The sequence below is a fragment of the Lissotriton vulgaris genome, chromosome 4_1 (genome assembly GCF_964263255.1).
Source record: "Lissotriton vulgaris chromosome 4_1, aLisVul1.2, whole genome shotgun sequence".
In the NCBI taxonomy this organism is placed as follows: Eukaryota; Metazoa; Chordata; class Amphibia; order Caudata; family Salamandridae; genus Lissotriton; species Lissotriton vulgaris.
In genome coordinates, this window is record NC_141691.1 from 775231519 (window position 1) to 775303607 (window position 72089).

Genomic DNA, 72089 nt, shown 5'->3' on the forward strand with positions numbered 1-72089 from the left:
AAAATAGCTTGGTTTAGTTTCAGCAGAGCAGATGCCAAGCATGTGAGTTTCAAAGCAACCATTTTAATAGCATTTGCGCAAGCGCAAGAAATTCCCTCCAAGCAACAGGTCGTCATACTACGTAGATGCAGTTGACGCATGCGCACTAAAGGCGTCCAGTTAGCGGCCATTTTAAAATCTCGCTCGAGTTACTTATTAGTAAAACACATAGGCAAGCTTCTCTGTCTTTTGTGTTCACAGTTGTGCATATTAATTTATACACTATGAGGTTAACACAGTGTTAGAGGTTATATGAGTAGATTGCGTCCGAGCAAGTCTCTTTCCTACGAGTCCTTGCTTCATCAGGCTGACATACGTTAGAACATACGACTCAATACTACTACTGGGGACGGGAACACAAGTTTCTAAAACTTTTTTGTGTATACATAACACAACAGTCCTCCGAAAATTCAGTTCCTAGAAAACTATGGTCAAAAGTCCAGAGAATACTAACACTGTCATACACATTAGTGCAAATAGTCTTCTTAGCACTGGGATGGAGCCGGATTGTCTTTTATATAACACTTTCAATGGTTGGACAGACCAGTTTGAGAAGATGGTCCGATGGCTGACCAAATCAGAGCTGTTTTCCTATGTGCCAGTTCCATCTCTTAATCCCACAGGGACAGGCTACATGAAGCATGTTGAGAAATTACATCACTCACCTCTTGCTTTACGCACAATGGGTGGTGGGTTCTGCCTGTAATAGCGTGATGGTCCTGTTGATATTCTCTTAGAAATGCAGAAATTACCGTCTCAATTTTCTTCTCTGAGGCATCAGCCATTCAGATTGATTGGGTAATAGTCCTCACAAACCGCTCAGCAATCTTGGGGTGAGCCAGATATGTTTGATGTGGAATTACTTAAAATATTCTGAAAGCTCTTGACACTGGAATGGATTAGCCAGTAACTTTTCTAGATGTGGGATCAGGGCATCAGCTGTCTTTGAGCTGGCTTTGAGCTGATAATAGATTACCACTAGCACATAATGCTCATCAGGCAGACTCCAAAATCCAGCATGTACTCTCATCCAGGGGTGTAGATGAATGTCTACCATAATCATAAGTGCAGAAAGTGAGGGGTCTGGCAGCCAGGGACTTGACACAAAGAGTATTTGTTAGACTTGGCATCTTTTGGCGTGTTTCCCCTGTCTTTTTGCTTTTTTGACCTCCCGGTTTTGTCTCTGTTTTTGCTGGTTTAGTGTCTCTGTGCACTTTCTTACTGCTGTTCAGTGTTAAAGTGCAAGTGCTCCTGTTGTAAATTATGTTATGAATTTGTATTTCCATGATTGGCATATTTGATTTACTGGTGAGGCCCTAGTAAAGTGCACTGACAGTGCCAGGGCTGGTAAATCAAATGCTACTAGTGGGTTTGCAGGACTGGTGGTTGTGCCACCCACAGAAGTAGCCCTGAAAATGTATCTCAGACCTGCCACCGCAGGGTCTATAAGCAGTTTGTAACTGCCATGTCAACCTGGCAAGTGCACCCACTTGTCAGGCCCCAACCTTCCCTTTTTCTACATGTCAGTCACCCCTAAGATAGGCCCAAGGTACCTCTGTAGGCAGGGTGCTGTGTATGTTAGAGGTAGACACACACCAAAGGGGGTGGGGAACTACAAACACTGATATTCTTTGCAGAAGTCTTAGGTATTTATTTCCTCTTTCATCAAAATTATATCATCATATTCATCAATCCAGCCTTGTGAATTCTTAAATTATAATGTCCATATCCAATGCATTTCGGCTAGGGACTAGCCTTCATCAGGGACTGGGATCTATAAACAAGCAGATATGGGGACATATCAGGGACCTAGATCATACTGAACAGTACTTCCTAACTTCACATCGTATAAACCAGGTGTAGCCAAAGTCAAACAGGTGACGTTATGTTGGAAAAGAAATGATAAAAAGCTTCCACCAAAAAATAATAATTATGTGAAAACGAAAACCCGAGAGTATCATGCACTTATAAAATGAACATTCCAAAAAGTTTCCATCCAGAAAGGTTGTGGAGCATAGTAAAGAGTAATCGGTTTGCCTCCACCAAACATGCTCGACATTATCACAAAAGACCGCTGTGTAAAAACCGTCCCGTAAGAGTATTGAAGGTGCTCTTAGATTACGAAGCAAAGAAAAAGTGAAGCGTGAAAAAAGAATAGTATGCGCCGCTTACCAGAAAAAGTTGAATCGCGTGCCCGAGAGCCGCTTCACGGTGAGGTTAAGCTCGACCGCCAAACTTTTGTTTTATCGAGTGTTTACAATTACGACATAGAAAAAGGACCAAGGACCAGGTTCCAGTGAGGGTCATGGAAAGGAAAAACGGAAAGCCGGAAAAGTGGACAGAAAAGCGGTGCCATGTTGGAAAAGTATGCACAATACAATAACATTGGGAAAAAACCAGAAATTGCATTAAACGGCAGAAAAATAAAATTGAAGGTGATGCAAAACACGAATGGCTAAAATAGTACTAAAGGAACTAATAATGATGATACATAAACAAAATTTCCATACTGTATGGTTAAACTTTTTTAAAAAAAGCAAAAAACTTTTTTTTAAACAAAGCAAATCAGGCAATTATAAGACCGCATGCAGAGACTATGTTAGAGATAAAACGTTCCATTCCCATTACAAGTAACATCTAAATTCAGTTCTTTCATTCATTCCGGTCGGCTTCAGTGTCTCAAGCTTGAAAATCCAGAAGTTTTCCCTACGAAGCATGTTGTTGCGGTTGTCAACACCTTCACATTTTCGGACAGTCTCAAGGATGGTGAATCTGAGTTGGCTTACATTATGTGAAGCTTCACAAAAATGTGTTGCAACTGTGGATTTTGTCTGTTTGTTCCGAATGTTTGATTTGTGCTCATTTAGCCTTACTTTCATTTTCCTCTCAGTTTTACCCACGTAACCTTGTCCGCAAGGACACTTCAATAGGTATATGACATTCGCCGAATCACATGTTGCTGAAACACGCAGTTTGATGTTGTAGCCTTTGCTAGGATGTGTGATTATATTTCCTCTGATAATGCTGTTGCAGTGACTGCAGTTGTGGCAAGGCAGGGTGCCATTTGCGAGTAAGGCAAATGTCTTTTCAAAGGATCATTGTGAAAACTGTTGTAGTGCAACAAATTGTTGCGATCAGTTTGTTTTCTGTAAATGTCTGTTTCAAATAATGGCCCATTTCACAATGATCCTTTGAAAAGACATTTGCCTTACTCGCAAATGTTGCGGGTGAAACGGATTGTCTCTTCCCCCGTAACATCAGACATCAGAATCCATGAAATGGAAGAGAGATTTAAAAAAAGAGGATACCCTCAAAAAATATTGGATCAAGCAAAAGAGAGATGTGCACATAAAGATAGGAATAGCTTGTTGATTCATGCTCCAAAGAAAGAAAACACAAGAACCGTGGTGGTCTCGAAATACTCGACCAAAAGTAAAGTTTTCAAAAAGATCATCATAAAACATTGGGCGATATTGGCACAAGAAGTTGATTTCAACAATATATTCAAGGAACTACCTCTTTTTGCATATCAGAGGGGCACGAACTTGGGGAACATGATAAAATCTGGCACCAAGAACACAGAGGAAGTCTTTAATGGCACCCTGCCTTGCCACAACTGCAGTCACTGCAACAGCATTATCAGAGGAAATATAATCACACATCCTAGCAAAGGCTACAACATCAAACTGCGTGTTTCAGCAACATGTGATTCGGCGAATGTCATATACCTATTGAAGTGTCCTTGCGGACAAGGTTACGTGGGTAAAACTGAGAGGAAAATGAAAGTAAGGCTAAATGAGCACAAATCAAACATTCGGAACAAACAGACAAAATCCACAGTTGCAACACATTTTTGTGAAGCTTCACATAATGTAAGCCAACTCAGATTCACCATCCTTGAGACTGTCCGAAAATGTGAAGGTGTTGACAACCGCAACAACATGCTTCGTAGGGAAAACTTCTGGATTTTCAAGCTTGAGACACTGAAGCCGACCGGAATGAATGAAAGAACTGAATTTAGATGTTACTTGTAATGGGAATGGAACGTTTTATCTCTAACATAGTCTCTGCATGCGGTCTTATAATTGCCTGATTTGCTTTGTTTAAAAAAAAGTTTTTTGCTTTTTTTAAAAAAGTTTAACCATACAGTATGGAAATTTTGTTTATGTATCATCATTATTAGTTCCTTTAGTACTATTTTAGCCATTCGTGTTTTGCATCACCTTCAATTTTATTTTTCTGCCGTTTAATGCAATTTCTGGTTTTTTCCCAATGTTATTGTATTGTGCATACTTTTCCAACATGGCACCGCTTTTCTGTCCACTTTTCCGGCTTTCCGTTTTTCCTTTCCATGACCCTCACTGGAACCTGGTCCTTGGTCCTTTTTCTATGTCGTAATTGTAAACACTCGATAAAACAAAAGTTTGGCGGTCGAGCTTAACCTCACCGTGAAGCGGCTCTCGGGCACGCGATTCAACTTTTTCTGGTAAGCGGCGCATACTATTCTTTTTTCACGCTTCACTTTTTCTTTGCTTCGTAATCTAAGAGCACCTTCAATACTCTTACGGGACGGTTTTTACACAGCGGTCTTTTGTGATAATGTCGAGCATGTTTGGTGGAGGCAAACCGATTACTCTTTACTATGCTCCACAACCTTTCTGGATGGAAACTTTTTGGAATGTTCATTTTATAAGTGCATGATACTCTCGGGTTTTCGTTTTCACATAATTATTATTTTTTGGTGGAAGCTTTTTATCATTTCTTTTCCAACATAACGTCACCTGTTTGACTTTGGCTACACCTGGTTTATACGATGTGAAGTTAGGAAGTACTGTTCAGTATGATCTAGGTCCCTGATATGTCCCCATATCTGCTTGTTTATAGATCCCAGTCCCTGATGAAGGCTAGTCCCTAGCCGAAATGCATTGGATATGGACATTATAATTTAAGAATTCACAAGGCTGGATTGATGAATATGATGATATAATTTTGATGAAAGAGGAAATAAATACCTAAGACTTCTGCAAAGAATATGAACGTTTATTTCTATTAATGACCTAACCTGTATAGCCCTGAATGGGTTTCATGCTGTGACCAGGGGACGTTGCTCATGCTAAGGGCCACGCTATCAGTTTGTTTCAAAAAAGGTATCCTGAGGGAGGATACACCCTGGGGCACGCTACAACATTTAAAACCAGAATAAGATATGGTGTGCGAACGAGAATAAATTTTTCTTGAACTACAAACACTGACACAGGGACAGGATTAAGGAAAAATAAATGTTATTAAAAATACTGCCCTCACTCACACGCAATGTGTGTGACATGCTTCATCATCGGGTCTGCTTACAATACGCCCCCGCGTAGCCACGCAGGGGGTGGAGCATAGGGAGGGGGAACACAAAGACACACTACTCAAGACAAAAAATTAATTCTACGAACAACATATAAGTGCCATACAGTGATCACGACAGTTAGTGTTGTCCTTCTGGAATGGGTAAGTGATAGACTTAAAGTGCAGTTAGAAAGTGCTCGTTAAAACTGGCTCATGGGTCCCCACTGGTACTTCGTTCATGGGTCCCAAGGACAGGATTAAAATTCAAGTGAAGGATGTATACGTATTTAGGCAGAAAGTCAAGATCCATAAACACTACTCCTTATACTGCGGTGGTCAACATGTTTCGACCGTAACTCCGTGCCCTCGATTCTATGGGTCACACCGGTCTTCGTCAGGACAGTCTAACTATCCCAGTCCTTCTACATCTCTTAACTCAATGCAGTGATTGGAAGAGTAAACCACGTGGAGGGTACTTCCACACCCGTGGATCATTATTACTACAAAAGAAAATAATTATTTTCAAAACAGTATCCATTGTGGTATACTGAAAATAGAGTACTGTTAGGCTTTAATTCCCCCAATCCCTACATACTTCATAACTCGAATAAAAAGATTTTTTTATATATATATAGTTGCCAGACACGCTCCAGAGACAACATAATAATCCACATGGGGAAGATGAGCAGTCAGGCCCATATTTGGTGGTTAGAACAACCAATGGTACATCTCCCATCATTCACTGTAAAGCAAATAGCCCCCAGGATAAAGATAGAGTAACGGGCATAAAACGTCTTACCGAGTCTATTGATTCTTAAGGTTCGAAATGGCGTCAGCAGGTGGAGCTCCAAAGACCACAACCTGTGTTCGTGGGTGAGATATATGCAAAAAGGTAAAGCCATTCCCAATATAAACATATTATGCATATCAAACATCCACACTTGCCTCCTATTGTAAGCAAGAAGGTAAAGCCATTCCAAATGTGACCATGTTTACATGTAAAGCAACCTCGCTCACCTCCCGTTACACACCCATGGTATGAGATTCAGTTGAAAACATTTAAGTGCAAAATCTCCCTGCCCAGCTTCCACGGGACACAAATAGAGAACCAAAGTTCTATGGAAAGCAGGGAGGGGTCACCCGTCTCCTGATCACCCCACTCACTGTTCTGCAGGACTGCTCCAGCACAAATCGTGCCTGCATACCGGAGGACGCCGCGAAGATTCGGGCATGTTGGTCCTGCAATGGTAATAAGCGCTGCCTCACGTCTCCCCCGGTCCCTGCACTCTCGCGTAACCACATCAAAGAGCGTCATTACGTGCCTAGTGCTCACGGGACTTGTAGTTTGCACATCCTAATTAGGGCATCCATCATTGTGCCTACAACTACCGTGTGTCATTACGTGCCCAGTGCCCACGGGACTGGTAGTTTTTACATCCCCGTTAGGACACCCATCCTTGTACCTACAAAGGCTGCATGTCACCCTTGATTGTCCCGTGGTATAAAAAACTGTAATACTAATAAGCTGTCCAAATTTAGAACGACATCAGCGGCTGATATTAGAGTTACGGATTCGAAAAATGTGGTGATAAAGTTGTTTCTTCAGGAACTGCTATTACACGGAGTAAGTCCATAGATATTACCATTTATTTAAGTCTGGCCCATGGAATTTAGGACCTTTCCTCCAAATCTCTGGATGTTCAAGTAAAGACTCCTGGTTTACTGCTGCGAGGAGTCCGTCACTAAACATCATAATTACAGCCTCATAACAGCTAGCTGGAACATGCTGAAGAGCCTACAAACCTGGGGTCTAGTTAGAGGAGTATTGACTACCAGATATAGATAGAGCTCTCCCATACCTGATTTCTTCATCTCCCCAAGGTACATCACGGTAATCCATCATTCACAATGTTACTTATAGAATCGATTACACAGTGATGTGCAAGAAGCGGAAAAAGGTTGTCTAAACAAAAAGCGTGTCTGACACAACAATAAAGTTTGTTGTGTACAATATTAAAACCCCTACGGCTAAGCTGCCGTTCACAATAACATCCATCACAAAGAAGGGGAGAGGGTTCAAAAGTGAGTTCCACCACCCCAAACCCCCAAATTCAGTATACACACACCAAAGGGGGTGGGGAACTACAAACACTGTGACACAGGGACAGGATTAAGGAAAAATAAATTTTATTAAAAATACTGCCCTCACTCACACACAATGTGTGTGACATGCTTCATCATCGGGTCTGCTTACAATACGCCCCCGCGTAGCCACGCAGGGGGTGGAGCATAGGGAGGGGGAACACAAATACGCACTACTCAAGACAAAAAATTAATTCTACGAACAACATATAAGTGACATACAGTGATCACAACAGTTAGAGGTAGGACATGTACTGTTGTGTGTGGCATGTCCTGGTGGTGAATTATAGTGTAGTTTGTTTTTCACCATTGCAAGGCTGCCTGTTCCCATGGGGCAGAATGGGGAGTTTGTTTATAACATCTTATAAACATAACTGGCCCTGGGATCAAGGTTGGAAAATAAAGCTTAGTATGGCTGAACTCAGAATGTTAAAATGCATCTTTTAGTGAGGGTGATTTTTACATTCTGTGTTTGCAAATACCACTTTTAGAAAGTAGGTATTTTCTTGCCTAACTATTTAGTGTGCCTCTGCTAGGTTTGTGTATTGCATGCCTGGCTTTTAGATGACAGGGGCTGGAGAGGGCAGCAGCTCCAGACGTCTGATGGGTCAGGGCTGGGCTGAATAGACCTGGGTTGCATTTAGAGTAGTGGGCGGAGATTGCCTTGCACCTAAATGGGCCTGGTCTGCCTTGCGCAATGCCGTCTCCAGCCCCTGCCAGGAAGCTGGGCCAGAGAGGACAGAACTGGTTTGGACTCAGTACAGACACTCTCTACCTGAGAGGACAAAGGATTTTGGGGTATAAATATTGGGGCCAAGACCCCTGAACTTTAGATCTCTTTTGGACCAAGAAGACCGTCAAGAAGAAGAGCTGGAGAAACTATATGTAGGCACTACCACTTTACTGTGTACTTTGCTGTGTTGGCCTGCAGTGGCTGCTTCTGTTTTGGGCAGTGAAAGGACTGGACTTGAACTTTCTGCAATCTCTTTTTGAAAGTTTCTCCAAGGGCTTGAGGTAGAGCCTGCCCCCTGCTCAAGAAGTCTCAGGTACAGCAAAGACTTCAAGATCTTCTGCCCTCAGCACTGGGGACTGTGTGTTTTGTGCTAAAACAGAAGAAAAAGCAACCAGACGCTGTCTACAACACTGCTGCTGACTCTCGGTCCTGAAGGTACCACAGAGGGCACCGCGCGACGCGGCACCGCAACCCTGGTCTCACTGATGATGCCTGCTGACGCTGCCACTGAGTCGCTGCTTGCGCCACGACCTGTGGGCACCACACTCTGCACAGCCTCACTTCACATCGTCGCCTTCATATCCCCAATGACGACGCTCCACGCCAACATCGCCACCGCCCCTTGCACTGTGGTTCGAGGGCACCGCTTGTAAGTTACACAACACACCATCCTCATCCTGCACTGCAGCCTTGGCCTACCAACGCCGGCGCCATCAACTCCAGTTCATCAGCCGACGACAGTGCTTCAGCAACGACTACGCTGCTGCTTGCACCATGACTTGCCAGCACCGCGACTAGCACCGCATCACTTTGCACTGCAGCCCTGGTCTCAGCGATGCCGCTGGACGACTGTTACCGAGCGGTTTCCAGCACCAGGACCTGAGAGCACCACACGCCGCACCGCTGCACTTCGCTCCGCAGCACCCGATGCCTGCTGACGCTGGTGCTCCTGACTTCAACCGTGAGGAGTTCGATCTGCAACGTGTGTGACTTCAAGGGCCCAATGACTCCTGCACCGACCTCCAGAACCGATGCCTGCGAACGCCGTGCTTTCAGACGTCACCGAGAGGTTGCCGACTTCCTGCATTTCTAAAGGTACTGTTTTGCGTGTCTTCCCGACACCGTAGCTGGCCCGCAACGCAGCGGTCAGCCAGAACCGTTTTTTGTTGTTCACGATGCTGTGATAGACCCAGACAGAGCTATCGACTTCAAGGAACTGTTTTTCAAGTTTATTTTGATAACTGAAGATTTCTAAGTACTGTATTGTGGATTTTTAGCGATTGGTCTTGTCTTAAGTATATAAAAATATTGGATATTTTTCTAAACTGGTGTGGTGTCGTTTTGATGTGCTTACACTGTGTCACTGTTGGTTATGTGCAAATGCTTTACACACTGCCTCTAAGATAAGCCTGACTGCTCGTGCCAAGCTACCAAAGGTGAGCAGGGGTTATTTTAGGAGTGTAATTCCCATATCCTGACTAGAAAGAAGAGTCCCTACTTGGACAAAGGTGCAAACCCTTTCCAACTAGAGACCCCATTTCTAACATTGGTTGTCAGCGGTGAGGATGGGACTTGTGTTTGCACTTGACTTACAGTGGTTGGTGTGCACCACCACCATATCGCAGACCATTACGTGCCACATACTGGTTCTTTTTCTTTTTGCCCTATTTTTGATCTTGCCACTTTGCACTTGCTACTTCATCATGCAAGATGGCGACGGGGTAGAACACTGAGGTGCATCTTTCAGCCTCGACCTCCTGAAACACCCCGTAACACACTGTTGGGCGGCTTACTGTAGCGAAGCGAGAATACGGAGGCCAGCAAATGTTTTCAGTCCGTAGAATTTATTTGTATTACACATATGTATACAAAGTAGCGGAACCCACAACAGGAGGAACAGCTCCGCTTGGAGGTCAAGCATAGAATACGCATTCAAAGGGAAACAGATTCTAGAAGCTAGAGTGGCAGGAAAGGAATGAAGAGAATTAAAGGGGAAGAGTCAGGAAGAGAGAAAAGAGATAGAGAGGAAACAGAAAAGGAGAAACAGGATATTACATCTCCCTTCCCACAAAAAATGAATCAAGTCATAACAAAGTCAGTATAATATACTGGTAATCTAGAACTCCTTCAAGGATGTAATTCAGAAGGTGCAGACGAGGAGGAATCAACAACAGGAAGGGAAACATTAGAAACATTAGAATCATCAACATGAATATTATCATTAGAATGAATCACAGAACCATGGGAACCTTTTTGAGGCCCATGAGAAGTTTTTTGAGGCTCAAAAGGGATAGAATCATCTAAAAGACATGGGACAGCAGTTTCCTTATAAATGTCAGCTTGCAAGTCAGAAATGAACACAAGTCTGCCCTTGTTCCACCATCCCCTATCTTGCAACAAACAAGCACTTTGACCAACGTTTTCAACTTTACAAGGAGGAGTAAAAGAAGATTCACCTTTCCTAACTCCAGAGGGTTTCCTGATAACAACCCAAGATCCCACAGAAAAATCCTTATCATGAATATGTTTCAGATTGTCATAGCATTGTATTTGTTAACATTGAGCCAAAGATACAGTGTTGCCTAAAGAAGAATCAGGGTTGATGACATTATCAAAAAATGTCATTCAAGGCAAGACAGCAGGAGTTAAAAACTACATTTCCTACCTGTCAACAACTCAAAAGGAGTAAGACCAGTGGTAGAATGAGGTGAATTGTGGTAGGCATTCATTTTATCTTTGAGATATAGATTGAAATCCAAACCAGAAGAAAAAGCATTTTGAATGTCCTCTTATAAGAAGTGATTAGCTCTTTCAACTAAACCACTGGCAACTTGTATGTGTTTGATGTCAAAATCCATAAGAAATTTCTTCATAGCAATGGAGACAAAATGAGTGCCATTATCAGTGACTAACTCTTTAGGAGGGCCTTCCAGCGAAAAAAACATTTCTAAGAAAGTGCAAAACAGACTGAGTGGAAAAAGATTCAACAAAAGTAAGGTAAATCCCTTTGGAATAATAATCAATGAGTACTAATAAAGAAATTGAAGAAGTACGTAGAAGATCGATAGGACCAGCAAAATCTAAAGCAACTTTCGACCAGGGGTTATCAGTTAAGGGAACTGGATGAATAGGATTTTGCGGGATTCTCCAATGCTTGTCAGAAACAATACAGTGCGGGCACAAGTCAATAAAAAAAAGGAAACCTGGGTATTCATGGAAGACCACCAATAATTCTCTCTAACTTTCTTGCACATGGCAGTGACACCTACATGTCCTTCATGGGCAATATGAATGAGTTTGTCCCTTAAGGTGGAGGGAGGAACAAAACAATTATTTCTAAGCAGAGGTCATTTTCTAAGGGATAACTCAGAGGCAATTTGACCAGAGGGTTTCAAATTGTGAGGTAAATTGCGAAGAAGAGGCCAACCCTTAACAATGAAGTCACAAACTTTTTTAAGGGTTGGATCTTGAGAGGAAGCATCAATCCATTCTTTTTCAGAAATGACACCATTAGAAGAAAAAGAAGCATCAATGGTTGCCACAACAAAATCTGTTGAAGGTAAAGGTAAATGGAAGAGGCAATCTGCTCTGACATTTTTACTCCCTGGTATGTATTTAATGACAACATTGTACTCTGGTAGCTTGGATGGCAAGCGTACAAGACGAGCAAAAGCTTTGCCTAAACCATCACCTTGTAATAAGTAGACAAGAGGTTTCTGATCTGTGTAAATGACAAAATGACTGCCCCAGAGATAAGTCTTGAATTATGAACGGCTCAGACACAAGCTAAAGCTTCCCTCTCTATGGTACTATATTTAGTTTCAGCGATGGACAATCTCTTGGAAGCAAAAGCAACAGTAAGCTCTTTGTTGTTAATCAGGTGACCAAAAACAGCGCTAAGGCCTTTTAGACTATCATCCACAGTAATCATACATTCATGACCAGGAACAAAAGGGCTCACAGCGGGGGCATTAACTACAAGTGTTTTTGATCAGAGTGAAAGCAGTGTTAATGTCGTTAGTCCAAACAAAGTTTGAGCCTTTCTTGAGAAGGGATCTCAAGGGTTGAACATAGGAAGCTTAATCAGGAATGAAACGAGCAAAGTATTTATAAAGACCTAAAAAGGATCTCAAGGCACCCTTATGAGGTGGGGGAGGAGCTTTAACAATGGCTTCTACATTACAAAATGTTGTTGGTTTAATGCCATCAGGGGTAATGGTGTGCCCTAAGTAATCAATCTGTTCAACTAAGAATTTACACTTTTCAGGTTGAATGGTAACCCCTCTGGCAGTGAGAATGGGGAAAACCTAATGCAAAGTTTCTAAATGTACATCTTTCGTTTCAGTGAATACAAGCATGTCCTCCTGAAAGGCCTGAACATGGGGAATGTCCTTGAAAAGAATGTCCATAATTTATTTTAATACAGAGGCTGCAGAAGCCAAACCAAAGGGAAACCTTAAGCACTTGTAAGCCCCAAATGGAGTAACAAAAATGGTCAACTCTTGAGATTCAGTGCTTAAGGCTATCAGATGGTACGCAAAAAGCAAGTCAATTGTGGAGAAACATTTGGAATGGCCAATGTTAGAAAGCATTTCCTGAATATGAGGAAGAGGGTGGCAGCCAACAATTATTATGCGGTTCAAAAACGACACAAAGGTGAAGATCACCTCTCCTCTTTTTAGCAAGAACAATGGGAGAAACCCATTCAGAGGAGTTAGTTTCAGAAATAACGCCTTGCATAGTTAAAGTCTCTAAAAAAAAATCTTGAGGTTGGGCCTGACGTTGATGGGAACGGATCTAACTTTGTGTGTAACAGGTATTGCATTAGCCTTAAGCCTAATGGTATGTTCAAATCCTTTAATGGTACCAATACTATTACTAAAAACAGGGGAAAAGCTGTTTTTAGAGAGAAAAGAAGGTCATCTTCATTAAGCGAGGTGATGTCAATTGAAATTGGGATTTAAGAAGGTCTGGAAGGGGATAACATTCGTTCTTTCATTCTGGACCTTCTTAAAGAAGCCTTCCCCGAGTTTACAGGGTGAGACTGGGAATGGGAAATGCAGAGGGTTCATAGGTTTCCATTCACCTGCCATAAAATGCCAATCCGAGATTTAAACCAGCCGAGGGCCATCCTGGTCTTTTTTGGTAACTTTTCGCTTAGACAAGCTATTTTCGAGAGAAAGCTCGTCCTGAGGTCCGAAGGCATTATAAGGGGTCTTCTTTTTTCGTTCACCCTGACTTCTGCCATCTAACTGTTGAGCACAGAAGGCGATTACGGCAGTTAATCAAACCTTACCAGGATGCTGGATTTGAGGCATATTTGCTGGCCCCAGCTAGGCTAAAAACTATTGTGAGAGGGTCTGTAAAATTCTTTACCTCCGAAATACAGGCCAGAGAGTATTTGGAACAGGCTCAGATGGAGAAGAGAAGTGTACAAATAGCTGGTTAAGTGATCCTGGACGAAGATTCCACAAGATAGTTACTTTTGCTATACAGATGGTATACTTTAAAATAGACCCTATTTCTTTTTTTCTCTGCCATTCTGAGTCTCTATAAATTGGAGAGATACGTTTTTCCGGGGGCTTTTTTCCTTTCTTTTTTTCTGTTATTGGATGGATAATCAGGATGAAATTGCGGTTTGACTGGGTGTGTATGGGAGTTTAGGGTGGAGGTGCCACAGCGTTTCTTTCTCTATCACACATACCTGGTTAGTCTGGCTGCTTTCAAGGGTAAGGGGGGAAGTGGGAGGGTGGGGTGGAGGGGTTTGCAGGGGATACGGGTTGTTGGGTTATGTGGTAAAAAACCTTTATGTAAATTGCAGCTAAAGAAGGTTTTTCTATTTGATTTTCCGGAATCATTAAAAGTTGAAGAGCAATGTTTGTATAAGATTCGAACAGAGAGCTTCTGTAGACATTATAGGGCGTATGTTAGCATCAGGGGAGGAAACATGGCTGGAAAAGATGATTTACTGTACCATGGCTAAGGTAATATTTGTGTATTAAATGATGGCGCTAAAAGGAGAAGAATCAAAGAGTATCTTAAATTTCTATAAGCAGATCTGATATCTCTCCAGGAGACTCACATTGCCTGCAATGATCATAATTATTTAGGTTTCAAGGTAGTCGCCTTTACAACTCAAGACGTGAGGACTTAGGGGGTCGCCATTTCAATGAAAGGTAGTGCCATTATGTTTGGGAGAAAGGCAGTGGGCAAGAATGGTAGATGGATAATACTGGAATGTAGTGGAGGGACAGGCACATTTACATTATGTTCATTATATGCCCCAGTATTAGATGATCCTGGTTTACTGAATTTACTAGCAATTGAGTTACCCTCCTAGTCTGCACCATATCTAATCTGAGGGGACATAAATATTAATGGATCTAGGGGAGCTTCTGAGTCGGACGGCTTATCAAGTAAGGGACGTAAACCTCAATCTGCCAGGGAGATAAAAAACCTTTTAAGGGATATGTGCCTGGTGGATGTGTGGCTTAGCCTGATGGGCAATGAGTCAGGATACACCTACTACTCTGCTCCACACTGCAAGTTAGCCAGGCTCGGCTATTTTCTAATATTAGCATCCTTCCTTAAGAAAGCCCAGGTGGAGCTATTTCCCAGAGTGATGTTAAATCACAATCGCCTTGTTGTTTTATTTTCCCTGGTAGAATTATAAAAGGAGCATAAGAGGTGGACATTTGATAGGGCACTTCTTTAGGACCAGGAGTATGTTTAATAAGGATAGTGCTCTCCCCAGAATGATCTGGGATGCTTTTAAAGGGTCAGCAGGAGGTGAGATTCTGTGATTTAGCTTGATCAAACAAAAAAAAGGAGCACGTCAAATTAAAGGGTTTTATCGAAGACTTGCCCTTCTCTAGACAGAACTAATCAGCACAGTAAATAATGGAGGTGATATGTCTTCAGTCATGGATTTCATCATGGTTATTAAAGCCTCTATGATTGATTTCAACGCCAAGAAATCAGCGGGCAGGTATCTTGCCAAGAGGCAGCAATGCTATGAATACAGCGAAAATTTTGGCTGATTATTAGCAGTTAGGGCCAGGAAACAGGTGGCAACAGGGCATATTGAGCAGGTCAGGAATATGCAGAAGTAGTATCAGATCCGGCGGATATTAGGGAAGCTTTAAGGGAGTTTTATGAGGAATTATATACAGCTTCACCTGTAGGGGGTTCACATATGCATGATGAATTGTTCAAATTTGCACCAAATGGAAGGGTCTCCTATTGGGGTCGGATATCTCTCAGGAAGAGCTTTATTTGGCTCTTCAAGCCCTCCCATCAGGTAAAGCCACAGGTACAGACCGCATACCACTATAATTCTATAAAACTTTCTTTAGAGAGATCGGTCAGGAAATTCTGGGACTATTTAAGGAGGTTAGGAATGGGGACGCATCACTTGATTCATGGGGCACTGTCAATATTGTTATCTTTTTAAAGAAAGGCAAATATCCTATCAATCTGGGCTCCTATAGGTCCATAACACTTTTAAATAGTGATAAGTTATATTCTAAGATTTTTGCTACCCGACTTAATAAGGTAATGCAGCACTTGGTATCCGTCTGGCAACATGGTTTTATCCAGGGGAGGGGACGGGCGATCATGTTAGGCGTTTAATTTCACTTTTTGATGCCACAGAGGCTCTCATGAAACCTATGAGGGTTGCCTTTTTGGACGCCGAGAAGGTCTTTGATATGGTGTCATGGAGCTATTTGTGGAGGATTTTGGAACCTAATGGCCTAGGAGTTTTGTTTATCAGTGCAATTCAGGTTTTGTATACTAACCCTATAGCATGCCTGCAGATAATGGAAGAAGAGTATAATGCATTTTCAATTGGCAGGGTAACTAAACAGGAGCGTCCTTCCTCACCCTGCTATTCACATTATATATAGAATCCTTTTCTCAGATGATTGGAGGCTACAGGGGTGGGATAGGAAGTTATGGGCATATGCCGACAACGTGGCGATAATTACCTCCGACCCTGATAAAGAGCGCTGTCTGTAGTAGAAGCTGTTGCTGAAACTTTTGGGAAGCAATCAGGCTTCTCACTGAATAAGGAAAAAACTCAGATCTTAATAAATAGTTTTACAACTGCTTCTGACAGCAGGATCGTGGAGGAAGTAACATACCTAGGCAATACACATTAGGGCAAAGGTGGAAGATATTGCGGATGTAAATCTGGCTCCTATGATGGGGAAAATTAAGAATGATATGCGGCGATGGGACAATTTAAAGCTGTCAATAATTGGTAGATGGAAATTAATTAAAATGATGATTCTACCAAAACTACTTTATATATTTCGTACAATTCATTGGGAAATACAGAATGATTGGTTTAGGTAAATCGAGAGAGAGGCGGCTAGATTCATCTGGTCATGTAGCCAGACTAGAAGATCCAATGCATTTGTGTCCCTTCCTAGGGATAGAGGTGGACTCGGGCTATCAAATTTTAAATTATATTACCTCGCCGCAACTCTAAAATATTAATGGGCTCTCTTTGGAGTTAGGGCGAGGAAAGACAACAATCTCAGTTTTGTCCTGTCAATTTTCGAGATTCTGATTGGCTCACGGGCCAACGGCTGCCTTTTAAAAATGTATGAACCATATTTTTTTTTAAAACACGGTTTAGGACCCCGATTGCTGCGTTTCGTAATTGGGCGGGCGTTCGGAAAAAACTTGGGCTGGGTAGGTTTAACAGACACACCCCCTTGATTGGTAATGATCAGCTCCCTAAGGTCCTACAAGATGAGTGCCTGGCAAGGTGGGAAAAAGGTGGTTTGTACAGGATAGGGGATCTTCCGGCGGGGATCACATTGCATCTTTCGAAGTAATTAGGGAAAGACTTGACATCAGGCATCGTGATTTTTTCCAATTTTTACAGCTAAGGGACATTCTTCTTAAAAAAGCTAGGGGCGCAGTGGGTTTCACACTGGTAGCCCTGATCGAAGTATTAATAAAGGCCTCTGGCTCTTCGATCTCACAATTGTATAGTTGCTTGCTGGCAGGGATCACGGAGGATCTGGGCAAGCATGGGCTGAAATGGCAGGGTAGGCCCGCAGACCTTGCAGGTAATGTACCCATGGCCCCCCAGAGAGGGAGAGAGTGAGAGTGGAGAGAGACAGACAGAGAGAGGGAGAGAAAGTGGATAGCGAGAGAATGGAGGGAGAGACAGATAGTGGAGAGAGAGTGGAGAGAGACATAGAGAGAATGTAAAGAGGGGAGAGAGACTGACAGAAACTGAGATACTGATTGACTGAGAGAGAGAGAGAGACTGACAGAGCGAGAGAGACTGACTGACTGACAGAGAGAGAGAGAGGGAGACTGTGATGGAATTGGGGTCAAAGTGTGTGTGAAGCTATGCAATGCCTCTTAAGCTTGCTATTGTCTGCTAATAAAAATGTATTATCAAAATGTGCTCTTTGTAGTTACATCTGTTTTTGAAATACAGCATTGTCATATTGTCTAAGGTTTTGAAACAGATTTGATTTTTTTGTATTGTAGCCCGCCCCCCCACTGACCCCACCCTTACTGGTGCAGCCTTCAGCCACAAACCACACTGTAATTTTGGCCCCCGACAGAAAGTTTGTGAGTACCCATGTTCTAGAGGATCTGTTTCCAACTAAAAAGGTGCATTTCTGGGTCAGGTACGAGGGAGTATTGTTGTGCCTATGGTTTGGGTGCCACAGAATCAACTTTAAGGTGGATCCTGGCCACACAGGGTAGCCGTTTCAGGGATTGCAGGTCGAGAGTGATGTGATCACTTTTTTTACACCAGTGATGAGCCTAGCAGCTGTATTTAGGGGAAGCTTTAAGGGTGCAAGTGCGATTTTCGGAAGGTCCACAAGGATGGCACTACCATAGTCTAATCTTGATAGCACAAGAGCTTGCACAGCTGTTTGGAGGTGGTGGTAGAACTAATGTGTTGTTGCATTGAGAGCGCTTTGTCCAAGGATACACCTAGGGATTTATCAGAATCAATATTATGTGGGGTACAATTTAAGACAGTATGATGAGGGAGCCAGTCTTTGAGAATGGAAGCGATGGTGAGATCAGTGAGATAAATAGAAAAGGTTGTAATGTAGGTCTAACAGGAGCTGGTGTTATCCTCAATTCACATCAACATTAGAAACCCAATAGGCCCCAATTACCTTCGCTTCTCTCTGTATGAGGTAGCGCTCAGGTTTGATAGCTCAGTTTGAGAGTCATATGGGCACTTCTTCAGGTTGTTTCTAGCTTAGAAGACACAGATATGGGTTACCCCATGACTTTGGTCCTTCCACTCACTCAATTATTTCAGTCTCTTCTAGTTTTTGTAACTCTGCCTCTACTTTCAGGTGCAGGTAGAAAGCCATGTACCGGTGTTAAAGTGTCACTATTTGTATGGAATGATCAATGTGCAGCAGGGTTGACCTTTATTTGAGACATCAGATTCCTTGAAACAGTTAATCAAACTCTTGCAATAGGCTGTTTGATTTGTTAGCATGCATGCAATATGGTCATAAGATTTACATTATATGCAGACTTTATCAGGGATAGTTCTGCAGCCCTCTGATAATTTAGGAGTGTTTTACCTTCTTTTTGAGTAATGTATACTTTGGCTGTGGTAGTGTGGTTTTCTATGAGACAGTTCTGTGGTAAACAGAGCATGGAATGGCAGAGGCAAATTGCTGCCATATGTATAGATTTCCAACAATGTGGGAATCAGTTGGGGTAATGGTACCAGGGAGTCAAACAATGACTTGGAAATGACAATTATGGAAACCATTGAATAATTTAGAGCTGTTACCAGTTGTCCTCCCACTTTGGATCTAGCATTTTGATTGGAAGAGGGCATTTTTCTTGCCATGCTCCACGGCATACAAAACGTATACTGTTTTTTCACTTTCTTCAATGTCATCCGGCTGAGTAGGCAGGAAAGAGTTGACTGCCATTTTGGGGGTCCCTTTTGCCTGGTGGCAGGAACAGCAGACTTTTGTGAAGTGAGTTTTCTGCACGCCAAATATTTCTTCTCTTTAGCTGGAAATTCACCAGGATGTGGTAAAATGCCACCACAATGTATTTCGTGCATGGTTGGAACATGCCACCGACTGTTACCAGGTTTACCAGATCTTCTTGGATAGGTTTGTTGAGGGCTGCTTCCAAGTGTGACATCTAATAATTGGAGAGTTCTTACGATCGGCTGATTGTTGGGATAGCTGGTAAGAACAGGCCTGGTTCTCTTCCAATCTGTTACTGATGTTTAGCAGAGGAACATTTTTGATAAACTGAGCTCAGATTTCCTGTGTCTCCCCGTGCAGGGTGTGCTTGCTGGCAAGTTCTTTCAGTCTTGCCCAGAATGCATCCACAATCTTCTCTGGGCCTAATTTGAAGTGGCAAAGTACGAATTTCTCGTAGTCTAGTTTTGCTACTGGAACATGTTTAAACTGTGCCTCTTGTGTAGGTGCCATTAAATTGGATGCTCCATGAGTGATGTGGATGTTTCCCACAGAGCCAATGTCCAAAATCTCCTGCAAAGTAACCTGGCATTCAAGATATCCCACTTTAAGTTGCTTTGCCTGAGGTGCATAACACAAGCCTCATGGCAGCTAACATGGATAAGAGCATTCAACATGTATAACAATTCAATTAACTACAAGAAACCCTTCATAGACTCCCTTTTGAGGATAGCCGTTGCATTGATTCTCAAAATAGGAGACCATTTCATCAGGGTGTCCCTCATTATAATGATCCAGAGCACCTGATTAGGTGGCTCTCATTAACAAACACTATAAAAAAGATTCAATAACTCGTTTGTGTATCTTGCAGCCTTTGTTCTTGACCAGCTGACCTTCGCTTTGTGTTGCTGCCTGTCGGAGCTGCCTGCTGCCTTCAGGACTCCCTGGTGAGACAAGTGTCCCAGGGACACGTCGTTCCTGCCCAAGCGCTATTTCCACCACAGCTGGGAGAGGACTACAACTCCCAGGGTGCAACTCTGCCAGCACAGCTGCCGCGAGTTAGGGAAAGACGTGTCCATCGAGCATAAAGCTCCCTCTTCCCCCGCGGCTTGGGAGCCTTTGTTCTTGCCTTGCGGGCCTTCGCTTTGTGTTGCTGCGTGTCGGGGATGCCTTTAGGACTACCTGGTGGGACGAGAGTCCCAGGGACACGTCTTTCCAGCCCCAGCGCCATTTTCACCACCCTGGGAGAGGACAGCAACTCTGCCAGCACAGCTGCCGCGAGTGAGGGGGGGGGGGCCTGTCCATCGCGCATAAATTGTTGTCTTTCCACTCGTGGCACAGGATGCGCGCAGGACGAAGCCCAGACCAAGGGCGAACCCGTCTGTGCCCGTCAGAACCTGGAAAAGGCTGGGCTAACCCCCTAAAATCTTGCCCCTTGAGACACTGACTTGGCAATATTTTGGTGCATAAACATAGTGTGCTGTAATTAAGTAAATTAATCATTCTGCTTTGTACAGCCAACGGTAAGCCAACTTACCATGGATAAACGTAAGTGAGTTGCAGGTACGCTAGATGCTTTTTCGGTTAGGGCGGAGTCACTTTTGACTCACGAAATAGAACTAACTGAGTGACGTCTTTCTTTGGATCCATCTATTTTTCAGAGTCATTTATTAGGGGGTACCCCCTCATTTAGAACGGGGGGATCTCGTGCAAGAATGTCTGGCCACCACTTCCACAAATGCTTCACTTGCTTCTTCCCCCTTCTCCCCCTGCACCAGATCCAAATCCCACAGTAGTGTCCGGTAGTCACTAAGACGAGGGTCTTGAAGAATGTGGTAGCACGGAAGGCGGAGGTTTTGCCAGCAAAAAAGGAGGGCTGTGGTAAAAAAAAAAAAATTGTCAAGGGCCCCCAAGCAACTGATTGTGCCAATATTGCTTGTAATGTCAATGTTTTTTTCATGGAAAAGTAACTCTGTTGGTAGGCAAACTGACATGGTTCCATCGCCTTACCTCTCAAGTGATATTAATACTAAGGATGTTATGACTGAAACTGATGTTGCTCTAAACGAATCAGCATTAGGACCAGTGTTATGCCGAGTCCATGATTTGGTTGGAAAAAACGTTGCCCTACTCTGGGGAAAATCGAACCAACCTGACACTGCCGTAAAAAAACTTAAGCAGTAACAGGATGGGTAGCCAACCTACGGAGTAGAAGGGGAAGATTTAAGAACAATGGTGGATAGTTGTCTATCCTCAGCTTACAACAGGCAAGCTACACTCAAGGTCCACAAGATAGCTGTGTAGCACGACTAGATTTAGGAAGGGCTTCAAATGTCCCTGTGAAGGAATTGAAAGGTGATGTAACTAATGATTCCCTGAATCCTAATACAGATATACTGAGTCTACCCACAAGTTCATGCCCTTATGTTTTAATCTTGGCTGATGTTCCTGCCTTAAGGGTAGACCAGAGAGAAAATTGGGATGACCAACGGAATAAAACTGTGGATTGGTTGACAAAACATAAAAGGTTCCATCCCTCGGATCTTAGGATATTTTAATGGATTGCAGAGTGGGGTAGGTAAGTCAATCCTTGAAGTGTATAAAAGGTGACTGTATTGCGGTTAATTTTCGTAGGCCACAGATGGTTCACTATCTTTTAAACCATTGTGAGGCAACTTTTACTCCAAATATTAGTAGCTGTGCACTCCCCTTGGGGTATTTTTATAAACCGCAGGCGGACCTTTAATCCTTAGGCCTGCCTTAGTTACAACGTTCAATAGGTTTCAGGTATTGTCGGACTTGGACTGACAATTATCTATACCCCAACAAGGAAGGGTGCTTGCAGCTGATTTCCAGGTCTCGGTACCTATGCCCTCTGTAAGTGATTATAAATTGAAAGCTATTGCTGATAAGGAAGAAGTAGGAATTGCCTCTAGTATTCTAGTAAAGGATGTAGGAGGATCACATTTGAATATTAGTTACCAGGTCCAAATATGTAACCCCAATGATAGGGAGGAGGTTATCATACATGGCAATACTGATGAATTATCTATACCTTTGTCTGAGGAGAATGGGGTGAGTGCTGAGCCAGTTTACTTAATTGAGAATAACGGGAGGGATACCCCAAACAATAACCCTACTTTTAAATCCGTCAATGACTGAGGAAATGCTAAGACTAACAAATGAAGTGGATGAAGTAGACAATGAACAAAATATGGAAGAATGCCAAACAAAGATAAGACTGACCTCTTGGAATATTGCAGGGCTCAAAAGAAATCACAGAGCTGTAGTATGGCAGGAATATATTGGAAACATGGGCTTTGGAGACCCCCCACAAAGTCGGTTTTAAAACATTTAGTGTGGCTGCTGTTCCTTCGGCTAGAGGAAGGCCCGCAGGAGGTCTTGCTATTCGGGTAAAAATCACCTTAGGTGTTGACATAAAGCAGGTAGAATTCCCAACGCACGATATTCTGGGAATAAAGTTTCTAACACCTGAAAAAAAGGAAGTCTACATAATAAATATATACTGTAGACCAAATTAAGCAAGTAAGGAATCTGAGGTTATTGAACATTTAGATCAATGTTTAACCTTAGTTAACCCAAGGGCTTTGATAATTGTGGGGGGTGATTTTAATCGCAAATTCAAACCTGTGGTTGGGTTTGACAATATTTTCGAAGAAGAAGACACTGCCAATAACATCCCTTTACTGGACAGTAGCCCCGTAGTACCCTGTACATCTGCTGTTGCGCAGCGAATACGATTGGTTTCAGGTCATGGCCTATGAGCTTGCAATGGTCAATTGCCTTGCGGCAGCCCAAATGCTCCTACATTTAGCAGGAGTAATTCGAAGAGCTGTATAGATTATATAATGGTATCTATTGCTTTGTAGCCAATGGTACATAATTTAATAGTCAAGGATTGATCTCAGAGTGATCACTATCCCTTATGTTTGTTACTTGCTGCTCACCTCTTTCAGTTAGTCCCCTTGAGAGTTGGATAAACTAATAGTAGTGTCATTGAGCCATTACTAAGTAACAATCATAGAGCTTTAAAGTGGCCCTCGATATGGAAAATGAAATGGCTATTAAACAGATCTATGATAGAAAGCTTCTCCGTATGTAGATCTATCTGCCACAGAGATTCCAATTATGGAGATACATCATAGATTGGTAGAAGACCTAATACCTATACTAAGTAAGATCCCGAAAGAACGCAAAAAGGGGACAACAGAAGCGATCAAACTGGACAATCACTGGTATAATAAAAAATGCAGTGAGGCAAAAAAGGAACTAATTTTGGCAACAAAAGTCAAAGGTATAATGGCTTTAAGAGACAAAAGGACCCAGTATAAGAGACTAATATTCCAAACTAAAAAAAAAACTGGGATAAAAATATTTGGACTGAACTAATTATTGCAGCCAAAGCAAGGGACCAATCAGGTTTTTGGCGCCTGATATCTAAAGGTAATATAAAGAGAAGTAGCAAAGACCTTTTTTTAGATGCAAATACTTGGCTAATCCATTTTTCCCGCCTTTACTCTATATCTATGAATGATATTGAGTACAGTTCACAAGACTATGAAACAACTTTAAAAAGTGCCTCATCATATTTTAGTTTGGATGAAACAATGGCAGCAGTAGATGCAGTAAAACCAGAGAATTGCAAAAAACACAGTTGATGCAGAACAAGGTCTTACATTCACCCCAGTACAAAGATCTGGGCCTAAATCCATCGTTTTTTTTGCACTCCACACCACCCTAGGTCAGACAATGGCTATATGCAAATCAGCCTTGACCCAGTGCCTCATGGGAACAGTCCAGCCCGAACTACCAAGCCATGTCTTTCCTAGACCGTAATCAAGCATCCAAGGAAGGGTTTCTGGCGATCAGCCTTCTTCAGCCTGGATAGCTTGACTCCAGTGATGTGGAGAGCCTGGGACTCACGTCTGAGCATACCCAGCCCACTCGGGGTGAAAATTGCAAAAAACACAGTTGATGAACAGAATGTAGAACAATGTCTTACATTCACCCCAGTACAAAGATCTGGGCCTAAATCCATCGTTTTTTTTGCACTCCACACCACCCTAGGTCAGACAATGGCTATATGCAAATCAGCCTTGACTCTGTGCCTCATGGGAACAGTCCAGCCCGAACTACCAAGCCATGTCTTTCCTAGCGGAGGAAACCCAGGGAGTCCACAAACATCCAATTTCCATGCCCTGGGCTATGCTACTCCATTCCTTTGCGCAAGAAACAACTGTGGCAGGACCACGGTTGGCAGGTTCCCCGGGGACCCCCATAGCCCGCGAGACTACCCAGCCAGGAGCCCAGAGGCCCGACAGATCACAACGGCCGGCCACAACTGACCCATCCCCACGCCTTTATGCGGATGGTGATCAGAGATCCCATCTCCAGCACCTGTGCAATTCCAGCAGAATACCCCACAATAGTACAGCTCTCAGGTGAATTCCAACGTGACACCATTATATGAGACACAGTGCACCCCCAGTTTTGTATATCTCCAGTTTGTTCAAGGTTAACACACGGTTGACATCCCATAACCCCTGTGACAACATGTAAGGGAGGAATAGACACACCCCACAATCTCAGCAAGGCGCAGCGGCCACCCTGCCGGCTTATTAGCGATAATTGGACACAGACCTTATGGATCAGTCGCCTACCAAGAGACCAGGGGGGGGGGTCTTTACACCCTAGGACTATACGCTCGAATGTCAATGTAGAGCACAATTATGTGATCTTGCTTGTAAGACAATATCACTTGCATTGGAAATGTGTTGTAAGCGCTAATAAATAAATGGCAATGAAATTTTATTTTTTTTAAAACATTACTAGGCAACTTGAACCTTGGACTAGAAGAAGCTTGCCTGGCACCTCTCTCAATGAATTAATCACTCGTACACACACTTCACACTTCCTCACAAACAAAGGTCATCATCCATTACCAGTCATAAAATGCATGCTCTAGTCCAACTGAAGGAACCCAACATACCTAAATGTCCCATCCTCTTGCACCATGGGGGGGTCTAATATAATCCCATCATTATTTAATTCAAATGGGACAGTTTCTGACAAGGACATCAAACCCACAGTGCCTATGCATTTTAACTCCTCTTAATTTTGTGTCAGAAATATAACTTCAAAATCTTCATTTACCAAAAATGAGTTTATCCCAGAATTCAACCAGGTTATCAAATCTAAACTGTAGAATGATTTGGTAAAAATTGTGGTAGGTGATAACATTCTATATATTGTTGAAGATATAGAAGCTCGATTTGGTGATCGTAGTTTGAATTGTCCCAGAGGACGAGTGTACAAAACATTTTCCCTTATTCAAAGAACTGTGGCAGGGGTGTGCATTGGGTCTGTGCCTTTCTAAAATGACCATAACTCACTAAAGGCCAATTTCATTAATCTGTATTTGGCACGAACCCCACAGTTCGCTTCCACAGCAAACTGTCTACAGCAACTAATTTTGCTTTAGCAACTAATTTTTCTTTCTGTTCATTAGAAGGACGGGTGAATCCTCGGTGGCAGAATGCTAAATCAAAAACAAGGTTAATTGTGCCTTTTAAGATGAAATAAAAGGCCAATGTACATAGAGTTACAGAAGGCAACAATGCAATTTCTTCATTTTGGGGAGTTGAGCATAAATTAAACTGGCAGCATTTACTAAGTAAATGCATAAGCTTGGTTCAAGTTAATGGTGCACTATTCAAACCTGTCCTGTAGCATTGCGACATGGGTTTCCGATGCAGTGCTTAAAATCTTCAAGACAAAATACAGCAACACATGGACGCAGAATTTAGGGTCTTGTTAATCCACTTCTTTGCAGCAAAAAAAAAAGAATAATATACGTTAATTAGAAAACTACCAGGCCTGTCAATGTGATCCAGCAATCTAACATAATGGACTTCTTGAATATGCCACCACAGAGGGGGTCATTGTCTTAACAAATTAGTATGCATTTCTCAATAAAACCATAATTAATATTTGCTAACTATATTCTGTTCAGAACATACCATTGCTTGGGTCACTTTACTAAGCTGAACAGGTCAAATATATACAACACTAGCTCAACTTTTAGTTTGCATGTGCCTGACTACAGCTCCTTTAAATCACCTCAATGTACTGCTTAGGAGGCACTGGAGTTATGGAACACATTAGTAAAAGTTAATTTACCTATACAATACTATTATCTTACAAAAACATGAGCACAGGTTAGACTGTTATAGAGAGTAGCCATGTCCTCTTCCGAAGTCAAGAGGACCCTTGGCTGGCACCTAAGTCCAAGAAGTCATCTGAAGGTTACTAAGTTATGGGCCTCCACAATGGGGGGGTTGCTCGTTTGAGCTGACCGTTATTGTTTTACTAAACCCCAAGCGCATGCCTTTACACAAGCCTGAGAAACAAGTATGAGGCCAATATTTTAAAATAAAACGTTTAGGAGGTATTTTTTTTTATATACTTTGCCCTTTTGTTTGTTTGCACATGATCAGTTGTCATCACGCACTAAAACATTCGGCATTCAAATTTAGGAAAATTACTGTATAACCTTTTCCAAAGCTCTTGGTCTTTTTGTTACATAACTGTATGAAGATTGGGTGTAACTAAGAGTTTACTGATTTTGTAAACTAATCTTAATATATAGCGTATACGTGTTCAAAATAATAATGCAAAGAAGGAAATAGTTTTCAACCGACTCACTGCCTCTATTCTGTCACAAACTAGGCTTCTGCGCTATTCACCCAACAAAAACCTCATGCTTCCAACTTACTCTCCTCAGTCAACAGTCTCCATCTTTACTCTTCACAGTGAAGTATTTGACACACTAGGTCATCCAACCCTACTCATCTCCGTCCGCACTCCTGTAACAAGGACTCTGCTCCTCAGTGGTTCTCCTATCATCTATTAGACCATTCCTTTTGTGGCACAAGACTTCCCCAAATCACATCTAAATTTTCTAGCAATGTTGGTCTCCAAGAGCCTATCTTATGCCAGCTCCCATTCTTCCCATTAACCACATTCTAACACAGATTACACCAAAAATTAATTTTCCTCATTCCCTTCAATCAAGGGTCTTTGACTGTCTCATTGCGGTCAGACATCTTATATCTAAGGCTATCCCGCTTTAGGTTTTCAACAGAGAACTGACAAAATCCCACCAACATTAAAACAGCCCTCATTAGTATAAAAATATGAACACCTGCACAATCTCAAACTAAAATACCATTCAGGGGAAAGACAACCGAGAAGGAGTCTGTTCGTTTCTCCTGAACACAATACATCTTTGTTATACAAGGCAGCAGCAAGAAAGATTGGCCAAGATTAGTCTGCTTTTATTTTTTTGTTGAAGATGTCACTAACCTAGTTCTTCCTGCTTTTACTCCCTCTAATTTTGTGAGATTGGATTAAAGGTGTAGGGATTAGAAGCATGTTTTAGGTCTGATCTCCTTTTACAAAACTTTGAGAATTGAGGAATATTAAAATCATATTTAATATTTTGGAAGGGTTTAAATCTTTCACGGATATGTGATATTGATCATAATAATTTTGGCCAATATGTTTCATCACATTTACCCAGACACAGAATAGGTAAAACAATTTCACACATCAGCCCCCTGGTCAACTGCCAGATACCTTGGGTTTAATCATGCAATGAAAAATGTAGGGACAGATACCTATGAAGAGTAGAAAAAAGTGCTGGTATCATGCACACAAGATATTGGTGAACACATGAAAAGACTTTCCACATACCAACAAAATCCATAGCTACAAGATGTCCCATCGTTATGTGGAATACCTTCAGCTAATCCTGACTTTTTACTCAATATCACTTTACAGGTGGGGGTTTTGAGCTCATCAAATTGGCAGCTATCAATGTCCACACAACAGCACCACCACCACCTTAAGGTGGGCAGGCAAAAGGTGCTGAAAAGCAGTGGTGAGTGTGTTAAACGCATTAAAATTTCAGGTGCAACAGAATGAAGGGATACAAATTAATCTAGTGTAATTCAAAGCTATAAAGGTTTCACAAGGTACTATGCTGTTGGAATGGTTGACCTTCGAAACATTGTCATAATATTCCGTACGAAGTAGGTGAGGGACCCCAAATGATGTGTAGGAATTTGTTTAAACATTTTAATATAACGGTCTTATCAGTTAATCAATAGTTGTTTAAACTAGTCAGTCATGACCAAGTGAGTGTGCGAGGTCATGAGATGAGTGTGCAATACAGACCTTCTGGGCTTAGTCCAAAATAAATCAGTTGGACAAACTGCCAAAGTGAAGACACTACATACTTAATTTCCAGAAGGAGTAATTTAGCTGGTCTGCTTTAGCGCTATCACTGCAAAAATGGTTTGTGAACACTGTAAACTGTTTTTTTCTATTGGGGTGGGGGTGTTAGGCAGCTGAATAAATACGGATTTTTATTTGAAAAGGTTTGAAAACAGGACAGCCTCCTGATATCACTTAGCTCCCACATGACAAACTCCTCCAAAACATAGGTTCTTTATTTTACTCCCCCCAGTGCATCCACCCCACTTTTTTCCCAACACCTGGACTTGCACAATAGGCTAATGCCTGGTGGCCCTCTTCGACCCACATGTGATAAGATTGCCAGCTGTGCATTTCTTAATTTTACTAGCAGGCTGTTCACACTGTTCTATTACCACAAAAGTTTTGTTTGTAAATCACAGGTATATATTTGAAATATTTCTTCAGTTATTTATATTTTTTTGTCTTTTTAAAACAAAGCTATTTTAGACCTCATGCTCTTGTTCGGGCCGTACATTTTACGGAAGAGAAAGCAACCAATCTTTAAAGCATAATACGAGATTACAAAAGCACTCAGCATGAAAATGGACCACCTTAGCATACTAAGAACCCAGGCGGTCTACACACTGGCTTTTAAAAGATCAAGACTGCATGGTTATCAAATATATAAGTCCTTAGGAAATGGTTCCTCGTAGTAGCCCATGCAATGGAACCACATGTGCCTACGCATTTGTCCATGCAAGATGGTCTTCAGCCACTGCCTTCTGCAGTGCAAATGTAACTGGTGTGTGCACATGTCAACCCTTCTGGTTTTAGTTGCTTTTATAATCCCCATGCTTCATCAATTAGATGAGCTTTCAGATATTGCGTTGAAAACTTCTGGATGCTAGCACCTCTTTTAATCATCTGTATAGTTCATTTAACACAAATTCTTGAATCAGACAGCTGAAATTTGAATAGCAAATTACTAGGTAATTGGGTTCCTTGGTTTCCCCAAGTGACATACGGTCTCCAGTGTGAGTAAAAGGTGCACTCGAATGGGTGATTGTTCCCAGTGTGGGAGCGAAATACACCTTGTGCTGCAGGAAACAGACACTTAAGTTTCATCCCATGTACAAACGTACTTTCAGTTCATATGCTAGTTTTAGTATATATAAACACACACAGTTGCTTTCAATGATCACAAGACCGACACCTCACATTGGAAGAAACTAGAACAAGAATCCTATGAAAAACTTCTAACAGTGAAAGAGACTAGAACACGTCTCTGCAGACAGTGATAGGACGGCTATTGTTGCCAATGGTAAAACAAGTAGTGCCGACAGGATTCTATGAAGCCGAGCACTTTAGGGCCTTTGTATGTCCATGTGCCCCAGCAGTTTACTTAATGAAAACTGATCATTCGAGCCTCGGTTAAACAACCTCTTTCTCTCATACTCACACAGTGTGAGGGGGTGGGGGTGGGAAGAGAGAAAGCCCCTCTCTGTTCCAGAATACAAGTATACTTAGGCAACAGCATTGTTAAACCAGAGCGGTGATGAGCTAGGTGTATAGCGATTTGCCTTGTCAATAAATATAAGGTCTATTGCTAGTTGCCTTAGAAGATAGATAGTGGTTGGCTGTAGTATGCAACCGAAACTTTAGCTATTTTAAGCACCGCCTGTTAGTTTCAGACTCATTGTCAGTGAAAGAAGCATTTACAGATCGGTTTAATTTGGAGGGGCACCAGGAACTGTGATGAAACTGATCGATGACCTTGAAGAAGAGATTAAAAGATCGCAAAACCCGTTTTAGAAAAAATTGCGGGCACATTTACAGAGCCTAAAGAGCAATGTAACTGAAAACTAAGATTAAAACCACAAATCAATCGCTATTTGACGAAGTTATTGGCTGAGACATACTACAACTAAGGGAAAAAATTGTGCTCCTAAAAAGTAAAAGTAGTATTCCCATGGCAACGCATACCTGTCAGCTTCATGCGCTTTTCGCCACAGATGGACTACTGCGACAGCTTCAACGTGGGTCTACCCAGATGCACCCTCACCAAACTGCAGTGTGTTCCGAATTTCGTTGTAAGGAAGGCTGCTTGCTAGAAAAAGCGTAATCATACACATATTGAAGTTGCATCTAGTGCTTGCACTCCAAGTGGTCCTCTCCATGTAGACCTACTATGGGGTAGTCAAATCCAGTTTCAATGACAGATTCACAAAACAATATGAGTCTGCAAGGGTAGTGCATGCACCTAGAATTAAGATTTACAGGATGGGCGAAAAAAACATTAGGTATGTAGGCCCTACTTATGGAATGGCTTGCCGAGCAAAATTCAGAACTCTAAAAAGGGCAGAAAAGCACTCAAAACGTGGTTGCTTTGCTGAATTATTCCTTGTTCTCGCTAACTGTTTAGCAGCTAGCTCATCAGAACCAACCATGCATAAATGTGCGATTGATGTATAACAATCCAAACTTTTCTGAATTTGCTCATCAAAAACAAATAAAAGTCCTACACGGATTCCAGTCTTGTGCAATGGATAGAAGTTACTGGTGCTCCTTTGTACCTCGCATAGCAGGCCATAATGTATGAGGAACCACACTCGGGCTATCGATTTTACTTTTATTAAGATTGCTTATCAAATGCATTTTTACACCCCCCCCCCCCCCCCAAAAAAAAAAGCATTCATGCAATGCGCTCACTGCACTATAATGTTCCTCAAAATATTCATGAACAGGACAGACTGATTTTTTTTTTTTTAATTTTGCTTAATACAGGTGAATAAGAGATCTGAAATGATGTAAAGCAATATATGTAATAAATAATCTGCACATGAGATACTTCCCACGTCGACATTACATAATACTGGCTTGTATTCTGAATACTTAAAATGAATCCAGTGACAGGATAGTTAGAAGTCCATAAAAATGCTGTTTTCCCTTGTACGAAATTGTTCAAGTATAAAAATCCAATACAGTGTAAAATATTAAATTTAGGTCAAGAATAAAAAATGCAAGTATTGCAGTTTTGAGTCATCTTATAAAGCAGCATTTTCTAGTTAAACAATAAACATACAAATGAGCGAAAATGTATGCTCTCCATTTGGAAGAACTTCACATGAGAAAAGAAAGAAACTGCAGTATATTTCAAAATGTAAATGGCGACGGCTAGTTCCATCATGCAGTGCACATACAGAATTTAAATAAATCCAAGTCAACATCTTCATTTGAATAGGGCAATACTAAATATGCTACATCTAAACCTACAAAATAATTTATGCCATGAGATGAATACTCATTTTACATCACTGAACCTAAAGCTAAGGCCTTTAAAGAACAGTGCGGTAAAACGTCAAAAATAAATATGTTTAAATAGCATTATATTTAAGGCACAGTATGAACCACAACATTAAACCTTGTAGAATTGCAGTCCGATAAACGCACCTTGTGCTGCATATTCACCAATAAATACACCATTTTAATATTATTCTGAAACTATTTATAAAAAAAAGTAGTAGACAGACCTTTTTCCAAACATGGAGAACTGAAATTCCTTCAACTCGAGTAAAAATGTCAGAATATGTATAGCATACCATGACTTTTTACCATAATATATTGCGGGTGAACGGACATTTTGATTTTTCTGGGCTTACATCTTTGGTATACAACAAAACTGTTTTACCTACAGACCGACATAGCCCTTCATTCTTACACTGGCCAGTGCTGTTGGTAAGAGCATTTATCATAGTTCAGTGCTTAAAGTGGAACCAGCAACACTGACCAGTTAGAGGCAAGTTTCTGCAGGGAGAAGCAAGGGCAGGGAAATGAGATGCTGGAAACGATTACAGCCCAGCTAGGAGTCCAAAAGAAAGTACATTACACATACCCTGATGCACACTGCTAGAAACAAGAACACTATAGCAGCCCCTGACCCAAAAGGGTTAAACCCAGCAGGCCTTCTCTGGCCTCTGTTCACAAGCTATGAATAGAGGCAGTAAACAGAAGAGAGGCTTGCTGCAGTATCACTGCTGATCCCGTTTCAGAACAGAAAAGCTGACACCAGCAGTTAAAAGTTTCCCAAAAGTGGAACAGGATGGGGATAGGGATTAGTGAGTGACAAGCTCAAACAAGCACAAGTGATGTGCCCTTTCCAGAACTGTCTGTGTTATTGATTGTCTGTACAGCTGCTGCACCGGCTCATTCCACATCGCTTGTTTCGCAGTTCCGCTTGTCCAGGGCACCAACGAGAATCCTCTTATGGTGCCGGTCCATCCTGTGGCTGGCGCGCCCTGTGCCTCGATTCTTTCATGCCTATTCAGACAGAGCGCAGAGCTTGCACTTTAGGAGTTCTAGAGGCCATAGTGTCAAACAAAACAAAAAAATAAATTGGTGCTTTCAACACAAGAAAGTCTGTTTTTATGCCATAGATATTGCTGTGATGCTTTTGTCCTTGGTTCAACTTGTCGAAAAACGTAATTTTATGCTTGAAAAGGCAGTTAGCTTCCCTGATATTGTGAAAAATATACCTCCGAGGTTTTTCTTAACACATAGTATTTAACATTCTCTTGCCACTGCTCCAACTGTATAAGTTTCCATCGCCTTCAGAACATGTGGAGGGGGATCCCCTCTCGGCCTTCACTGTCTGAATGTAATCAACATGATTCGAATGCATACTGTACAGAGACGCTGGAATAAAAATGTTGCTTTCTTCTAGCATTGCCCGCCCCCCGCCCCTTAAAGCTGCATTTATTAGTTAACAGTCTCTTTACTACTGAAACTGGAAGGCTGAAAATCTGAAGGAAATAAATAAGTTTCTTGTAGAAGTCCAAGCTACTATTGCATACGGTCAGTCTGCAGCTGCTGTGGCTGGTATTGGCCAAAGGCGGCGGCTGCTGCAGCAGCTGACCCAGGTACTGCAGCTGCAAGTGGCTGCTGTACTGCATAACCATAGCCCGCAGCGGTAACGTAGCCAGCAGCAGCAGGGGAGGCGGCATACGGGTACTGCTCGTAGGCAGCGGCAGCCGCTGCAGCAGCAGCAGAGTATTGTGCATAGGCGGCTCCAGTGTAATCAATGTACGGCGACGTGGATGCAGCAGAGGCAGCCGCAGGCTGGACATGCGGAATCATAACTCCTGGCTGCATGAAAGCCTGAGGGTAGACATAATGTGCAGGAATCCTGTGGCAAACAAAAGGAAACAGTTACTCTTGATTAACAGCCAACACCCAAGGCTAGATAGAAAACAAACTCCTTTAAGTGGAGAGCATCGTTATAGGGTTGCCACAATAATTCAGTGCCTCAAGAGATGTCTCAGGTTCTAACAGAGTCCCACTTCACGATATGATTTGAAGCAAAACACTAACAGTATGCAGAATCTCAAATATTTGGAGTAACATTTGTAAGAACCCAATAAATGGGCAAATGAAGGAAAAACATTGTACATGCAGTTGCTACTAACATTTATGACTGCAGTGTCAAAACATTACAGTGGCAGCTGAAAAGCCATCTTAGGACATTTTCAAGTTTGAAACCTTCAACTGCATTCAAGAACAAAAAGATAAACCTATTGCAAGATCATATCGTGGCAACCCTAATTAAAAAGCATTGCTATGCAGATTCTGCACACATTAATTCCTCTGCAACCTCAATAAAAATATTAAGGGCAGGCATCAGGAAAACTAAAAACATCACAGTGTAAACACAGCAGAAATCACACCTCCACAACGATCTACATATGCAAATAAATACATTTAAACACAAACGGTAGGGTATGATGATTTTTCTTCACTGTTTGCATGGCATATTACCATTAATAGACCTGGACTATTTCTCCAACGCACAAAGCATTGAAAGAAAAGACCACACTATTCCAGCTGAGACCGCAAACTCAAAACACAGCAATACACTTTATCGCCATTTCTCAGTTGTATTCAGCAAGTACTGCTAGTGGTGTGCCATTAAAATGATATATAGGAATACTTCACCACAATCTAAATGTTTAAAACATTCAGTGCTCATTAAACAGGATGGCCCTGAAAGTACAAAGCACACGTACATGCCATCAAATCATGCATGGCACGAATACGTAGGCAGTAGCTCAGAGCACCAAAAGCCTAGACAGCTTTTGGTGTCATTTAGGTCCAGGTTGGGCTGAGAAAAAAAAAATACTCCTCCAGTTTATTAAACATATTTATAACATTCTGGAAGAGGAAAATAATGAAAGCTGGTTCAATTGTTCCTAGGTCATGAAAACGCTTTACGAAGTTCTTTGGACAGCCTCCTTGACACCACACAGCCAAGAAAAGCATCACCTTTTGATTTAAGCAGTGTCACCAAGCATGGAATCGGACTACCTGTGTGACTGTTATGCGCTGACCCAATGAGACACTGTAGTAAGGGACTCTAGGCCTGAACCACAGGCATTGTCCCTTAATACTGCGAATGGTGAGCACACCCGATCTAACCAAAGAGCACAAGATGCCAGGATGTAGAAACAAGACTGAAAGGAGGGGGTGGAAGAAAAACAATTTGCGAGGAAAAATATAAGAATGTACAACTTTACTCCATTAAGTGAAGTCAATGCAAAAGGGGACATTCTTGTTATCCTCCATGTCACAGCATTCAGCGGCATTCCGGGCTTTCGAACTTAATCAAAGAAGCTCAAATAGAGGGCAGAAGTACTCTTAACCAGGAAACATTTGTCATATGCTGCATTATTGCCAATTACTATAGGACTATACAAAAAAAGGAACTAGTCTATCGTGCGCAAGCACAGTAAAAAGTATGGCCGCAAGGTCAACTTATCGAGCACGAGAAAACTAGCAACAGGTGGCTTCTTGCGAAAGCCAGTCTACTGAAAATGAACCCGGCAGGAGTTCCTGGTGCTCCATACTTTTCAAAGGAGTGACTGGCATAGCCGGCTGCTCTCAAGCTATTTATGGCTCGTGTCAAGGGGAAACGAGAAGCTTTATATGGCAAAGTTCCTACAAAGTGATACTTTTTAAAAAAGCAAGCCTGCGTACTGCGAGCCAAGTGGAAACCCAAAGGACTGCAATAAAGTAAAACGTGTGGCATCGTCAAAAGGAAATGGAAAACAAAAAAACAAAAAAAAAAAACTGTGAATGGACCCACGACTGCACTTCTGAGAGTCAGAGAGGAACGAGCGACATATCTATAAAGTGACCATTTAGAAAACATGACTGGTGGAACGCTGCCAGAACATGCGCAGCACCATACCCGCATTTCAATTTTAGTAACAATTCCATTCAAACAAACACTTCAACGGCATAATCCTAAATTCACGTTATTCCTCGTCCCTGCACACAACCATCCTTAAAGACATATTATTACGTTGCTCTGAATATAATGCATATTGATTGTAGGGAAGTACAGACAATAATCCCATCACTGCATCAGTGACGGCAGAAGAAAAGAAAAAGAGGGGGGGGGGGGGGCTCAAGGATAGCATTGGTGTCAAACAAGGCCGATGAAAAGAAAAATCTGTCCTAGACCATGGTCACGCTCCAATAAATACAAAACAAGATAGCGTATGATTGTAGCAAAGCACAGGTGTTGCCCGGCACCGATCCACTAGCTTCTGATGCTGACTGACACCAGTAACCCACTCGCTGTCCCTGCACCAGATTAAAACTAGCCATTGAGTGGAGAAGCGTGGCTCAGTGGTTAGAGGCGGCAGACCTAGAAGCTGAGATTGGCCGTGGACCAGGGTTCGATTCCCCGCCTCGGCGGGTCTCGGGCTCAAAAATTCCACGGAGTTGACAATTCTCGCTCTGGTGCCTACTCGACTCACGGGGTCACACTCTGCGACACTGGGCAATAGCTTGCTTAATCTCCACTACGGCCCCTCGCGGCGGGATGCCTGGCTTTCACCTTGTGGATACCCGGCCGGGGTATCTCACAGGGGAATACCAGGACGGGTTCCCTAAGCAAGCGCCTTGAGGCCCCTGGGTTAAAGTGCGCTATATAAATCGAAACACATTTACATTGACTAACTCTGAGCAGGGTTTAAGGGGAATCCTCAAATCTGAATACACTTTTTTTTAACAAGTAGGAGTGCCGTCCAGATAAAACTGCTATGTTTTTACAGAAAATAGTTTACTCTGCAGGGAGGAGAAGAGAATCAAAATAAACATACAGGAACCCAAGGGAAAGACAAACTAACTCTGCGGTTGTTTGCTACAATTATAATTTCTGCTCTTGCACCACTCCCTAATCAAAAGAGAAACCAGTGGCCATGAAATAAGTGTCAATTTAGCCATAGTACTAAATGAATAGTCTTTAGGTCCTCACAAGTTATTACCAAACTCAGATGTGTTCCCTTCTTCAGAAAGTCAGAGATGCCAGAGCCAGTGTTCAAAGCTAAACAGACCCCAGAGAAGGTTCTCAGATCACCATGCATTGGGTTGTGGTAAAACTGCTGCACATGCAAATACAAATTAAGCAAAACATTTTCCAGCAGGGAGTTGTGTCTCGAATAGTTTTGTCCAACAAACAAAATGAAAACAGCTGAACATCAAAATAGAAAAGGTAAACCGGACTCACAGAAGGCCCGAAGTCTATTTAGGAGTAGGTGTTCTGCTGACTTTATAGCACAGGGCCCCTTGACTCAATGTCATAAGAGGTAGCGTTTCCAGATTGTGGCCTTGAAGGTACAAACTGTTACCATTATGCAATAGTTGAAGGTGGTCAAGGAAAGCAAAGCAGGACTAAAAGCACCAATATGCATTAGGTTGTCGCACAAAAGCCTAGGACTGGAAACACTTTCAGTGAAGACATAGAGCAGGCAGCAGAAGTTCAACCGGCAGACCAACATTAAGCATGTGCTCACTGGTGTAATTTGACTTTTTAGGACCAAAACGCGCATTTTTAAAGGTTTTTTCCACAATCTTCAGAATGAATCACAGAAATGTGTAGGTCTTCTTGAAACCCGGCTCAGCCAAGTAAGCTTTTCATCCTTCCAAAATCAATAACCGGCCAATCAGGGAGGTTGGCAAAACGGAGATTAGCAAATGTGGTCTGGGGCAATTCATGGGATTGTACACTAATTAAGTTTATTTCCGATCCTTAGCTGGTGCATCTTAAATATCAGGACAATTTTATATATGTTTCAGATTATAAAAGCAAAAGAAAAGCATTGAGTAGGTGATAAAGTAAGCAATATAAAGCGCTGCCCTAATATTGTGATCGCCATGGTCTAAACTTTCACAGTAGTGATAGTGAACGAACTTCAGTATTCCAACCATAAAGTCTAGTCCCAGACTATCCAAGACCAGAACATTAAAAGCACTAATACTGTAAACGCCGTAAGGCCCTCGACCGCATTAAACCCAGTTTTCTTGCAACTGCCCACTTCTACCTTCGAAAGAATTAGAAAAAGTTCACACAATTAAGACAACTGGCTTAATTTGAATAATGAAGCCTGCAATGTGCATTATTTTACTTGGAACGTTCTGGGGATGTTCTGTGCAGACAAGCAATGTGCTTGAAAAGAAAGAACATTTTATCCAGAACATGGTTCATCGAGGTCTCAATACCTCGAAGACGACAGTGAAGACAAGCTTCAGCACCAGTGATATTATATCCACTGTTGTCGGCTCAGATTACCTTAAGCGGTTTTCAGTCTAGCATCCAACATCAGCAATCTGCTGTACTTCACTTATATTGCACTGACAAATGTTCCCTTTTGCCTTTGCAAAAAACTGAAGGCACATTTGCATGAGGAAAAAAAAAAAAAAAAAAAAAATTGGTGGGTCACGGGTATAGATTTTGGAAAATTCTAGTTAGAGGGTTTTCTGTGCCCAAAACTCGGAAGTATGATGAACTCGAAAATTAGACGGCCAGTATAGAAGCACAAGGTTAATAAAAAACAAAAGAACCACCAAACAAAAACAGACAACATGCAAGCATTAAAGCTCATTTTCTTAGGAAAAAAATCCACACAAACGGTAGCACTCACTACAAAAAATGTCAGACAGGCTACAGCTTCAAAGCAAACCAGTCCTATTGCTCACCACGAAAAACGTCACTCCTCAAAACAAAACCAAATCCAAAATCCACTACAGCGTTCAAATCCAAAATAAAAAGCACACATTTTAGCTACACCACTTCAGGACTGAAATCGAAAAAAAGCACACCGATGTCTATTGGCTAGAATGACAAAAAAAATTGAAACGTACATGCATCATTAATCACCATTTTAGCTTGAATGTTTACTGGTTACACAGTTTAATTCCAAACAGAACTATTCCACCTGCTTATCATCAAAGCCTTCTGATCAGTTATCGTAACTGATAACGATCCCTGTCAGATTAGAAAGAGATAAATACAGTTGAGTCAAGCGGAAACTTAGGGGAGAAAGAAAGACGGGGAATCAGTCCGTGCCTTTGCATTAATAGGGTCGGACTGCGGTCCGAACAAATAGACCGTACAGTAATAACATTTAAAGAGTCACATTATCAGGGAAGTCATTTAAATGATATTGAGTCGGTATAAGTGACGGGTCAGGGGAGGTCTGGGGCATTAGGTCTTCTGACACTTCCAAAACTCAGTCAATAAAACACATTCTACAACAGGTTTACTAGACTTACCCAAAAGGCCTCTGTATAAGTGCTGGGTGAATCTGCTGAACTCCAAAGGCAAATCCTGAAAAACATTGCAATCTGCACATTAGGATGCAATTTTAACAATTTAAAGATGCTTTAATTGTAAACTGCATTAGAACGAGAAAAATATGAATGGGGGCGTAGGTAGCACCGAAACACCTTTTTCGTTAACCTTTTTTGTGTGGGTGTGTGTGGGGGGGGGGGGGGGGGGAAGAACCCCTATACAAACCTAATTTGTTCTGCACTTGGCATTCCACTGGCAATATTAGGTAGCATGGTAGCATTTCTGTGCAGCAACTGAGGTCCCCTCACTAACTCTGAACAGCAGTTTTGCTAGTCCGTTACAGAGGGCCCGAGGAGCAGCTCGTGTTTCTTTAAGACCATGTTGAATGTGCCACTTTTGAGATCAGCTGGAATGGATGGGGTGTATGCCTCGTCATCCACTAGCACACAAATGAAATAATCATTGGCAAAGCCAATAGGTCTCACCTCTTCAAAAAGCTAAAGGCTTTGGCAACGTGTTTTTATTCAAGTTGTACACCGACGTGGCCGCTGAGCAACATGGCTAAAAGTTAGTGGCGGCGAGTGGCGTTGAGCGAATTCCGAAGAATGGAGTAGTGTCCTAGAGTGGCGTGGCATAGATTACCGTGTATTGGAGTGGCACAGAGTGGAGTTGCACTGCATAGACTGGCGTATAGTGCAGTGTAGAATATTTTAGGGTGCATAGACGTAGAGTGTTTCAGAGTGCAGTGAGGTAGAGTGCTTAAACATTAGATACTGAAAGGACCTATAAGTGATCACTTCAATACCTGGTAGATTTTAATTTTCACTATGTATATGTTAATGTGGTGTATTGTTCTTTATGTGTTCTGGACAGTCGTTGAGAAATATGAAAAGAGATGTATATATATATATATATATATATATATATATATATATATATATATATATATATATATATATACACACACACACACACATGTTGAAAAAGAGGCTTGGTGAGGGAAACTTATGCACAGCGTTTATGGCAAGTGACATTGCAGCGGACTAAACTAATTTCAAACGCCACCAACAGCATGGCGGAATCCTGCTTCAATTGCCACATACGAAGAGCTGACCAATCAGGAGAGATATCCTTCTCTTCAAAAACTGGAGCGCTGTGCACTAGATACCTACACTTGAGAGCACTGAAGAAAGCGGATTGCTGAAACGCGTCTGCGAATTAAGTTGGTTTTAAACTTTCCCTTTGCCTGTGTGTGCCGTACTTTGCATACGCTGGAGTGTGTGTATAATATATATACACACACACACATATATATGTTTAGAAATATAAAAAATAATATTCAAAACATAATTTGATATTTATGTTGTGTCAGTGGTTTCAAGATATCTTTCTTGTAAGATTTGTCTTATTTGAGTCATGAGAAGTTTCCCAGATATTGAAGCGATCACTTCTAGGCCCTTCCAGTATCTAATGTTTAATTAATAGCATTAGTTACAATTATTTTAACCAACAGAACTGTTTGTAGCTCATAACTATATACCCAGGTTCCGAGGGACACAGGGTAACCCCATTATATTTAATGGGTAGAACAGCGGCACAGAATTAAGCAGCGTACAATGCAGTGTTGTAGACTGGAGTACCGTGGACTAGTGTGGCACCGTAGAGTGTAGTGGAATAGAATGTTGCATAGAGTGAAGTGTTGTAGAGTAGAGTGCAGTGTATAGTATTGTGCCATAAAGTGCAGTGCTGTAGAGTAAAGTGGTGTAGAGTGCAATGCGTAGAGTGCACAGAAATTCAATGCTGTAGTGCAACGTAGAGCGTCATAGAATTCAGTGGCCCATAATGCAGCAGCGTAGAAGCAGTGACGTTGAAACTAGTGATGCATAGTAGAGTGGCGTAGAGTGCAGTGGCGTAGACCAGCGCAGAGCGCCATAGAGTTAAGTGATGCAGAGTAGAGAGGCATAGAGTGCAGTAGTTTAGAGTGGACTACCATAGAGTGCATTGGCACAGGTTAAATTGTTCCAGAGTAGAGTGAAGTGGTGCAGGCTAGAGTGAATTGGTTAGAGCAGCAACACAGCAATGGTGTAGAGTAAAGGGGTGAACAGCGCAGTGGTGCAGATTAGGTTAGAGTAGTAGATAGTCACATAAATCCGCTTGCTTTGAAGAAAAATAAACACAAAGCCCCCTCATGGAAGACAGATCCCGACACTTTACCTCTGTCAAATGTGACAAGATAACAAGATTCATAGGCCTGTTTACGGAAAGGAGCAGGTGTAGAAGAATACAAGGAGAGGTAGTGTGAATAGTCTATATGCTCCACGGGAGGGACACTCAAGCTGGACCGCCTAAAACAAATAGAGCCAGCAAAAAGCCGGAAAATGTGAGTTACAAACTACAAAGTCACAACGTAAGCAACCGGCAGAATGCATTCCCAAGGAAGCTTTCTGAATGTCCCGAGGTCTTCAGCAAACCAGACAGCTGCATTGGTTGGAAGGCTTCGATCTAAAGAAACCGCTGTAAGGGCCATATGTATGAACACATTTTCCCATAGACACAGAACGGGTAAAACCCTTTGATACATCTGACCCCTAGTCTCTGTAAAGTAGTGCAAAAGAGCGCGAGGAAAAGAGGGTTCAGGAGAGCATACATTCTATAAAATCTGGAATACAATAGAAAACAAGTATTGGCATAGCCAATAGGTCTTGCCTTTGGAACTTTAGGAATACTTTGAAATTGCAACACATCCTGGGTGCTACAACATCTACTGTTCTTTAACGTGGAAGCTTGGACACCAATGGGCACATTATAGCACTGCATTGAGAAGTACTTATTTAAAGTGTTATTTTTGTACAAATGATAGTCCGAACTCGCATCTGAAGGTGCTCTAATATACGAAGAAAATGAAGGAAGGAAAAAAAAATAGATACTAAAATCCCCTTACGCACTCAGCTTGGAGATGTAACAATCAATCACAAAAGTGTCAACTAAGGGACAACAATACACACCAGTAACAACATCGCCAGCAATAAGTGTCACTCACTTCAGTTGGGTTGTTTGGTTCACTAACTTGCTAATTGGTGTCAACTAAAGACTCATGTAAACAGCACTGGTCCTTACCCACCACACGTGTTGATGAATGTGGTCCCCTAGTTAGAATGGAGCAATATAAAAGCAAGAGCAAAAGAAAGAACAGATCGAGAAGAGCAAAAGCAAGAGAAAGAACAGACAAAAGAAAGACAGCAAGCGAAAGAGCAATATCAGGTAACAGATCGAGCGTGAGAGCAAGAGACGGTAGAGGAAGAAGAGAGAAATAGTTTCCCAACTGCTGTATCCTCTAGTTTGCATTTAAGGAAAAGGGTTTGTCTGCTCTGGTAAAGCACCTTTGAAGTTGCTGCAGCTAAGACGGAGAATTTTACCATTCAGAGCCATAGATAAGAATCTGTATAAGTGTATCTCGTAAGCACCCACACTGTACCCTAGGACATGGATACTCGAAGTATGTATGGCCCGGGGGCTGCATACAGCCCTTTTGACCTTTATATACAGCCCCATGGTCAACAGGAGCACTGGGCTGCTGTTTACTTGACTCGGAACTATAAATAAAAAGAATAGACAGGCAATCATTTATTTTGAGGTTAACAGGTGTTAAAGAAAGAAAGCAACTAGCGAGTTCTGCGTTTAACTAAAAGAAAACCTACATTTTAAAAGACATCTTACAGCAAAAATATAAAATGAAGAGTCTCAGCAAAATTCAAACCAAAAGTGTAGTTAATTAACATGCAGAATCTTTTAACCTTAGAATTGATTGAATCTGTGCATAGAGAAGTATTAATTTAAAGAGATAGTTTTCAAATATGAATTTAGAAACATTAACTCTCCCTGACAACAATGCCAATAGTGAACTAAAGAGGCAAGTCAGTTCTTATGTACACGTTTTGGGTGGCATAGGTTCCTATTATACATGAACAACATTATAGTTAATTAAATCAAACACAGGAGCGAGTTTTGTACAGCGCACACCCTGAAATCACGTATTTTGCTGTCCAATTATATGTGAATATGAAGAGAAAAAAAAAAGGACCGCAAAATTAAACAATTGTCTGGTATCTCAATTTAGACAAGTGGGGAATATGAGATTAATCCCAGGTTTTCCGGTTCTACATTGTTCAATTAAACCAATAGATTTATATTCCTTCGCTTACACCTACCTTACCGCCAATACCCACCTCCACCCACCCTGCTAGCATCAATGAGGCCCTCTGACACAGACCAAACTTTTTGGCCCCTGGGAACATTTTTGCGAGTACCCATGCCCTAGGATCATATGCCATGGCCTCAAAGTTAATACCTGTTGTCCATGCAGCTCATTTAAAGAGAGAATTTGGTGCAAGTGGTGGTGACCCTTCACTTTCTGGTATACTCTGTGGCCATTAGAATTATGCAATTCCGCAATTTTTTTTGTATAATTATCTGCTGCATTGGCTACATAATCGATCATCTGCTGAACAATCTGCAGATTTTAACATAATTGTTTCTATTGCAAAAGGATCAAAGTTATTAAAAACGTGGAGTCATGTTTGTATGGAGTGGAAAGCACTTTGCAAAGGTTAATTGATGATCTTTCAGCTGCTTATTTCCTACTGCAAAATAATGAAGTGATACTATAAAAATAAAAAAGTGCAGCAATCTGCCTTTTCTTGCTGCATAATTTTGTCAAGGCTGCAGCATGATTTGGTGCTTCCCTGACACATAGCAACACAATGTTTTTCTCTGCCCCACTGGCTGTGCATATAACGCTCGACAGTTGAGAGCTTTGTGCACTAGCAAGTAGATCATGTGGAGAAGGAACCTACAAGTGGAAATGTATAGAATCACAAAAATCAGTGGATGAAATTTTTGCTCACAGATAAGATGTGCAAATATTAGGCAATAAGCCAGCATGACGTAGAATGCACAAAGCAAACATTTTTTTAAGACTGCGTCAAACAAGGTTTACCTCGATAACATTACAGTTCCCACTCAATGTACTGAGTGTCAACTCTTACTGTACAGATACTCTTCTGATGACATGCAATGTTCTGCTTACCTGGCTGCATTATTCTTGGCTTAGCTCCCAGGTATGCAAGGTTCACGTTGGCTTTTCTGCCATCAATGATGGGGTTGGGGTCTTTGCAAGCTCTTTCTGCAGCCCCTCGATCCGCCATGGTGACCTTAAAAATAAATCAGTTGATTAAAAAATGTAGTCGTAATGTATGCTTCTTCATGTCTTGATAAGTAGCATAAGCCTCACTGCAAAACACAATTTGCAAACGTGCCATTCCCTGAAACAAAAACAGTCATGAAGGACTTGCTTAGCACACATTAACTGGCAAGTATGAACTTACACGGGCCTTTTTCTTAGGGGCTTGAATAGTGCAAATTAGGTCTTTAGAATGGCCTTGTTGTGCTCTCTTTGCGACTTTAACATTTACTGTGGATGAAGATAAATCTGACTGGCATATTTTATGGTGGCCAACCATTCAAGTTATCACACAAGCTACACCAAAAACACTTGTGTACACTGCTTAACATTTCTATTAAAACCAGGACATCCACGACACCGCTGGGATCCTAAGCCAAGTATAAATTCTATGTCTCTATAGACATGTAACTAACACTACACCATTCTCGGCTACCAATGCGAAATGGCTTTGACACACACAAAAAGAAACACATGTGGTAAAGTGCTGGTTACATTAGCTCATCTAAAGGCTGGGTGGCAGGACAGATAGGAAGGTAGGTATTTCTTAATCTTATCAGTCTTGACCTAATCAACTTGTACTTAAAGATAAGGGTAAAGAAAATTGTGACCATGGGATACATTGAACAGCGTACAAGATTACTACCCCATCCCCAATCTATTTTGAGGGCTTGTTCCCAGCTGGCCTAATTCAAGGTAGGACAGTCCCCGAGCCTGGGGGCGGTAGTTGGTGACACGGGGGGGGCGAATCAACTGAAAGCTATAGTATTAGGCCTTCAAGTTAGGAGTGATGTGCGCATTGCAAACCCCCTTCCTTACTGTAATCACAACATGATAGGTGCTTTGTTTAGAAGCCATGTGCCGTCAGGAAGCTGGGAGCCCCGAAACGCTCATGTGCTATAAAACACGAGGGCGTTTAAGGTTTAATAACTGACGTTAGGCACAACCCGGGCTTTTGGTAGCAGTAACAGTTCACTTTAAACACAATATGTCGAATGGTTTCTAATTAAAGTACGGCAAGTCACCAACTGCCAAAATGCTTGACTGGAGACAACGCAAGTACCAAAAATAATAAGTGTCATGGGAGAACGCAACGGTGAGTAAACAGAACCGCGACAGGTTTGATACTCAAGGACCGGGAGGGGTGTCTTAATTAAACAAAAGGGAAAGTGGGAATGGCGTAGAGACCGCCGAGGCTGGCGGGAGCGAGAACCACAACTCCACCTCGAACTCAGCGAGGCTGTGTGTTGGCAAACGTGCCTGGGGAGCCCTTGAATAACTTAACAAAAGGTGCGACTATGACACAGGGGGGTGAACACGTAAGATTCCATTGCCATGTCCTTCAACCACAGCCGACAAAGCGGGGCATCTTGGGATTGGATACGCACACGTGGGAGTCCAACAATGTCTCCCCTGGAGAGTTGTTGTTGGTGGTTTACAGCCCCCCTCGCCCCACAGACACATCACTTACAAATCCATATCCGCGGGACTTGCCAGTCTGGCGGTCGGTGATCACCACTGCCTCCTCGATCTCCCCGAAGACCTCGAAGTACTTGCGCAGGCTGGAGTCGGTCGTGTGGTAGGGCAGCCCCCCCACAAAGATCTTGGTGTAAGTGGTGTCCTTCTGCGTGCTGTGCATTTTCCTCGCTGCCTCCTTCTGCTGTCGCACTTCTCTCACACAACAACAAGCCCTCTGGTCCCTGCTCTGCCTCTCCTCGGGTGCTGTGTAGGTATGCGGGCGACGTAAAGTACAGTCAGGTTCACTTGTTAGCTGTGGGGGTGTTAGGGGGTACTGCGAGGGCCTTGGCGCTTCTCGACGCCACACTGAAGCTCTCTCACCCTTGGCCTTCCCCTAAAAGAGTCAGCAGCAGCTTAGGCCACGCCTCTCCAGCTGTGGGCGGGGTTTGAGCAGCGGTCGCTCGGTATTGGGCCGTTGGTGGCATGACGTATGGAGAAGGGAACTAACAGGTTGCCCGGCTGTTTTTGCCTAGCAGCTGTCGTAATTGAGCCCACACAGAAGGGAGGGGGGAGAGGTCACCTGTGCCTTCACAATCACCCCCGCGCACACCACCAACAATCATCCACCAGCTGTTCCTGCCAACAGCTGGACACGTACTCAGCATGCCTTAAGAAATGGCTTGAGTTACACGCAGCGCGTGGGTTCACGCTGGGGATGGGCAAATGACTGGACAAAGCCGTATTACAGGTCTTCAAACCTCAAGCTCAGGTTAAACTGTTCAGCTGGTTAATGCACCTGTTGCAGGCGGTACTTTCTCAGCTACAAAACTGGTGCACCAGGACAGTTGGTTTTTTGTTGAGGATTTTAGGTAATGGGGATCATATTTTCGAGATGCTATGCCAAATTACAAGCAACCGTGTATACAGTGCTGGAAATGAAAAAAAAAAACAGAAGTATCCTGGGATCCCATAAACAGGGCCGGCTTTAGGGCTGGTGGCGCCCGATGTGACAGTGGCTGTTGCTCCGACCCCCCCCCCCCCAAATGACCACCTCTGCCACGGATTTCCTCACTAGCACCCTTTTAACAGTGCCTCTCAAGTCTCCATACCCACTGTCTCTCGGGTTCATATAGTTTTTAGCACCACTTATACCAGTGAAAGGTGTCAGAGCACTTTATATAACACACACATTGTACAGAGACAATCATATGTGTGTAAATCAGTGTATAGGACATGTTACATCAGACAGTTCAACAAGGTGTAGTGTAGGAGTGACGTCATTGATACTGGTAGGAAATATAGTGTAAGTTCTTATTCAGGAAAAGCACAAATTCAAAATTTAAAACGTAGCATTGTTAGGGGTTCTCTTTCATAAAAAGAAATGTTTCCTACCCAAATGAACCCTTTTCACAATATTTGGATGATGAAAGACAGGGCAAAAAACATATAGCTCTAACATATACCTTGCAGTTTGCATACAGCTCTAGGTTGATAGTTAATAGCTCAATTTCCTATATTAGGATTTTTACTTTTAAATGATAAGTAACAAAAGGAGCCCTCTTACAGAAGCAGTAACCCTCTAACCTATTTACATTTTATGCACTTCCTTATCTGCATGGTACACGTTCTTAGCAGCAGGCATTTTAACCCTCTGTGCTACCTTAGGATGAGTCAAAACGTCCACTAGATAAACCTCTGGTCCCTTTCAAGGAAGAGGATTAATCACCAGACTTCTCTTGACATTTTAATTGATGTCTGAAAGTTGCTGGAGGCCAGGAACAAGGCAGCAGGTGCTTTTAAAATGATAATACCATTTTCAAAAGTGACATCCCCACCCTAAGTCAACACCCGGTGCGGTCACACTGATCGCACTGCCCTAGAGCCGGGCTGCCCATAAGTTGGGGTAAAGGAGCGACAACAGAAAGGAGGTGAAGTCACAAGGAGCGTAGCTTTACAGCAAACTTCTCAATTCTTTTTTAACAGCATCCAAAGAAACTAGCAGCAAGGATAAACGAGATATTATATCACATCTGCCTTACTTAATTTTTCACTCAGTTTTAAAATATCTTCCTGACTTAATGCAACTGCCACAGTGCTCTTTGTGGGCCCTGCAAGTTCTAGAGAAGAATAGCAGTAAGAGAACTGCAGTGATTCAAACACTTGCTGGAGAAATCTGTGTTCAAACTAGTCACAGGTGTGAGTCATTGAAAAATAGCAAAGTTGGTTAATGTACCTGCTGAAAAGCACACCATATAATATGTAGCTCAGAGATTTAGATTTGATCTGGATGGCTCAGTGTGTTACTGCTTTGGTTGCATAGACCCAGGGCACAATTCGGGGGTATACACACGTACACGGCATCCACCCACTATTTTCACAGGGTGAGCGCTGTCCCCCCTGCCAAGAAGTTGTGCCCCTCAGAAATATGCAGAACTTGTCCCGGTGTAATTTTCAGACACCAGGACATGTTCAGCAGCGCCTGTACATTGTATGCTTTCCATTCCCAGCAGCAACGTGCAGGCAGCAAGGAGGGCTTTTTTTCACCTTCAGCTGGGCCGAAGTTAAGGGGCCATCAGGCCTCCTTTTGTTTGAATAGCCTGACTGGAGGCAGCATGGAACTTCACACTTAAATGTAAATGCCAATCAGGGGAAACAAAGGCACGAAGTGTTGTGCAGTCCCTACAAACGTATATAGGACCTGCATGTTTAGACAACATACACTGTAGAGGTGGTGCCCAGACTGATTCTAGACACCCCCACCGGGTATGTTAGCCTGGATACCAGCTAGCTCACAGTGCCACTAGAAACACCTCTTACCAAGGAGAGAATAGTTCTTGGCAACTATCAAACATGACAACCCTGACCCCTCAGGATTGTGTAAAAAAACAGTGCAATGGAGAGGAAGATTGAGCTCCGTCAAGACTCCAGGAAAATGTGCAGATAAAACGCTTCCCGAGGCGGAATCAGCTAATTTAACGATATGAGCTAAAGTGTTATAAGCAGAACGAATCCGAGGACCCCAATATACCCCTGGAATCCACAGTTTTGAAAAACCCTCCCCCGGCAGACAAGCAGTTGGAGTCCGATTACCTGACCGGCGAGACCCGCGATCAGCAGCATTTTTCTCGGATTGGTTCGTCCTTCACTCCCTGTCTGCAGCAGACTGGCCGATAACCTGCTCTGGCTCCGAGGACAAATCCGAAGAACATTGTGTCGAAGTTGAAACCTGCATGACGGGGTGGACCGCAGTTGTGGTGCAGCGGAGCCTGGATCCCGCAATCACCCCTTCAAACAATAACGGGCTGTGGGAGAGAGCACGAGACGCTGCCCGGAATTACAGGAAGACGCTCGGCGAGATCAACTTCTTCTTCCGGGGTAAGAGCAGCAGAGCCTGCGATGCTTTCGTGTGTGTTTGTGTTGGTGAGGCGGGTGCAAGCACTGAAAACACAGTGAAAAGCCCACAAGGTAGTAGTAGCGAGGTCTTCAGTACGGGGCATTTGAAAGGAGAGGTGAGCCCTAATTCTCCTGAAAACCGAGTGATTATACAAGGAACAAAGTGCAAAGAGCGTCACAGTGAAAACTTTATGACGATACAAATCCCGATAATTCCTTGCTGGATGAGTGAAAGGAGAGGTGAAAGTCTCGCCCCAGAGGAAGTATTGGCAGAAGGGGAGCAGACACACAATAAGCAACAGAAAGGAACTGAGGCAGAGGAAGACGAAATAAAAACCCAATACAATAAAGACCCATTACCACAGAATTCGGAGGAAGCTGGTAACAACCACACTGCCTTACCTCTGGGAAAACACAACATTAGCAAAAACAAAAAGGAAAAAGGCCCCCCACAATTTGCTTACACCACAAGATCAAGATCAAAGAAGACACAAGCAGTAGGAGCAGCCTTGTCCTCTGTGTTAGAGAGATCGGAAGAGGGAGGAGTAAGGTCCGCATACTGTCTTAGGAATCAAAACCTATCTAAACAGAACCTTCTACAGACTACAAAAAGGTGCATGACCCCGAGAAGCACAAAGAAAAACGTGAAACACCCTCCACGCTCAGAGGAATTAACAGAAAATATAAAAAGCAGAGGGTCTAGGAAAAGTAAAGATCAGAAAATCAAGATTACACCATCTCTGAGATCATATTTTAAGGTACAACAAGTGGTGCAAGTAAGAGGAGGGGGTCATTGTCTAGCAACTAATACGATCAATACAGCAAACATAGCAAGTACAGCGGGCGCAGCATCTCTGTCAGTATCGGACAAGCAGTGTGTCAATCCAACTTCCGAAGAAGAAGTGGAGGAGTTCGCAGGTGAGGAGACAGTAGAGAGAGCAGATATGCAGTCGTCCTCGACTCCGAACGTTATCGCAACCCTTCCATTGACACAATCAATATCACCAACACAGATAAGCCAGTCACCTCAACCAGTACAACCATCACAAACAAGCTCCCTGAGTTCCCCGCAAACCGAAATAGTTAATGATCAAGAAATTGACCAAGAAACTCAAGAGGATGCATTAGAGCAGGAACATATGGATTATATGGTTAAAAACAAGACAGAAAAAATCTTGGAGGTGTACATGGATAAAATGATGGACAAAATACTGGGGGAAATGAGAGAAAAATTCTCAATCTCGGAAGGAAACCAGAATAAAATACAAGAAGTAGTTGAAAACCTAGATCAGAAACTAAATGATTTAGGGGTCAGAGTTGCAGCGGTCGAAAATGAACTTGGTTCCTTAAGCAAAAAGATAGACATAAATCAAAGAGAAATAAGACATCTAAAAGACAGCGAGAAAGCCATCAAGGAGAAACTAGAATCTTTGGAAAACCAAGGAAGAAGAAACAACCTTAGAGTGCTGAATGTCCCTGAAAACTCAGAGGGATCTGACATTAAGGCTTATGTTCTATCTCTCCTAGAAGAATTTCTTCCTTGGACGAAAGATTGTGACTTAGCTGCAGATATTCAACGAGTCCATAGAGACCCATTCAGAAAAAGCAAGGAGAGGAAGGCCCCGAGAAAAATCTTGGTAAATTTCAGAACCTATTCTCTGAAAGAAAAAATATTGAGTGAGGGACTAAAAACTGGGAATTTCAATAAAGATAATTGGTCATTTCCTATTTGATCAGACATCTGTAAAGCCACACAAGACAGGCAATAAGAGCTGGGGCAACATATGCAGGAACTGAAAGCTTTGGGAGCGAACGTTCAATTGAAATTTCCAGCTTCCTTAAGAATAATGTGGCGAAATAAAATGCACAACCTAAGGGAGCCAAAAGAGGTAGAAAACCTCATTCAGCTGATAAAAGACCAAATCGAAATTGATAAACTAAATAAGGAATAATGCAGTAATGAAGTAATAGAAGGAACAAACTTTAACACACTTTTCCTAAAAACTGTAAGAAGAACCTAGGAATTTTGAAAAAAAAATGGAAAATACATATACATATGTGTTGGAACCTAAAGATGTCAGGTCACCTAGGGTAGCCTGGCCTAGGGTAAGACAATATCAATAGAGGCACATGTGTAAAGGTTGCAAACCACCCAGCAGTAATCCAACGCAATATCACTCAAAAATGACGCTACACCAATGTTTGGTAAAATACGAGCTTGTTTATAAAAATAATCTTTGCTCTCTTGTCTTCAGAAATCACAGCTCAGTATATTACATTTACCCATGAAATTATTAAGACTTTCAAAGTTGCCAAATCATGTCATTAAGCAGTTTTTCAACTTAACAGCACATTACATTTAGTCATGAGTTTAGTAAATTCCTCAAAATTGCCAAAACAATCACACTACTTGGCTTTCTAATGTTGCATCACATTACAGTAGTTCACAAGAAGCAGTGTCTGCACTTCTCTAGAAAAGGTTTACACATTTACTCCCTCTCCACCACTGACATCCAGAAGAATTGGCGAGCTTTACTCACTTTAGTTGCCCTATATAAGCTCCTCACCAGAACTGACAAAAGTAAGGGGGAGGGATTGGTATAAAGTAGTCTAATCACAGAGGGGGAACATCCTGCATTGAAAATTATGTCTCAGTAGTTTCTTACAAGAAGCTTGATGGGCATTCCCCAGTACCAGCCCAATCCTCGTTTGGCCAACCGGAAGTCTTTGTTCCTTTGAAGGAGACTCTATGGCCTCCAACGTCCCCCTCACAACCTCCTTAGTTCATTTGTGTTGGGCCCCCCGTGGGCCTGTGTTTCTGTCTGGCAGGGGTGGAAGAAACCAATCTTCCCAGGCACTCGATGCGGTCCTTCACCCCTCCTCCCCTGCTCAAGACCGCTCCTCCTCGTTGGAGCTTAAGCAGAGAAAGGGGGATTCACAAGCGGAGAAGCGCCAGTGCTCGCTTCCCGCCCGCTTCCTCGGGGATCTCCTGTCAGCCGGTCTGCGACGTATCCCCCACAGCGGTACTACCGCGCATTTGCGGGAGACTAGCGGATCAAGTCCGGAGTCTGCCCCGGCCGCCTGACGCTGGCAGTGGCTCTCCCACGGGCCTGCTCGCTCCTAGGCCCCTCCTGTCAGGGAGGACTGAATCCGCCTGAGGCAGAGGTCTTCAAACTTTTCCAGGTTGAGCCCCCCCAGCTGAATTCCCCCAGATGTTGGGCCCCCCCACCACCCGACAGAAACCTCGGAAATCCAGCACACCACATGATCGACTGCCACGCGCACACCACGGGCCATATCCGGCAAACAATGCTCAACACAAGAGTGCCTAGCAAACTGCAGGCCTGTGAGTGGGTGTGACGAAACGACAGAGGCGTACCAGACAGCTCAAAACACAAAATGTGCGCAAATTCTCCTCACTAGGATGCCCTGCCTTACACAGGACACAGATCAACAACAACACCACCAACATGAATGTGACGGGTGTGCCGGTGCCCAGCCACACCTAGACTCTCAATCTGTGGGTGAATCCCTGCCACTGCCATCCTCAGGCTGTGCTCCACATCCAGTTCTAAACGGTACCTAGTCTTCAACACCGCAAGTGCTGAGAACCCAATCTCACAAACTCCCCAACAAATAAACAAATACATTGTAGGATGTAAAGCACCATGCACAAGTGAACCAAAGGGAGGACCGCCGTGATGAACCCACTATAGGGAACACACCATGGGTGCTTCACCAAGCGGAACCCAAAACATGGAACCCGACCTTGCGCATGGGGGCCCTGCATTCAAGTAGCAGCTGGACGTCACACAAAATGTCACACACATGATGCATAGATCCCACACATGAGCACACATAGAATACAGAACAGTAACACCTAGGCAAGGGAGCAGCCAAACAATTCAAATACCTTCCACTCTGAACCACAGCTCTCATGGCACCAAGAAGGCAAAGGAAGTCATCACAACCCTCCCCATCCATCATGTACACCTTGTCATCCACCAACTCCCCAACCATTCATTCCGTCCCTCCATCTGAGCCCCATCCACATCCAAACCCTGCAACCACTTGCAAACCCATCCACCTTCCATCCCTCCATCCATCATCTCACCTCTTCATCCCTCCATCCACCCCCTCACCCATCCATCCATCCCTTCACCCAATCTATCCCCTCACCAATCCATCCACTCTTCCACCCATCCATCCACCCACTCATCCATCCATTCAACCATTCACCCAAGCTATCTTCCCACTCATCCATTCACTCCTCCACTCATCCATCCACTCCTCCACCCATCCATCCACTCCTCCACCCATCCATCCACTCCTCCACCCATCCATCCATCCAACCACCCACCCTCTCACCCATCCAGCCATCCACCCACCCACTCATCCATCCACCCAGTCACTCATCCGCCCACCCACTCAACCCCCCACTCATCCATCCACCCATCCATCCCGCTCTCCACCCCCCCCCCACTCATGCATGCACTCTCTGACTCATCCATCTCCATGCTCCTCTCCTCACCCATCCATGCACACACCTGCCCATCCACTCTGCCAATCATTCATCCATGTCATCACTCATCCATACATCCATCCTCCCCCTCTCTCCATTCCCCCCTCACCCAGCCACCCATCCCTCCATCCACCCTTCACCCATCCACCCACTCATCCATCCACTCATCCACTCATGAATCCATCCATTGACCACTCATCCACCCCTTCACTCCTCCATCCATCCCCCCGTCCATCCACCCTCCTCAATCACCCATCCATCCCCACATCCACCCCTTCACTCATCCATCCATTCATTCATCCCTTCACCCATCAATACATCAATCCATCCATCACCTCTCTCATCCATCCACCCACTGACTCGTCCACCATCCACCCCACCATCGATCCATCCACCATTTCACTGATCCATCCACCCCTCCACCCATCTATCTACCCTTCCAACCATACACACATCATCCACTCCCATCCATCCCTCCACTCATGCACCCATCCTCTCTCCCACCATCCATTCACCCCTTCACTCACCATCCATCCCCTCACTCATCCATCCCCACCCATACATCCACCACTCCACCCTCACACCTTTTATGATTAAAATTTGAATCTGCAGACCAACATCCCTGAACACTGGGTGCCCACACAAAAATCCTCATGAGTTGATGACCGCAGACCAGAGCCCACTGTCCCGATTCATGGCCCAAACCCGGATTGCAACCTCTCCCTCCCTTCCCAAAATAACTGAAGGACTCCCGCCCCCCCCAACTCCCCCTCACTCCCACCCCCCTTGAAAGGCTGGGGCCCTGGACCAGAGCCCACCCTGCCCGTGCCTCAAAACCTCTGCGAAACCTTCTCTCCCTTCTGGGAAGAGCTAACTCTCCCAGGAGGGGGTTAATTCACAGAGCTGACAGCTTCAGCTGCAGTGGGAGGCAAGGGGTCTCCTCTGCTAAAACTGAAAGCGTGTCTGTTTGTTTGCTTTCTTTTTTAGCAGAGGAGACCCCTGCCTCGCACGCTGTCGACTCCGTGAATTGGCCCCCTCCTGGGAGAATCACCCAGACAAAGAAACGGCACAAAGGGAAGATGGAAGTGGAGCTCGCGCCCCCCCTGGGATGGCGCCACGCCCCCCCAGGGGGGCGCGCCCCACAGATTGAAGAACCCTGGCCTGAGGCATGCGCAATGGCGCCCGACTTCCGCACAGCCAGCCCCCTTTTCTTCAGGTCAGTGGCGCCGCCACAACAACGCGGCTGATGCCCCCGGGGTCCTGATCACGGCTGAATCGGCGCTGCCACTAGAAATCCGACACCCCTCTCCTTCCTCTGACTCACGAGTGGAAAAGGTGATTCGCCGGCTGCACGACCGGTCACCGGTAAGTGACCTCAGGGTCACAAGGGCAGTAGCCTACTTTAACACCCAAGGAGATGGGAAATAGAGATGGATCTCCTCACGTATAAGCTCCCAGTTCTCTGTCCTTGTCAGGGACCTACTAACTCTCCATACTGGACAGGAGCTGGTGATAGGGGGGGGGGCACTCAGTTCCGTTCTCACAGCAGGGATCTTTGCAGCTCCACAGTCCACTGGGATTAACCCCTTCACCTAACTTGGGGCACCTTCCTGTCCAGGGTCAGCAGGACGAAACTAACTCGGCTAGGACAACAGGAAGGGGGGTGGTGAACCCAGACAGAGGGCAACTCTTGTAGAGCAGTCCACCCTTCAGGACCCTACCCCTTCCAGACCTCAGCCTTCACTGTAGCTGTTCCTCACTGGCAAGACAAAATGGCTGACCAGCATTCCGCCTTTCATAGGCTGACCGTCAGAGGTCCAGAAGGGACCAGAAGGTTCTGGAATGCCCTATTCTATCCTATAGGACAGGTTCCAGGTATGTCAGTTGTGACAGTTGGTAGCCACCATTTTGTGACTCCAAAGAAATTCCTGTCAGGAAAGGCCTCTAGGCCTGAGGTGAAAAAACTATGAGGGCGAAAGAGCACCTATCCCCTAGACCAACACCTTGAAAAATCTAGTGGACACAAAAATAAATAAAGGCATGAGGGGCAAAAAGGGGACAAAATAAATAATAAATTGGAGGGACTACGCAAAAGGTCAGACAGGTCTAACACGCGCCCCCCCCAGCTGAAAGTGGGGAGAGCTACCCAACCCCTTGGGAGTCCTCATCACTAAGGCGGAAATACCTAGAGAGACCGTCTGCATTGGCGTGGTCCACTCCAGGTCGATGTTCCACTCCCTGTAGGGAGATGGACCACCTCAACAGCTTGGGATTCTCCCCCTTCATCTGCATCAGCCAACGAAGGGGTCGGTTGTCAGTCTGAACCAGGAAGTGCGAGCCAAACAGGTATGGCCGCAGCTTCTTCAGAGCCCACACCACCGCGAAAGCTTCTCTCTCAATTGCACTCCACTTCTGTTCCCGGGGAAGCAGTCTCCTGGATAGGAAGACTACAGGCTGATCCAGGCCCTCTTCATTCAGTTGCGATAACACTGCCCCAATGCCATGTTCTGATGCATCTGTCTGGACAATGAACTCCTTGGAGAAGTCTGGGGCCCTCAGGACCGGTGCTGCACACATTGCCTGCTTCAGTTTCTCAAAAGCTTGCTGACAAGCTTCCGTCCAAACTACCCGTCGAGGTTGTTTCTTGGAGGTGAGCTCTGTGAGGGGCGCTACAATAGTGCCATACCCCTTCACAAAGCGACGGTAGTAGCCTGTGAGGCCCAGGAAAGCTCGGACCTCAGTCTGTGTCTTGGGGGGTTCCCAGGCCATGATTGCCTCAATCTTTGCCTGCAGGGGCTGCACTGTCCCCCTACCCACCAAATGTCCAAGGTACACAACCGACCCCTGCCCAATCTGGCATTTGCTGGCCTTGATTGTCAATCCAGCTTGTTTCAGGGCCTGGAGAACTGCTTGCAAATGTTGCAAATGGTCCTCCCAACTGCTACTGAAGACAGCAATGTCATCCAGGTAAGGAGCGGAGAAACCCTCCATTCCAGAGAGGACCTGATTCACCAGCTGCTGAAATGTGGCAGGGGCATTTTTGAGCCCAAAGGGCATCACGCAAAATTGGAAGTGTCCCTCAGGTGTGGAGAAGGCTGACCTTTCCTTTGCTCCATCTGTCAAGGAGATCTGCCAGTACCCTGAAGTGAGGTCAAAGGTACTTAGGTATTGGGCAGCTCCTAGCCGGTCAATTAACTCATCCGCCCTAGGGATCGGATGAGCATCAGTCTTTGTAACTGAGTTCAGTCCCCGGTAATCCACACAGAACCTCAGTTCTGGCGTGGTGCCCGGTGGAGCGGCTTTTGGCACTAGCACCACCGGACTGGACCAAGGGCTGTTGGATGGTTCTATAACTCCTAGCTCTAGCATCTTGGCAACCTCTCCATGGATGCTAGCCTTCACCTTGTCGGACAGCCTGTAGGTCTTTAACTTCACTGGTGGGCTGTCCCCTGTGTCCACATCATGGGTACACAGGTGAGTCCTTCCCGGGACAAGGGAGAACAACGTAGAGTACTGCTCCAGTATCTGGCGGCAGTCCTCCCGCTGTTCAGGAGTTAGAGTGGGAGAGAGAATCACTCCCTCCACTGACCCATCCTTTTCCTGAGACGAGAACAAGTCCGGGAGAGGTTCGCTTTCCGCTTCCTCTCCCCCATCAGTCACCATCATTAATATGACCTCGGGCCTCTCATGGTGGGGTTTGAGCCGGTTGGCATGCAGCACCCGTAGGGGCTGTCGAGGGGTCTTAAGGTCCACCAGGTATGTGGCCTTACCCCTCTTTTCCAACACTTCAAATGGGCCTATCCAGCTATCCTGGAGGGCACTAAGCTCTGCAGGCTCCATCACCCACACTTTATGGCCAGGCTCCAATTCCACCTGGTGAGCATTGTGGTCATACCACTCTTTCATGACTGCCTGGCTGGCCTCCAAGTTGTCAGAAGCTTGCTTCCACAACTTCGCCATTTGGCTCCGGAAGGCCAGCATGTAGCTCACCACATCCTGGGGGGGTTTCCTGGCAGACTTCTCCCAACCATCCTTCACCAGGCTGAGAGGACCGCGTACAGGGTGTCCATACAGAAGTTCGAAGGGGCTGAAGCCCACTCCCTTTTGTGGCACTTCCCTGTAGGAAAATAGGAAACAGGGTAGGAGGACGTCCCATTTCCTCCGCAGGCTTTCGGGCAGACTTCTGATCATGCCCTTCAAGGTTTTGTTGAACCTCCCGACCAGTCCATTCGACGGGGGGTGATAGGAGTGGTGAACCGGTAGGTCACTCTAAAGTTGGTCCCCCTGTCAGACACAACTTCTTTGGGGAAACCCACTCGGGTAAAGATCCCCATTAGGGCCCTAGCCACCACAGGTGCAGTGACAGTCCTCAGAGGGATTGCCTCTGGGTACAGTGTGGCATGATCCACCAGAACCAGGATAAACCTGTGACCAGCTGTTGTCGGTGGATCCAATGGCCCTACAATGTTGGTGCCCACCCTTTCAAAAGGGGTGCTAACAACGGCAAGTGGTTCCAGAGGAGCTTTCAGCTTCCCCCCTGTTTTCCCACTGGCCTGGCAGGATACACATGTCTGACAGTAGGTGTTGGATGCCACTTTCATCTGAGGCCAGTAAAAGTGGAGGACAAGCCGAGCAAAGGTCTTGTCCTGACCTAAGTGTCCTGCCAAGGGTATAGCATGAGCCAATTCCAGCAGAAAGGCTCGGTATTGTTGCGGGACTACCAAGGCCCTTGATGAACCAGGTAAGGGTACCTTGGGTTCACTGTAGAGGAGTCCATCCTCCCAGTAAATGTGGTAGTGTCCCGTAACGTCACCTGCTGCCTGGGCTTCAGCCTGTCGCCTCAGTCCCTCAAGGGTAGGGCACTCCCTCTGCCCCTTACAGAATTCCTCTCTGGTAGGCCCTCCCTCCACATGCCACTCAGCAGGGATGGGTAGGTCCTCCAGAGGGACTACTTCCCTCTCCACGGACTCCTGGTCTACCACCGCAGGTGGCCGATCTGTCACATGGGGTGTGGAAGCCGAAGCAGGCTCTTCCTGTCTTCGGGTCTGTCCCTTTTTGGCAGCGGGTTGGGCCATTGTTCCAGGCTCCAACCCAGGCGAACTCCCTCTCCGGGCAGTCGCAGACCTTGTGCTCACACAGGCCCAGTCAGGTGTACCCAGCATCGCAGAGTGCGTCCGGTATTCCACCTCTCTCCAAACGTTGTGCTCCATATCATTAACGAGCAGACAATCAACTGGCACGGCAGGGCTTACGGCAACTCGAAGTGAACCTGCAACCCCTTCCCACTCAAAGGGAACCTCAGCCACTGGATAGTGGCCCATTCTGCCATCAGCCATCGTGGCGGGGTGGAGTACATGGGGAACCACCTGCTCTGGAGACACCAGTTGACTTCTCACCATAGTCATACTGGCTCCTGTATCTCTCAGAGCCTCCCCTCTCTGGCCATTGATGGTGACCCATTGCCCATACTTAGCAGTATTTGGGGGCACCTGGATCTTAGGAACCATCTCCCTTTCTCCCAGGGACACTAAGGTGACACCCGCCCACTCACCCCCCTTATCTAAGGGCAACTCCTCCCCGAGCGCTACACTAGCTACTCCCGGTGGTTTTCCTCCGGTGGGAGGGGGTGGTCTCTTTGGGCATCTGACATCTCCCTTATAATGTCCAACACCACCACACTCGAAACAGTGGAGAACCCTTGGCTGCTGGCTATGGCCAGGATTAGGGTTTCTGGGCGGGTTAGCCTTAGGGGTGAAACCTGTTCCCTTCCCCTGGAATTGGTTTTGGGGACCTTTAGAGAACTCCCTCTTTTTTATCTCCCCCCTCCTTCTTCTGAGGGGCGCCCTGTCCGACCTTTTGGGAATCCCCTCCAGTCCCCTTTGAGGACACCCGGGTACTTGCCCAGATGTCCGCCTCCTCTGCAAGCTTCCGGGGATTGGTCAGCTTGCTGTCCACCAGGTGTTGGCGCAGCTCGGGAAAGCATTTCTCGAGGAGGTGCTCTTTCGAAAATAGACCATACAACCCCTCATAATCCTTCACCTCACTGCCCTTTACCCAGCCCTCCAATGCCTTTCTTGCATAATCAAGGAAGTCCACCCAGTTTTGGGTGCTTAACTTGTGGCTCCCCCTGAACTTCTGGCGATATTTCTCTGGGGTTAACCCAAACTTCCTGATCAAGGCTAGCTTCATGGTGGGGTAGTTGGTCTGCTCCTCCGGTTCCAGGGCCAGCAAGGTGTCCCGACCAGTAGGAGGCATGTACTTATACAAACCACCCCCCCAGTGCTTCTCCTGCACCCCATGGGCTCTTAAGGAGACCTCATAGGCAGCCAACCATTTGGCTATGTCATCCCCTTGACTAAAGCTAGCAATTAGGTCTTTAGGCAAATAGGGTGTGGACTCCCTGGCGGTTTCTCTGGATTTGCTGCCACCATTCATAACAGGAGAGGACCCCCGTTGCAGGGTCTGGAGTTCTAACTCTTTCAACCTGAACTCATGAGCCATCCTCCGCTCTTCCTTCTCCTGCTCCAGCTTAGCCAACTCCCATTTTAACTGCCTCATTTCCCTCCTGTCAGTGAGCTCTGCTTCGGTCAAGCTTCCCCCGGAGACACTACTGCCCCTCCCGTAGTAGGACACTGGTCCTGGGAGTAGGTTTTCCCCCTCTGAGTGGAATAATCCATCTATCTCCACAACCGTGTCCCGGTCTGTCCCTTCATCCTCCTCCTTCCCTTCTTTGTGTGCTTCCACCCAAGCCCTTAGACTGGTCTGGAGTTCCCCCTTCTTGACACCACGTTTAAAAAACACCCCCATTTGTTGGCAGAAATCTTTTAGTTGGGCCACAGAGTAAGTTTCCAGCTCTTCCAGCGCAAATTCCATTTTGCAACAGGCAATTCAAGGCTACACACACAAGGAAAATTGAGTTGCAAGGGCAACCTGAAGCTACCTCCACCCCACCACCAGGAACAAATTTGGAAAAACAAAAGTAAAAATTAGGAGGGCCGCTAGGAGAAAACTCCTGGTGTAGGCTAATGGATTACACTCAATTACTACAGAGTAGTTGCAACCACAGTCAATATCCCACCGCTAGACACCAACTTGTTGGAACCTAAAGATGTCAGGTCACCTAGGGTAGCCTGGCCTAGGGTAAGACAATATCAATAGAGGCACATGTGTAAAGGTTGCAAACCACCCAGCAGTAATCCAACGCAATATCACTCAAAAATGACGCTACACCAATGTTTGGAAAAATACGAGCTTGTTTATAAAAATAATCTTTGCTCTCTTGTCTTCAGAAATCACAGCTCAGTATATTACATTTACCCATGAAATTATTAAGACTTTCAAAGTTGCCAAATCATGTCATTAAGCAGTTTTTCAACTTAACAGCACATTACATTTAGTCATGAGTTTAGTAAATTCCTCAAAATTGCCAAAACAATCACACTACTTGGCTTTCTAACGTTGCATCACATTACAGTAGTTCACAAGAAGCAGTGTCTGCACTTCTCTAGAAAAGGTTTACACATTTACTCCCTCTCCACCACTGACATCCAGAAGAATTGGCGAGCCTTACTCACTTTAGTTGCCCTATATAAGCTCCTCACCAGAACTGACAAAAGTAAGGGGGAGGGATTGGTATAAAGTAGTCTAATCACAGAGGGGGAACATCCTGCATTGAAAATTATGTCTCAGTAGTTTCTTACAAGAAGCTTGATGGCAATTCCCCAGTACCAGCCCAATCCTCGTTTGGCCAACCGGAAGTCTTTGTTCCTTTGAAGGAGACTCTATGGCCTCCAACGTCCCCCTCACAACCTCCTTAGTTCATTTGTGTTGGGCCCCCCGTGGGCCTGTGTTTCTGTCTGGCAGGGGTGGAAGAAACCAATTTTCCCAGGCACTCGATGCGGTCCTTCGCCCCTCCTCCCCTGCTCAAGACCGGTCCTCCTCGTTGGAGCTTAAGCAGAGAAAGGGGGATTCACAAGCGGAGAAGCGCCAGTGCTCGCTTCCCGCCCGCTTCCTCGGGGATCTCCTGTCAGCCGGTCTGCGACGTATCCCCCACAGCGGTACTACCGCACATGTGCGGGAGACTAGCGGATCAAGTCCGGAGTCTGCCCCGGCCGCCTGACGCTGGCATTGCTGGCCTGCTCGCTCCTAGGCCCCTCCTGTCAGGGAGGACTGAATCCGCCTGAGGCATGCGCAATGGCGCCCGACTTCCGCACAGCCAGCCCCCTTTTCTTCAGGTCAGTGGCGCCGCCACAACAACGCGGCTGATGCCCCCGGGGTCTTGATCACGGCTGAATCGGCGCTGCCACTAGAAATCCGACACCCCTCTCCTTCCTCTGACTCACGAGTGGAAAAGGTGATTCGCCGGCTGCATGACCGGTCACCGGTAAGTGACCTCAGGGTCACAAGGGCAGTAGCCTACTTTAACACCCAAGGAGATGGGAAATAGAGATGGATCTCCTCACGTATAAGCTCCCAGTTCTCTGTCCTTGTCAGGGACCTACTAACTCTCCATACTGGACAGGAGCTGGTGATAGGGGGGGGCACTCAGTTCCGTTCTCACAGCAGGGATCTTTGCAGCTCCACAGTCCACTGGGATTAACCCCTTCACCTAACTTGGGGCACCTTCCTGTCCAGGGTCAGCAGGACGAAACTAACTCGGCTAGGACAACAGGAATGGGGGGGTGGTGAACCCAGACAGAGGGCAACCCTTGTAGAGCAGTCCACCCTTCAGGACCCTACCCCTTCCAGACCTCAGCCTTCACTCTAGCTGTTCCTCACTGGCAAGACAAAATGGCTGACCAGCATTCCGCCTTTTATAGGCTGACCCTCAGAGGTCCAGAAGGGACCAGAAGGTTCTGGAATGCCCTATTCTATCCTATAGGACAGGTTCCAGGTATGTCAGTTGTGACAGTTGGTAGCCACCATTTTGTGACTCCAAAAAAATTCCTGTCAGGAAAGGCCTCTAGGCCTGAGGTGAAAAAACTATGAGGGCTAAAGAGCACCTATCCCCTAGACCAACACCTTGAAAAATCTAGTGGACACAAAAATAAATAAAGGCATGAGGGGCAAAAAGGGGACAAAATAAATAATAAATTGGAGGGACTACGCAAAAGGTCAGACAGGTCTAACAATATGTATAAACATAAAATGGGAAAGAACAACTGCAGCAGGACATATATGGGGAAGCACCTACGTAATAAAGAATAAAGAATAAAATACCTGGAGAATCGGAGCACGAAATCGGGTGTAATAACACCTGAAAGAAGAAAAAGGGAGGCTTCCTCAGAGAGGGAATCTCAAGCAACACTGTACCACAAAAATGCAATTCTTAAATACACACGGGTGGGGAGCAAGGTAGGGAAAAAAAAGAAAAATAAATCCTCAAAATTGGAATATAAAAGGAATAGTACGGGAGTTAATGGCTGCCTCAATCTCAAATCCACAGCAAGAAATAACAATTTAAGATGACAAAAGAGAAAACTATAAAAATTCTAACATGGAATGTTAACGGGCTCAGAACCCCTTCAAGAAGAAGAAGGATTGTGGAATACTTGAAAGAAATAGAAAGTGAAATTATTATTCTCCTAGAAACACATCTAATAAATGCAGAGTGGACTCAATTGGTAAAAAATCTTCATTGGATTGGATCAAGCATACATACATTACAAGAATGCAACATAAAGGGGGTAGCAATTATTATAAAAAAATCCCTAAATGCCAAAATAGAATCCAAAGAAGTCGACAGCAAAGGTAGATGGGCAGTTGCTAAAGTCAGGATTGAGGACTGTATACTCACAATTGTGGGATATTACGGCCCAAACAGGGATGACCAAGCGCCTCTCAAAAAACTATACTCTGAACTTTTAACATTTCCAGCTCCGATTATTATAGGAGGAGATTTCAATATTATAGAGGATCCTAAAACAGACAGACTGCCCCCAACAAAACAATGGAATCTACCAAAAATGAGGGAATGGCTAGGGATCTACAAAAAAGATCTAAACCTGGAAGACATGTGGAAGCTAAAAGGAGAGAAAAACTATCCGTACACCTTCCATAATAAGAAATTAGGTCACAAATCCAGAATAGACTTTTTCTTAATGAACAAATCTCTGCGAGCTAATGTAAAAAGTATTGAACACCTACCTGCGCACTTATCAGACCACTCGGCGGTACAGTTAACCTTATCACTTCCACAATTCCATCTGTCCAATAGATGGACTGTTGATCGATCAATCCTTAGAGATGAACAAAGTGTGGACCAGCTCATAACAACTTCCCTCCATTACTTTGTAGATAATTCTGTCTGAACATCAAAAAGAGTAACGTGGGATGCTTATAAAGCGGTAATAAGAGGTAAACTGCTTAGCTTGGGAGCACACAAGCATAAAACAAAAAAATTGGATATTAATAAGTTGGAACTGGAAATCAAAGAAGTCGAATTACAGCTAGAGTGTGGCATAACTCAAGAATCAAGGAAAAATTTAGAAGAGAAGTGACGTAACTTAAAGGAGAATCTGGTGGATTACTTGGAGAATATAGTCAAAGAAAAATGGGAGAACAGTAAATTAGCAAACCATGAATATGGAGAAGGTTGCGGAAAAATGCTAGCCTGGAAAATGAAAACGGATCAGTATAGAAATAATATATTAAGCATATATACCCAAGACCAATTGTCAACTTGCTCAGATGATGTTTCAATAAGGCAAGAATTCTCAAACTTTTTTACCACAATATATAGAGAAGACATAAATCCATCAGATAAAGACATCAAGAACTATCTTGAGAACGCCCCCCTTCCAAGCTTGACAGATGAAGAAGTGGATTTCTTGAACGCTGAAATTACACCAGAAGAAATAAGAACTGCCATAAATAACCTAAAGAGAGGAAAAGCTGCGGGTCCGGATGCGCTGCCGAATGAATTCTACATAGCATTAAAAGAAACATTAATTGAACACCTAACAGAAATAATGAATAAGACTTACCTGGGACACGAAACGATACCTGACTCATGGAATGATGCGACGATTAGTATTTTATTAAAACCAGGAAAAAAACCAAAGAATTGCGCATCTTATAGGCCAATATCACTTCTCAATTGGGACTACAAGCTGTTCATGAATGTGATAGCTAAAAGATTATCAAAAGTTATGGCTAAATTAATTAACCCGGATCAAAAGGGTTTCATAAAGGGCAGACAAATCCAGGAAATTACGCATGAACTAGTGGCAGCAATCGACGTTGCTGTCTGCGAAAAACTACCTCTAACGATTGTTACATACGATGCTGCCAAAGCCTTCGATCGTGTCAACTGGGCCTTTCTAAATAAAATCATAGAAAAAAACAAACTAGGGAGTAACTTTAGTCATATGGTGAAAGGAATCTATACAAACCCAAGAGCGAAGATAGCAGTTAACGGGAACCTTACAGATAACATCAAGATTCAGAGAGGCACAAGACAAGGTTGCCCCTTGTCTCCGCTACTTTTTAATCTGTATATCGAACCCTTGGCCTGCTCTATTAGAAATCAACCGCTCATAACACCCTATAAATATCAAAATTGGACAAAGAAAGTTGCACTTTATGCAGATGACCTAATGGTGTTTACTGACAACTATAACTTCTCCAAATCAGCGATCGAGGATGCAATGAATAATTTTGGCAAGGTTTCAGGATATCTGATAAATAACGATAAAACAGAGGCAATGAGCTGGAATACTAACTCAAATTCATCTCTTCTAAAGGACAAAGTAAAATATTTAGGCATCACTATAACAAAAGAGCTTGAAAAACGACCAGAACTAAACCTAAATATAGTGGTGAAAGAAATGAGAAGACTCCTTAAAATCTGGTCAGGTCTGCCGCTAAGTTTTTTAGGCAAATCCAACGCAATAAAAATTTCAATTATTCCTAAATTTACTTATCTCTTTAATAACATTCCGTTAGAGTTTAAAAAAGAAGCCCTAAAAAAATACAAGGAGAAATATCTAGTTTTATTTGGTCAGCAAAAAGTACAAGAATCTCATGGAACAAACTCAGGAGAAAGAAGGAACAAGGTGGAATAGCAAGCCCTGATATATATGAATACTATAGATCTTTTCAATTTAAAAACTTCAGAGCCTTGTTAAAGGAACATTATGCCTACCCAATTTTCTTACAACATCTAACAAATGGAGAAGATCATTTCCTCTTCAAATTTGGTCACCCAAAATTCTTCAAAAAAGTAAAACTGAAGAGCTTGAACAATGCCGTTAAGCTTTGGAGTCAGATAAGAATTGCCACAAAGATACCTTACTACAGTAGTATGGCCCCAATATGGGACTCGCCAGGCACCCCAGAATGTTTAAAGGACTCACTATCTAGCCCACTTAGACAATCCGGAATTAAAAAATGGGGACAACTCCTGGTTGAAAATGTTTTAGTATCCTGGGAACATCTGCAAATAATAACAGAACGAAAAGTCTCAAAGTTTAAATATTATCAGCTGTGCAGTTGGGCCAATACCATCCCGAAAGGAGCAATAGATCCGAACAATTTAGAAACAGAAATGATGAAAGAAACGGTAATAAAAAAAAGAAGTCTCAAAATGGTATTGGGCTCTAATTGAATCTGGCGAAGAAAATTTTACTATACCGGAAAAGATATGGAGAAAAGACCTACCAAACAAAGTTATGGATCTAAATCAAATTTGGAAAAAATCAGTAGAGAAATGTTGGCTGTGTGTAAAGCCCGCAGCCCTAAAAAGAAACCATCTTTTCTCTATACATAAAGCTTATTGGACACCCAAAAGATTATCAAAATTTAAAGGCATGGCAGTAAAATCATGCCGCAAATGCGGTGAAGAAAAGGTGGATGATATTCACATGTTTTGTGGCTGTTCAGCACCTACGCACTATTGGCAAGAGATTGGTAAGACACTAACTGCAGTAATGGCAACACCTATAACTGTAAATACACTTTTAATTATTTTTGGGATCCATCGTACCACTCAACCAAATCTGATTAGGCTAAGTAAACATCAAGAAAGCTTATTGTTCGTTCTGATCCTGTTGGCAAGGAGATAAATTTGTATTAATTGGATAAAAACGGCACCACCAGCCCATGAAAACTGGCTAAACTCTGTAATAAAAACCAGCAGATTAGATAGAAAGGGGAAACAACCCAAATGAATGATGTACTGGGAGATTTGGGAAAATTATATTACCTCTAGATGATAAACCAGAACTCCTCCTTTTCTGATGTTTTTTGCTTCTTTTTTCTTTTTCTTTTCTTTTTTGATTCCAATGATTAAGCGGAACAATAATTCCAGGCATGACTTGAAATCTGCCAAACAGCCTACGGGCTAGATACCCCCAGAAACAATGGAATTATTGAGCAAGATAAAGGTGCACTGGAGAAAATTGACTGGTAAGAACTAAGATAGTGAGAAACTCCCCTTGTATCCATCGATAGACGATTAGGGGCAGTGTGGTGGAACAATCGCGAAAAGACCGTCAAACTCCCAAACACCTTCCTATCTGCATAAACCGCAATATGAGGATTAAAAAAAAAAAAAAAACAGTGCAATACTTTTCGCTCAGTCACTTGTGCTCACTTTGTCTCAGAAAGATACACAGAATAAACGGTGGGGATATTTTTCAATAAGCATTTATTGAACCAGCATCATTCTATTGTAAAATAGGTGTGCTGAAAAAACGATTAGACAGAAACAGATATAAATGATTAGAAGCACTAACAGAGTAAAAGGGTGGTAGATTTCTACCCCCATGCAAAAACAATGAATACAGGTAAGTATATAAAATACATGACAGTAGTAAATGCGTACTCCTACGATGCAACCCTAACTAGATGTACCTAAGTCTATCCAGTATGTATGTAGGTGCAAAGCCAAGAATCCCTCTAGGATAAAGTCAACCCCATTACCTGAAGTGAGAGACTGTGGGACCCCATCTAGGTCTCAAGATGGACACAGGGCAAGCGATGTTAGACCACTGCGAGCTGGAGTGTCTGCGTGCAGGAACCTCAGCTTCTATTGTCAGTGTGTCAGCATGGAAGTCTTTTTCTCCTCTGACTACCTCAGCAACAAATGGTGTTTGTATACCCAAAGTGGTACCCTCAGGGGTTCTACCTGGCTGTGTCTTGTCAGACTTAGGATGACGGAAGGGATGACCCTTATACATAGTTATTTTACAGAAGATGTAGTCCTGCTGAGTTTCCAAGAATCCTCATGCATAATGATGAGGCTGGTTTTCAGGGAAAACCCTACGTCCTGTAACAGTATCGTAACTCTGTAAAAGGTCAGCCCCAAGAACCGCTATGTAGTGTAATGGTAGGGGAGAATATAGGTGAAAGATTAGGTAACTACCTGAGCCTATATTGGGGTACCTATATGAAACATACCACCCACTTCTTATCCGACTGAACAACACACTACATTTTTAACGTACTTCTAGTCATTGGTACGCAAAGAACTAATTAGTTCAAAACATTAGTGTGTTAAAAAAATATTTTAAAAATGCACAAAAATTGCTTAAATCGTATTTTAAGCAGTAGAAGTTTTACTAAAATATGTTCGTATATATAGTTCGAACAACTGAAAGCAATGTCGTTTTAGCAAAAGTTTCTGTTTGTTGAAAATTTCACATTTGGATGTTTTTGAAAAGCCACATTTTTCCCAGCACACAATGAGCCAAATGTTTATGTGTCCTGGCTGGGGGACGCAACATCACTGTTGCCTGCAATCGCAGACGATGGGCCCCTGCAACACCTCGCAGATCAGGTTAATTGAGCAAAGATGTTTCTCCATATTCTCCACAGCCACTTCTGGGGATGCCTGTGTGACAACCAAGGCCTGAGTACTTGTTGAGGAGCCGGTATCCGCTCAGACAGGAGTTGAAGCATCATGTGGTGGCTCTAAGAATGTAGCAGAAAAATGACAATCAGGATACCTGCCATTAGGAACAGGATCAGCGGAGGTCCTCCAAAAATGCTTCCGAATACGGAGTGTATGAAATTGGGAATAACTCAGAGGATTGTCTGAAAGGTGCTTAACAGTCCAGAACCTATGGTCTTAAATAGGTATACTATACCCGTCATATCAGACATGTTAAAGATACGTTGTACCATTTCTGTGAAATGGAAAGGGCAGTTTGCTCATACTAGTGCCTGCCTGTATCTCAGCCGAGGACCTTGCAACCTGGAGATGATACGTTTCTCAGGTGGAGGTTAAGGGCACGGTTTGCTGTAAAAGCATGGCTTTCATTCGGCTCAGAGTATCAAGCCATATAAAGAAAACATTCAACGAAGGCCATACCGGCGACTCCCTGACTGTATGGGTCGGTGGAAACAATACTTGCATACAGCAAGTAACCCTGGAGCTTACAGTGACAAGATATGTGATGCCCGGGAGCATCCTACAACAAGGATAAGTGACAGGATCAAGTGACAGGATAAGTTAGCAACTGAACCGTGAAGCATGATGTCTTGGCATATGAGAGATCCACACAGAGAGGTCTCGCAGTTTGTACCGCTTAGAAACACTTCCATGTCTCCATTCCTACATCGAAATCTGTACAGCAATGTTAAAAAGTTCAGGAAACGCTCAGCAATTCTTCAGTAGTTTTATTCAGGAGTACATGTACAGACCACCAGCCAAGGCAGCAGCTCAAATCCAACTGCCAAATATGCAGCTGGGGCAGGTAGAGCATTGTGTTGTCATGGATGACACATGGAATGTTGAGGTGATGCCCAGCAACAAGAAATAGAAGGCAAAGGAAATAAAGCATAGTGTTGTAATCTTACTCTTCTCTCCTCTGGCCCTTTCCCCCTGTTGTCACCTTCTTCTCTCTCCCTTTTGGTACCTCCCGCTCTCCTCCACCTCTTCCACTGTCTTGGAACGTTCCTCCAGAGTTCACCATTGAATGTTGAACAACTTGTCAGTTACGGAGAGTGGATGACAGAATAAAGACGTTTGATCCTACCTTGCCTCAGAGTTTATCTTCATTATAACACTGGTGATGAATTGGCGAAGGGGGCCATCTCTGTCATCTCTCCTTTCATTGCTCTCTCCTTCCTGCACTTCTACTTGGTGATTTCTTCAGTTATGAAGAGCGGCTGTGTCTGGAGAAAGAAGTGCTTCACCTATGCTGTAGGCTTTTCCTATTTGATTGAAGAGGTACCTCTGGTGGAGCAAGTCCTGTGCGATCGACGCTCTTTGGGATCTACTGAGATTTGGGCTCCTGCGTTCATATTTTCAACCAGTATCTAAATGTGTGTGGTATACCTCACTTCGCGGGAAGCTGTTGTTTCTGTGGTGATCTTCGTGCTGCACTCTTCTTGCTGTGAGTCATCCTCAGAGAAACTTTCTGCATCCTTGCCTTAATCATGACACGCTCGCTGGAAGTCTGCTGGGAGTTGTGTGTGAACTTTCGGATGATCCTGTGTGTCTCCTGAGGGCCTACGTACTCTTTCTGTGCATCATTTTCCCCCTGGCTGCTTGTCTTGCCGTGTCTTTTTAGACGGCTGCCCGGTGTCTCGAGACTTCTCAAGGTGCGCAGTGAGCCTCCTCCAAGGCGGACTACGCAGTCCTGCTGACACCCTGCCTCTGTATACTGTCTGTCTGAGGTTTTACCTTTAGAGGCTCTTTCTCTACCCTCATTCCTGATCCAGGATTTCCCCTACTTATGTGAGACTCTCTCCTGTGCCCTTAGCAGGTCAAACTTTTTTCTTCCCTGGACCTGAGTGGGCGGGCCGATGTCATCTGCCGTGTCATTACCTCAGGCAGCGGCATTTTTGTGATCCTTCTTCAGTCTCTTTGGTCTACTACTTCTGCCATGCTGTCTTTCTTGTGGACCCGAGGTTACCCGGCCGCCTCAGCCGCACTGTCTACACATCTAGATGACCAATGCCGCGTCAGCAAGCAAAGAAGACGGCTTTCCTCTGGCGGCTTGACATTTTATCTGCGGGAGGCAGTCCTTCCACCGGAGGCACCGGCGCACCAACAACTAGAGAGCCGATTTTTCCTTGTTGTTTCCTTTGACGCCCCAGCCTAATTTGTCCTGCTTCCTGTTGCAATTTTAGTGTCATCGGAGCGCACTTTCCATCATAGTGCTTCCCCAGCTAAGGATCACTACCCATTACATGGTAGACCCTACCTGTTCCCCATCTCTCCATTGTTCAAGGCCAGGACTTTTGAACGGTCATCCAGCTCCAAGAAAGGTCTTTTACAAATTACATTCTGGGGCCCCTGTGTCATTTTCAGTGCCATTCCCCGTGACACACTCGCACCCTGCGTGCCACCCTTTCTTTCTTCTACCAGATCAATCAGTTGCGCAAGACCAGGACCTTTGGGGTGACATACATCTTCAGTAAGGGTATTGCAGAATCTGTGTGGGGACCTGTACCGCTTTTGTCATTTCTTTATGCACTTCCAGTGACATGCTCACATCCTGTGTCCCAACCTGTGTTTTCAACCAGTATAACGGTCGTGCTTCTTTAAAATCCTCTCAGGATCAGCTGCATTGTGTGTTACTATTTGTGACACACACACACCTGTTCTACTAGTTTTCTCCAGACTTAGCTCTGACATCACCCAGTATAGCTGCAAGATTATTTCTTGAATCTATCTTTCATCTATTAATTATCCCTGGGAGGTCTTTAAATTCCCATCTCCTCCCCATGGTGCATTTCTTACGGCGACATGCACACCATTCTTACAGGAGACAAAATCTTATGTAATTTTTGTAATTGCCATGACATTACTTGTGGGGACAGTTTGATATTTACTTCAGTTGCATGGATATTACACCTCAAATCCGTGTAGTTGCATTTATACTCGATTGTACTATGCTAATACTACTAGTGAGGCAGTTTTGGCATTTACTTCAGTTGCATTGATACTATGTTACAAGCCTGGTAGACCAGATTTTGCTCATTTTTATCATTTTAGGTAATTCTGTAAATTCTGGGCTGTTAATCCTGGTAGTGCTTCCTGACAGGCTAATTTCATTATATTTACTTGAAATCCTATTATCTAAAAGTGGGACCCCCACCACGTGCGCTTAGTCTCCCATTTCCCCTCCAGTTACTGCTGGGTATTGAGTGACCTTCCTGACCATTGTGTATTCCTGCTGCAGCTTAACAAGCCAGCTCCCTTCCCACCATGGCAGGACAAGCTATGAGCCAACCTCCTCCACTCCTAAATGAAATCGGAGAACCGGAAATTCACTGGAAGGAATGGATACATTTATTCGCCTCATACCTCATTGCCATAGGCGGCAAAAGGTATTCAGCAGTTCGCAAACAGCACATATTGTTGCATAACTTAGGCATACAAGGTAGAAAGATTTATGACACCTTACCCGAACCAGAAC

The 72089-nt window shown here is 43.9% G+C and overlaps 1 protein-coding gene across 1 annotated transcript; it reads right to left on the reverse strand.

Annotated features, from left to right (window-relative positions):
* Positions 1-31227: 31227 nt before the first annotated feature.
* Positions 31228-46203, reverse strand: RBM24 (RNA binding motif protein 24). Its single transcript, XM_086965117.1, has 4 exons — positions 45817-46203; positions 44193-44316; positions 39088-39142; positions 31228-33658 (listed from the first exon to the last, which is right to left on the reverse strand). The coding sequence occupies exons 1-4, from the start codon at positions 45982-45984 to the stop codon at positions 33316-33318; spliced, it is 690 nt and encodes a 229-aa protein (XP_086821243.1). The 5' UTR covers positions 45985-46203; the 3' UTR covers positions 31228-33315.
* Positions 46204-72089: the final 25886 nt, after the last annotated feature.

What these genes read in the sequence shown, in the direction of transcription:
- RBM24 (XM_086965117.1), bottom strand. Translation starts at nt 45,984, where the DNA reads ATGCACAGCACGCAGAAGGACACCACTTACACCAAGATCTTTGTGGGG. An exon ending in AGTCCCGCGGATATGGATTT is followed by an intron (nt 44,317 to 45,816) that starts GTAAGTGATGTG and finishes TTTATTTTTAAG; the next exon opens with GTCACCATGGCGGATCGAGG. An exon ending in GCCAAGAATAATGCAGCCAG is followed by an intron (nt 39,143 to 44,192) that starts GTAAGCAGAACA and finishes AATGTTTTTCAG; the next exon opens with GATTTGCCTTTGGAGTTCAG.